The 71,547-nt window shown below is 39.0% G+C and overlaps 5 protein-coding genes and 3 long non-coding RNA genes across 10 annotated transcripts; 2 read left to right on the top strand and 6 right to left on the bottom strand.

Moving 5' to 3' along the window:
- Positions 1-3,339: 3,339 nt before the first annotated feature.
- Positions 3,340-8,013, bottom strand: LOC123474466. The gene has a single exon (XM_045176682.1). It carries the CDS (start codon positions 8,011-8,013, stop codon positions 3,340-3,342), a length of 4,674 nt encoding a protein of 1,557 aa, XP_045032617.1.
- A 118-nt stretch (positions 8,014-8,131) lies between these two features.
- Positions 8,132-9,562, bottom strand: LOC123474766. Of its 3 annotated transcripts, none has more exons than XM_045177349.1 (4): positions 9,365-9,562; positions 9,218-9,303; positions 9,051-9,137; positions 8,132-8,995 (listed from the first exon to the last, which is right to left on the bottom strand). In XM_045177349.1, exons 3-4 carry the CDS (start codon positions 9,099-9,101, stop codon positions 8,282-8,284), a joined length of 765 nt encoding a protein of 254 aa, XP_045033284.1. In that variant the 5' UTR covers positions 9,102-9,137; positions 9,218-9,303; positions 9,365-9,562; the 3' UTR covers positions 8,132-8,281. The 3 variants fall into 3 exon arrangements, with proteins under 3 accessions (XP_045033284.1, XP_045033283.1, XP_045033285.1); XM_045177348.1 differs by having other exon boundaries at positions 9,051-9,134; positions 9,365-9,560; XM_045177350.1 differs by lacking the exons at positions 9,218-9,303; positions 9,365-9,562 and having other exon boundaries at positions 9,051-9,208.
- A 696-nt stretch (positions 9,563-10,258) lies between these two features.
- Positions 10,259-11,293, bottom strand: LOC123474767. Its single transcript, XR_006649795.1, has 2 exons — positions 11,233-11,293; positions 10,259-11,175 (listed from the first exon to the last, which is right to left on the bottom strand). It is a non-coding gene; the product is annotated as an uncharacterized LOC123474767 (long non-coding RNA).
- A 1,545-nt stretch (positions 11,294-12,838) lies between these two features.
- LOC116927597 (endoplasmic reticulum transmembrane helix translocase) lies at positions 12,839-17,472 on the bottom strand. Its single transcript, XM_032934624.2, is given in 12 exon segments — positions 12,839-12,982; positions 12,984-13,009; positions 13,174-14,178; positions 14,248-15,034; positions 15,100-15,675; positions 15,849-15,933; positions 16,012-16,301; positions 16,359-16,476; positions 16,538-16,648; positions 16,728-16,859; positions 16,936-16,991; positions 17,047-17,472. Coding segments are annotated over 12 exon segments (3,672 nt in total). The 5' UTR covers positions 17,404-17,472; the 3' UTR covers positions 12,839-12,853.
- Positions 17,473-26,109: 8,637 nt separating this feature from the next.
- On the top strand, positions 26,110-32,308 carry LOC116927598. The gene is made up of 6 exons (XM_032934625.2): positions 26,110-26,365; positions 27,584-27,792; positions 28,088-28,223; positions 30,749-30,891; positions 30,984-31,383; positions 31,830-32,308. Exons 1-6 carry the CDS (start codon positions 26,287-26,289, stop codon positions 31,886-31,888), a joined length of 1,026 nt encoding a protein of 341 aa, XP_032790516.2. The 5' UTR covers positions 26,110-26,286; the 3' UTR covers positions 31,889-32,308.
- A 7,702-nt stretch (positions 32,309-40,010) lies between these two features.
- LOC116926087 lies at positions 40,011-41,134 on the top strand. The gene is made up of 5 exons (XR_004395851.2): positions 40,011-40,159; positions 40,246-40,353; positions 40,443-40,534; positions 40,600-40,681; positions 40,762-41,134. It is a non-coding gene; the product is annotated as an uncharacterized LOC116926087 (long non-coding RNA).
- A 1,445-nt stretch (positions 41,135-42,579) lies between these two features.
- On the bottom strand, positions 42,580-45,971 carry LOC123474094. The gene is made up of 9 exons (XR_006648736.1): positions 45,599-45,971; positions 45,252-45,379; positions 44,550-45,188; positions 44,242-44,452; positions 44,006-44,156; positions 43,732-43,939; positions 43,470-43,657; positions 43,227-43,402; positions 42,580-43,139 (listed from the first exon to the last, which is right to left on the bottom strand). It is a non-coding gene; the product is annotated as an uncharacterized LOC123474094 (long non-coding RNA).
- A 13,709-nt stretch (positions 45,972-59,680) lies between these two features.
- On the bottom strand, positions 59,681-60,625 carry LOC123474699 (the record flags this gene model as incomplete). Its single annotated transcript, XM_045177146.1, has 1 exon — positions 59,681-60,625. A coding segment is annotated over exon 1 (945 nt), but the record flags the coding sequence as incomplete, so codon positions are not given.
- Between the last annotated feature and the right edge of the window lie 10,922 nt (positions 60,626-71,547).

A 71,547-nucleotide genomic window follows, 5' to 3' on the forward strand; every position in this document is an offset into this window, starting at 1 on the left:
ACAAAAAAACCCGCTACCCTGCCAATAGGTGGCTTTAAAAAATTAAATCGGTGTTCGGATTTTTGTGCAGGATACTGTACAACACCGCTAGGGTTTCAACCCTGACGCACGGCAACGTCCTTGACGCGTCGTATGCCCAATCCCCAAGTCTTATCTTTTTTCAAATTTTTTAAATTTTGCGTTATTTTTTCCACGATTCTTTACAATATACACTATTTACTCACTAAAAACACGTTTTTAACTAATCAAGGCATGAGTCTCTTTCGAATTTCGAGGTAATTCCATAGAGTAGTAATACATCCTAGGTTGCACGTTCTCCACAAATGCGAAAATCTCATTTGTGTCGAAGTTGGTCTGCTGCTGCAGAGTCTTATGGAGAAACCCACTTCTTCACGTTAAAAAATAAGTTTTCATAACTATAGTTAAGATTTTCCCCCTTTTCTTCCTAGCAGTGGGTACCATATTCCTTTTTTCATTTCCATTTAAAATTTAGTAATCCTTTATATGTTATCTATTATAGGTTATAGGATAAAATGTATATATAATAACAATGTACAATAAAAGCATATTAAAATATTACTATATACAAATACTATACATAAGTACACGCTGCCAGTACACGATATACCATCCAACGACAGTCGTCTGCTAGACGTACTTCGTGGGAAACGTTGGTTAGGCTCCTCCCCTTTGGGGGCGGAGCAAGCCATTCCAAGATCTTTTTCCACGATATACCAGTACACGGTACACGGTACGCGTACACGATATACCGCGGCCCCTATTCGCGATTAATATGCTGAATAGTCGATTGCTTGTGATCATTGTAAGAAACAGTAATGGCGTCATGAGCTCGGTGATGATTGATGGGCTTGAAGGCCAAACCCGCCCACTAATGTCCCATTTTAGTCAAAAACAGCTGTCCCGATTTCCCGATAAAGACTATTTTTTTAAAACGTTAAAAGACCATTTTCACGTTGCGAAAAGCAGTATTTATGTAGTCCGGCAACCCTGCAAGCCGCCATTTGTAGTCTTACTCAGCCTTGTTTAGGTGGATTTAACATAGGCTAACGACTTTGCGGACTGATTTTTCCCATTAATTTTGCTACCAGGAGCAAAATTATTGTGGCACGTTGTACGTCAGGATATTGCCAACATTTCAAGTGCCAAATTTTCAAGAATTCGCTACAACTAGTACTTGAAATCGTCGTTACAGTGAAGGGCTGTCAACATTTGAAACAATAACAAAAAGTCAACAGCAAATGGTAACTTTAAAAAATGTGTAATTTTCTTATAAAACTTAAATTTCTTGGTATAATTAGGAATGTAAATGTCTTCTGAGGATGCAGAAGATCTTTTACATGATTCAGTTATTGAATTATTTGACTTATCTGATTATTCTTCAACTTTGCCAAACGATGCTAAAGTAAGATATGTTGCTAAGCTTAATGAAGTACAGTGTGACTGTCTTTACGTCATAGAAAATGAGTATTGGCAGTGTATTGGATTTGGAAAATTTGGTCGGATTTGACAAATCCAAATCATTTCAACAATTTCCAAATCCAAATCAAATCATTTTGTAAAAAATCTGAAAATTTCAAATCAAATCAAATGAAAAAAGAGTCAAATCCAAATCAATTCGAAATTGATTTGATTTTTGTCAAATCCAAATCAAATCCAAATCAAATCCTCTTCAAAATAATGAAACCAATAGACCAGTTTCGGATGCTACGTTGCAAAATTTAAAAAAAGGAGGTTTCGATTGTAGGGGGAGATAGGAAAAAAGGGGGTTTTTGATTTATTTACCCTTGTAATACTTTTCCAATTCAGGAAATGTTCTAGAATACTACACTTTAAGACATTCTGCGTCTTCTCCAGTCTTTATAAATAATTAATCATCCCTAGTTTATCCTTATCCCCATATCCACATTTGAATCACCCATGTTTACATATTTTCTTGACACTAGAAACGCAAAAAATACTAAATAGCATCCCTAGCCTTTTACTTGAATTAATTTTCATGGATAAACTAGGGATGATTAATTATTTATAAAGACTGGAGAAGACGCAGAATGTCTTACAGTGTAGTATTCTAGAACATTTCCTGAATTGGAAAAGTATTGACAGTAATTACTCTTACTGATAATACCTGATAAGTAATTACTGATTTGAAGACACTTGACTCAGGTAAATTGTTGCTGATTCTCTAGCTTTTATTCAGACTCTGACACAACTTATAATAGCGTCTGCTCTACCTTGTTGAACAATTGCGAAGAAGGAACATTAACCGAGATCGGCCACCAAGAAGACGCTGAACACAGCACCCCTGGCGGCCTTACACATACTATAAATCAAAAATAGTGGGCTTGCGAACTAGTCGGCCCGACCTAGTTAATTGTCCGTCAGGTGGCGGGTCGTGATCCGCAACATCCTCCCCACCGGAATCGCGAGTCCTCCTCGGCGATTCCTTTTTCTTCTTGCGGGGGGGTTTCTTCTTAGGCGCGGATGCACCTCCTTCTTCTTGGCCAGCCTCGGCTCCTCTAGATCCGTCTACGGAAACATTGACGGGCGGATCCACGTCATGTTGAATTTCCAATGGATAAATGGTCTGGAGACCTCGTGTTGTTTCCTTTTCTGAACGAAGACGTAACTTTACAGCTCGTATCTTGCCGTCATAGCCGGGAATCAATTCCGTTATAATGGCCGTAGGCCATGAAACACGCTTGATATTTGACTCCTTTAGCAGGACGATTTCGCCAACGCGGGGGATTCTAGTACCCTTTCCCTTGCGACAATGGAATCTTTTTAAGTCGGACAAGTAAGATTCTTGCCATAGCCTCCACCAAGTTAGAGCGTGTTCGCTACGTTGCTTATCTAAGTCGATCAGCTCGTTGCGGCTCATTGTGGTCAGCTCGGAAGTCTCCGTCGTGGCGCCAGGCTGTCTTCCAGTCAAAAGTCTTTGTGGAGATAGCACTTCATACGCTTGTGCGTCTCCGGAAACATATGTGAGAGGTCGTGAGTTCACGATTACTTCAATTTCCACCAGGATGGTGTGAAGTTGATCGTAGCTCACCTTCATTTTCCCTAATACCTTGCGTAACGGCTCCTTTACCGAACGCACCATTCTCTCCCAAAACCCGCCCCACCAGGGTGCCAAGCTCGGAGAGAATTTCCACTCAATTCCCTTACTTGATAGCCAATTTGCTAAAGTAGGGTCTTCTGTTACAAGTTTAGCGGCGCATGTGAATGTTGATGCGTTATCGCTATAGATTGTCTTACAATCTTCTCTTCTGGACATCATTCTGCGTAGAGCGAGCATGAACGTTTTCGTGGTAAGGTCTGTCACGAGCTCAAGATGTACAGCTCTTGTGACGGCACAAGTGAATAAACACGCGTGCACCTTTTTTCACCAATTCGAGTTTTCTCGACATCGTTCCCTTCCTTGTCTTTCTCAATCAAAAGGACCTCTTCCAAAACGTACATCGGCCCGAAATAATCAATTCCAATGATTTCGAATGGCTGTGCCTTCTTGGTACGATCCAAAGGCATGGAAGCGGCTTCTTCGTCGAAAGGGCGCGATTGAGCTCGTTGGCATTTTCCACAATGCTTGATGACACTCTTGATGCGTTGTCGAGCACGAATAATCCAGAACCGATTACGGAGATAGGTTAATGTTGATTGAACACCGGTGTGTTTCCGTTTGACATGATGATGGTGGATCAGCAAGTCGACTATTCTCTCATTTGCAGGGAGAAGTATCGGCGGTTCAATAAGTAGGTCTCTTAAGGCTGGACCTACTCTACCTGTCACTCGTATCAGTTGTTGTTTTTCGTCCCAAATTGGTCGTAATGTGTCGAGATCGCGTAGCAGTTTCTTGTTGGATTTTCCTTCTTTAAGGGATCCATAAATTTCTGGGAACGCTTTCTGTTGAATAGTCCTTAGAATGAAGTTCTCGGCGGTGCTGATTTCGCAGACAGAGAGGCAATGAATTTCTGCTACTCCGACTGTTTCTATTGCCTTACCGGGCGGTAACTTCTTCATGAGTCTGTACATCCAGGCTATTGTTCTCAGTAATCGCAGATAACTGCTTACTATCAAAACCAGTGAATCCAACCAATCTGGCATGTTGAAAACTGCTAGAATTTGCATTCTCTGTTTGGATTTCGTTTCGACTTCCATTAATTGTAGGTCATCCGAAGTTGGGTTGTCTTGCTGAGGCCATTCAGACGATTCTTGTTTCAGCCAGGAGGGACCTCCCCACCAGGAAAAAGCCTCTGTCAACTTTTTGACGGAGCAACTTCGAGATGCGAAATCCGCTGGGTTGTCTCTTCCAGGACAGTGTTTCCAGTGTTCTGGTTTGAATCTCTTCTGAATTGTCTCTACTCTATTCCGTACGAATAGTTTCCATCGCCCTGGATCTCCTTTGATCCAACCTAACGCTGCCATAGAGTCAGTCCATAGTGTCACTTCCCACTTCACTTTGTCAATTGCGTTTACGATTCGTTCAGCTAAGACACTGCCGAGTTCGGCGCTAAGCAGTTCTAGCCTTGGTAGTGAAACTTCGTTTTTCGGGAGTGGTGCTGCCCTAGTTTTACAGCAAACAAGTCGGATGAATCCAGGATTTCTTGACTTGGCGTATGCTACAGCTCCGTACGCTTTTGTTGAAGCGTCGCAGAATACATGTAATTCTTGAATTACATCTGTCGGTGCTGTTGAGATCATGCGAGGTATTTGGATTCTGTCTATACCTTTCAAATCTTCCACTATAGCTCTGAATCGACTCTCCGTTTGTGAATTCACATTGTCATCCCATCCGATTTTTTCTTGCCACAATTCCTGGAAGAGTAGCTTGAACTGTAGTGTTATGGGTCCAATGAATCCAAGGGGGTCGAAAAGCTTGGTCGAGATTTTAGCAAACGATCTTTTTGTTAGCACTTTTACTTTTGCGGCTGCATCTACGATTACGTCAGACTTGAAATAGAAGCAATCTGTGCTGGTATTCCACCTCACTCCTAGTACCTTTTGTGGGTCTAAATTAAGACACGAGTACGAATCGGATGAGTCGTCTGTCAAATTGCTCTGTTGTAGATACTCTCGCAGCTGCGGGTCGTTAGTTACCCATTTTCTCAATTCCATCTTTGCCTCTGAAAAAAGTTTGAGTACCGTACCGATTACGGTCTTTGCTGCTAATGTAGGCGCATTTGACAAGTAGTCGTCTACATATAGATGCCGTAACATTTGGCGACTGCTTACTGCTAGTTCGCCTTTGTATGACTCGAGGTGTTTCTTTAGGACGGTCCTGAGCACTGCCGGGCTACATGTTAGCCCAAATGGTAGTCTATTCCATTTGTAGGTCTGCAGCGTTCCTGGGACGTTTTCGTCTTCTAAAAGGAACCTTAACGCTTCCGCGTCCTCGTTTAGCAATTTTACCATTAAAAATGCTTGTCGGATATCAGCTGTCCAGGCAATTGGATTTAGCCTAAACGTCAGGATAACATCAAGAATGTCAGGATTCAGATTGAGTCCTTCTTCGAGACAGTCGTTGGCGCTGAATCCTGTTTTCGGCTTCGCAGAACCATTGAAAACAGGTCTCACTTTGCTGGTGATTTTGTCTTTACGGACAACTGGGTGATGGGGTAGAATCGTGTAGATACCCTTAAAATTGGTGTCTGCTTTAGAGATGAATCTAAGTTCTTTCAGTTTTCTGAACTCAGCTTCGTATGAAGTCTTCATCTCGTTATCCTTCTCCATCCTTTTCATCAGCGCTCTTGCCTGACCTTCTGCCATGGCGTCATTCTTGCTGAGGTATTGTTTGTTCCCGTTCCATGGGAGCGGTGCGACATAATGTCCATCTTCGTCTTGTTTGATGGAGTCTGTATGAGATTTCCAGCGATCCGAAAGTGGCACATTTTCTAGTGGATCTAGACTTTCTAATTTCCACCACTTCGCAAAATCAATTTCATCGTTTCTGTTCGAATTCGGGCCTTGCATTGGGTATTGTGGTGTTCCTTCTTTTGCCTTTAGGAGGAAGCCGATCGCCGTAGTGGTGGAAATCGCAACTGTCTCATCCTGCCCAAGTAGTAACCAACCCAATTTGCTTTCGATGGCTCTAATTCCAGTCTTCGAAACGATCTGTTTTGAGCCTAGTACCTTCCAGACTTGATTGGCTCCAATCAAAATGTCTATTTGGCAAGGTCCTGCTGTCCCGCTCAAAATTCTATCATCAGCCAACTTGTAACCTTGGTTCCAGAGTTCACTGACGAATTCGGTCTTTGTCGATCCAGCAACCTTTCCTATTTCGGGTTGCTCAATCGCCTCTAAATCAATTGATTCGGCATCCGGAATTATCCCGCGTAGTCGTAACTTTCTTACACTTCGTTCCTTTTCTGGGTGTAGGTGACCCACTGCCTGAAGTTTCAATTTGATTTTTCCCACTTCCTGAAGTCCTAGAGTTTGAGCGAGTTCGCTTCGGATCAGTGTTGCATTTGATCCTTGATCAATGTACGCTATAGCTTTGTGCCAACCGTTTGGCCCTTCCACTATAACAGTTGCTGTTTGGACGTACACGCCACCGAATAGGCGTGCTTCTATTGAGAGTGGAGCGTCATCTGCTGCCTTTAACATTGGGGACGCTGCTACCGTAGCTGTCACTGTTTTCGCCCGAACTGTCTGATTACAGATGGCTGTATGGTGACCCTTGCCACATTTGGCGCAATTGCTTGTCTTCCAACAGGCTCTCACTTGGTGACTCTGTCCGAGGCACCTCCAACACCTTTTCTCCTTCCGAACTTGCTCTAGTTTCTTCTCTATTGCGACTTCGCATTTGTACGTGGGGTGTTTGTCTTTGCAGAACAAACATGGTCTTTTTATTGTTGTTGAGGTCTTCTCTTTTCGATCTTTCGGATGTATTGTTGCAGTTCCTGTCACTGCTAATTCCGCTGCCGTTGGTGTGGATGCAAATGTAACTCGATTTGCTTTTTCAGTAGCCTCCTGCTTCGGTTTTTTCTTCTCGTTCTTTTCAGTCGAGAACGCATATTCCCAATCCTCTGCTACACTGTCGATGAAGGTAAAGAGATCTTTTAACGTTTTACGGGATCTTCTTGTTTCCCCATGCCATCTTGAAACTAATTCAAGAGGTAGTTTTCTTGTAATTATCTCTGAAATTGCTTCATTTTGTGCAGAATTCTTTTCCAAGTCGCCAAGATTCAAGGCGTGACCCATTGCTCTGTCGTGCAACTTCCTCATTGCCTTGTAGTCTTCTACTCGTTCTACCCTAGGCAATTCCGTAATTGCGATGTAGTGGTCTGCTCTTGCTGATCTCGGCCTGTTGTATTTCCCATTTAAAATGTCGATTGCCTTGGTGTAATTTTCTTCTGTTAAGTCCAGGTATGAAATTGCACCAGCAGCGTCTTCGCTCATGTGCATCTTCAATCTGCTGAATTTTTCGATGGGTCGTAGTGATGGATTTTCGTGTATAAGTGTACGAAAACTCGCCCACCAATCTCTCCATTTGTTTGAATCCCCTTCAAATTTGGCTAATTCAATTCTTGGTAGCAGATGAGCAATGCTCATGATATTTTGCTGTTGTTGCAGTGCAACTGTATTGGTTGCTTGTACACCTGTTGCTTGCGCAACGTTTCCTGTTGTTGTCGGAGTTGTCTCCTCTTCATCCGAATTTTCCGAATGTTCAGAGGGTTCTCTTTCCGAAGGTGCAGTTGGCCTTCTTCTTTTCCAATCGATAACCATTGTATGATGACGGTCTACAAACTCTTCGTGTTTGTCGACATATCTTGCTTGCATCTCGGCGTCTAGTTGGGGTATGACATCTCTATAATGCTTAAGAAGCCTTAGCGCTCTGTCATCAGCTAGTTCGTAAGCTGTTTCTGCTGCTTCCAAAAAATTGTCTCTGCAAGCTTCATCATAACTTTTCAAATTCTTGTGTAATTCCCTTTCCAATGTCTCTATTGTTAAGAGCGTTAAAGTCTGCGCCTGTTGCTTTTTGTTTGCGGTCGCCATTGTTTGGAATTAGACTGATTTCAGTAATCTACGAATTTGAGAATCGATCTTGAGGAAAAGGAAATTAAAGTTGTTCAAGGCAGTATTTTAAATTCTGAGAAAGCAACAAGAAAATATGCTTGTTGAAAACCAGTCTATTGACGTATTCGTCGAGTTACAAAAAATTTGTTTGTTACCACTAGATGGCTAAGATCTTAGTTTAACATAACACGAAGGGAATTTAAAACAAAAAATGAAGCCTCTTCTTGAGCGAATTCGCTGAGGTTTTTCAAAATTCTCGTTCGTTGATGGACAAGATGAATTCCTCAGATGTGGTCGAACCGCTTTCTTCACTCTCTCCTTTCACTGTCTCCTCTACTTCACTTTCTTCTTGAATGATAGTCTCAGAATCGTTTGTTCTGATCGAAAAATTGGTTTCCACTTCAGTGATGTCTTCAGTTTCTTCTGCACCGACTTCTTGTTCAATAACCTCAGCCTTTCTTCTTCTTTCGTTTTCGAGAAGGCTGCGAACGACCACGTTCCTGGTTGCTAGAGATGTTGACTGCTCTGCAACGGTAGATTGACCACGCGACCTCGGATGGCTTCTAGGTCCTTGGTACCCGTAAAACCTTGCAATCGGAGTGCTTCCGTAGTCTGGTTCACGTGGTGTTGGGTGCTGGAGCACAGCTGGCAAGGGAATCTCAGGATGAATTTGTTCTCTTGGCGTTGGCTCACGAGTCGGTAATCCTCTCAGGAAGTTTAGGTATCTTCTATAGTCAGCATTCACTCTGATGTTGGTGATGGCAACAGCTTCGTCACGGGGAAGATACTTGATTGCAATGCTATAGAAACCTTCTTCGTAGGCACCTAGTTTTGCATCAATTGTTACACCGTGGGGCAATGGCCTGTATTCAGGTTCTACAGGTTCGGTGAGACTTGGGCCAAATTCACCAAATTTGATGCGAGCATGATATGCCCCAAGTCTTCTGATTCTGTTGAGATACTGTTTGCAGAAGGATTAACACACTAACTTAGAACTATCTTGTAACTTAGATTACATTGATACGCTGAGATACTTCATGACTAATTGGAGTTCTTCTCGGGTACATCCCTGGAGTGGCTGAATTCAGCTTTTAGACTAACTTCTTTCAAAAAGGGAGTGATAGTTAGGACGACAATACTTAAATAAGTGTAAATTATGAAGTATATTAAAACTAATGCTTACGCAAGGTGCTCAACACTCTTTCTTTGACACGACTGTAGCGTGGCTTGACCTATTAGCAGTGTTACTTAATCGAGTTGTACAGAATTCTGTTTAAAAACTAGTTAGTTTCGAAAGACCATTGACAGTAATTACTCTTACTGATAATACCTGATAAGTAATTACTGATTTGAAGACACTTGACTCAGGTAAATTGTTGCTGATTCTCTAGCTTTTATTCAGACTCTGACACAACTTATAATAGCGTCTGCTCTACCTTGTTGAACAATTGCGAAGAAGGAACATTAACCGAGATCGGCCACCAAGAAGACGCTGAACACAGCACCCCTGGCGGCCTTACACATACTATAAATCAAAAATAGTGGGCTTGCGAACTAGTCGGCCCGACCTAGTTAATTGTCCGTCAGGTGGCGGGTCGTGATCCGCAACAAGTATTACTACCTAGCCTTTTAATTGAATTAATTTTCATGGATAAACTAGGGTTGATTAATTATTTATAAAGACTGGAGAAGACGCAGAATGTCTTAAAGTGTAGTATTCTAGAACATTTCCTGAATTGGAAAAGTATTACTAGGGTAAATAAATCAAAAACCCCCTTTTTTCCTATCTCCCCCTGCAATCGAAACCCCCCTGGATTTTTTTAAATTTTGCAACGCAGCATCCGAAACTGATCTATTAAGAAAAAAACTTGTTTATTCTGGGTTCTTCACTCAACTTGTCAGCTGTCAATGTACATAACTTATTAACTAAAAACTTAAGAAGAAAACATAAAAAAACTAAATTAAAATAACTAGATAAGCGACAGGCCGACAGCTATTAACTTATTAAGTGATGATGATGATTAAGTGAGGAAATGATTAAGAAAGGAAATGGCAGTTTTTTTTAATAAACAAAAGCATTTGAAAAAGGCTAGCTTTAATTCTATTTTTTTTTGCTGATTTAATACCAACAACCGTGCTAAAGCCACGCTCAATATTACTTGATGACGCTGGAACGCCCATCACGTCTCTAGCAATGGCGTATAACATGGCGTATAAACAGGACTTATACACTGATACCTTTATTAATTGTCTTTGAATCTTTGATGTAATTGATAGATGTAGATTGCAAAGTTGGCACAATCACGAGGTCCTACAGTCACGTTAACTTAGTGGAATAGTGGTCTATTGAAAAGACCAAACCAAAAAGGAAAATGCCAAAATGGGAACATGTATAAAACCGAACAGAAAGTAAAAATATTAATTAAACATTTATACCTGCAGAAAATTCACTCAGAGTTACATTAAAATAAAAACACAGAATTCAGATACTCAACATGTGAAGGAATATGAGCTCAAATTAGGCCAGGAGTACGGGGAAACAACTGCCGAACGAAAAGCGTCAGCGAAGTCAGACCTCTGGTGGGCCATTGGATAAGTTACTCTTAATGATTTGGATTTGTATTTGAAATTGATTTGATTTTTATGACATTTTGCGTCAAATCCAAATCAAATCACTGCCTTTTCCCACATTGGGAAATCCAATCCAAATCCTCAAATTTTTCGGATTTGATTTGGATTTGAGTGATTTGATGGCCCCAAATCCAACACACTGAGTATTGGACTTCCAGTACACAAGAGCTAGAAACAATATTACCATCAGTTGAATTTGGAGATGTTTGGAACTATCTAGTCTACAGAAAACAGTTTTATACAGCTAACGATATGAATAATTATAAGAGCTGTAAGTCTTATGAGATAATTTTTGGAGATGGGCTGTTTTTTTAGTTCAAGGCCTTAAAACTTACAAATAATACTCATTTTCTATGATGTAAGGACAGTCACAATGTACTTCATTGAGCTTAGCAACATATCTTTCTTTAGCATCGTTTGGCAAAGTTGAAGAATAATCAGATAAATCAAATAATTCAATAACTGAATCATGTAAAAGATCTTCTGCATCCTCAGAAGACATTTACATTCCTAATTATACCAAGAAATTTAAGTTTTATAAGAAAATTACACATTTTTTAAAGTTACCATTTGCTGTTGACTGTTTGTTATTGTTTCAAATGTTGATAGCCCTTCACTGTAACGACGATTTCAAGTACTAGTTGTAGCGAATTCTTGAAAATTTGGCACTTGAAACGTTGGCAATATCCTGACGTACAACGTGCCACAATAATTTTGCTCCTGGTAGCAAAATTAATGGGAGAAATCAGTCCTCAAAGTTGTTAGCCTATGTTAAATCCACCTAAACAAGGCTAAGTAAGACTACAAATGGCAGCTTGCAGGGTTGCCGGACTACATGAATACTGCTTTTCGCAACGTGAAAATGGTCTATTATCTACAGTAATTGATCGAAAATTATAATTTTTATTTTTAACAATAAAGAAATGATTAAGCTTCATTTCCATATTATTAAAATCTACTATTTTTCCCCCTACTGTCCCTCTTGACCCGGTGTCCCGGCATACTCCAGTCTCCCCTACTAGAGCTAAAAAAGATCTGAGATGAGGGCGTATTGACCATGTAGCTGCATGTCTGTCCTCTACTGGAAATTGATTGCTTTAAATCAGCTGAATACATGGGTAGACACATACAGTTATGTCGAACAATTACGGACAATATATTTAACCCAAAAAAACGGCTTTTTTTTTTTTTTTTTTTTTTTGGTTTTTTTGTGGCGAAACTGGTTGTCATACATCTGGCAAATAAATTAGCAATTTTGAAGCTCGTATTTTTAGTAATTGTGGCCAAAAACTCTAATTCGAAAGGAGTTCTATGTTTTATAGACAAATGGCACCTCAAAAAATGTACTGCCAAATTGATTTTTTTTTGCAATCAACATTTTAGGTTTGATTGGAAATCAAAATTTTTTGTCAATGCTAAGACCAGTTTCGGATGCTGCGTTGCCATACCTTTTCCCAGACCAAATGTGGCAGACATCGATCAAATTGTTAGAAACGTTCCTTCCTAAAATAGATCGTCATACGCTTTACATTTACTTGATTGCAAGAAGAAATAAAGACACCCTACTTCAACTAAATGCACAAAAGACTATGAACGAAGCAGAAAATGGACAATCGATGTTTACTTTTACCAATTTTTCTAAGTAGATATTCTTCTCTATCTGCACAAGTCCATTGGCGTAGTCGGACAGTTTAAATAGATTTATTGTTTGAGGTATTAGATTGCTAACATTTGAATCACCCATGTTTACATATTTTCTTGACACTAGAAACGCAAAAAATACTAAACAGCATCCCTAGCCTTTTACTTGAATTAATTTTCATGGATAAATTAGGGATGATTAATTAATGAAAATGACTGGAGAAGACGCAGAATGTCTTAAAGTGTAGTATTCTAGAACATTTCCTGAATTGGAAAAGTATTACTATGGTAAATAAATCAAAAACCCCCTTTTTTCTTATCTCCCCCTGCAATCGAAACCCCCTGGATTTTTTTTTATTTTGCAACGCAGCATCCGAAACTGGTCTATTGGATTCGGCGTTACCAACAAAACAAGATGGCAATCACAGCAAGTCTGGCCACGCCCAAGAACAACAAATGTAACGCTACGTGATTCTGGCTACTTACTGTATCAGGAAAGAAGATTACTCATAAGACAACTAGGCCTCCTTTATTTGCGGAAATTGGGCTACATTTTACAAAATGTTTTCTTAGTTTCCGGTACAGCACCGTATTCCAGCCCAGTACCGCACCATATAAGAAATCCCCACAACGAACTCCCGTTCTTCCTTTCCTCGAGGAGGGCCTGTGGTATCCCCGATTACATGGCAACCGGGACCGATGCCTAGGAGTAGTACAAGAATATCAGTAATAATAAATTAAATACATTGCGTTCAAAATAAATCTATGAAATAATATTACATGTTAATGTCTCCCTAGGCCGTTTTAATTTACTTGTATTGATCTTTCAAGGTTTACACTTTCATTCAACTTCAATTTTTAATTTACCTTCGCCAAAAATAAACAAACAAATTCTATCTACAATGAAAGCAAGAATGAAATCAGCTAACAAAACTCCAGTAAGAAGGTTGCGATATTCAGGATCGAATTCTACAATTCCAAATTCGTGGTTTATTTCCGGCATAAACCCAAGCACTAATCCAAGGATAAAAGATCCTGTACCGATCAAGCTGTAGAGCAAGACTCGATTCTCTCTCAGACTTTCCATGAAGGGATGGCCGCGATAGTTTACTGCGATCGTCGAAACTTGGAGGGCCATACTTATTATGTATACGGTGCTATTCAAAAGATTTGGTTCAAATTCTTTGTCTAGATCAGGGAAAGGCGATTCTCTTGGTGGTAGCCGTTGGGACGACTGTTTAACTAAAAACACTAGACTGGAAAAATGGACCAAGAACTGAAGTAATACAGTCAAGATAGTGTAGGAATTGAAAATGTTAGGTAACGGCCGATTTCGGGACAAATGCTTCAATGGTTTTGATCGGGAAATGAACAAAAAGCACGCGGCTAACAGTAAACCTTGCAAAGTGGCCTGTCCATCACTGAATTTCACTCCTTCGAGATAGAGAACTGACTGACTATAAGCCAGTACAAGCGCATTCAATGCTAAAATTTTAAACATTTGTAAAGTGGTTACAAGTGTACACCGGCCCTGTTTGATGACATGGCAGATGCTTTGGATAGAGCTCATCTTGGACGTAAAAGGTGCTGCAATGGACGCATCTCCCAACTTAACTAACTGAGCCCGTTCTTGGTCTTCCATTTCTTTCATCATTTGCTGCAGCTGCGCTTGTGCTCTGTTCAAACGTTCCAGGCGAGGGTCCAAACTAACATCATGAGAACCAGGAACGGGTCGACCTTTGTCCCCGTGACGCGAAACAAGCCTTCTGTTTTTTTCCTGGCCTGCGGTATTCATTTCTGTTTCTTTCGCTTTGTCATCGAACTTTTTCGATTTGGACGTAGATTCTGGTAGATGGGATAAAATAGCGACACCTAGCAAAAGGACACAAGTATTTGGAAATCTATAAAAATTAAAATTAACTTTAAAAATGTTTAACATACCGACGTGAGCATGTTTCAATGCTCCTACATCATTAGTTCCGTCTCCACACATTAATGTGGCGTAGCCGAGCCCGTTCAATGAAGTAATAATCAATTCTTTCTGTTTCGGGTTCACACGGGCATAAACGCGGATGTGGGGTAAAATACGCTGGTAAAATTCAGGAAGCACATTGTACAAGTGAGTAAGGCCCAGACCAGTTATGCAAAGCACGTAGTCGGATGTGAAACGTTTCAGGTCGGATGGCATCAGTGGAAACTCCACATCTTGGTCAACACTTTGCCATATCCAATCGTTGTTAACACAACTTAGAATCAAGGTAGATGCTTTCTTTGCAAATTTTAGCACCTTTGCAACATGACACGCAGTTAAAGGATTATCCCCGGTGATCATTACGACACGATGCGATGATGAAACAATTTCTCGGATGACCGCTAGAGAATCTTTCTTTAACGGACACGAAAGAATCAAGAAACCGGCAAACTTAAGCTCTGACTCAACAGTGTCACGCTTCAGTGATCGAACTGCTTGATGACTTAACGTGCCCAGGTTGCGGTAACCCAGCGCCAAGACTCTAGCTCCTTTGCGCGACATCGCTAAGTAGACCTCGTCATAACTAGGAGGCACCGAGACGAACATAGATCTTAAGGTCTCAGGAGCTCCTTTTACGGAGGCTATGTAGTTTACGTCCATAGAGCCGGATAAGGTGTAACCAGCTACAACAGCCATTCGCTTCAGAGCGCTGCTAAAGTGATATCTTTGAGCTATTTTTAGGGCTGGGCTCCGAACCTGGAGAAATTAGACCAAAATAATGGCAAACCAAACGAATTGTTTTCGACTTGACAGGAACCTACCGATTTAATGTTGGGTATCAGCGCGTCACCTTTCGTTAATGTCCAATCAATTGCTGTCAACGTAGCTTTTTCTAGAGGATCGCCAACTAAACCTTCGTCCAAATGAATGAGCGAATGGCATGTGGCCAACGTTTGTAGCGTTTCCAGAGGTACTTCATTTATGCTTTGTACAACTGCTGGATCGCTATTGTCGAGACCTGCGATGCCTTCAACAACTAGGTTATCATTGGTTAATGTTCCTGTTTTGTCAAAGCAGCACATTTCGATCCGGCCTGCAAATGGGATTCTGAAAGGCTCCGTGCAATATACTCCTAGTTTGGTCAGTTGAACTAATGAGGTATTGACGGCCAGAGACAGCTCTATCGGAAGTTCCGGGGGAACTACCGACGTCAATATCAACGTACACTCCAAGAACAGCTTGTAGCGATTGCGATCGGGATCTTCAGTTCCCTTCAACCATAAGTAGCCAGATGCCAGGATGGCAAAAAACAAAAGAAATACTATGAATCCAAAGGTTTCCAGATTGTTGGCTGTTACACGTTTTACGCCAAACAAAATGGTACGTAGCAACTTTCCCTGCACACACAAAATAAAAGTAAAATAAATAATAATAAATTAAAGAAATAAAAATTAATTGATAAAACCAAAGAAAAAAAAAATCTTGAGTGGAAGTTTAAGAAAACTGATCTCTGTATAATTAAATATACAGAGAAAGTTTTTATAAAGAGAATTTACTCATGTATAACCACCTGAGAAGTGTTGAAGCTGTTACGAAGAACATAGGCAATGCAGCCTCCGTCGGGAGATTTAAGTTGTCCAGTTGTTTTGGTTGGTCTGAAAAATACCAATAAACATGAGATTTTTATTCCTCTGTCCCTCTACAATTTATTGCTGATTTCTTGTTCTACTGACGAAGTGTGTTGAACTATACGAGTTCCTCCAAACAATATGTGGAGCCTGCTTTCATCTTCCAGATCCAAGCAACGATTGAGCTCATCAGAAGGTAGATTCTCTAGTGGCTCCTTCATTTGGGGAACTGATTCACCAGTTAGCAACGATTCATCAACAATACATGGTCCACGAAGAAGTAGCATATCGCATGGGACTAACAATGAATCATCTGAGGAACGACTAACTGAAACTAAATCACCAGGAACTAGTTGATCACTTGAGATCATTTGCCACTTCTTGCATCGATAAACCTAAAGTTAAAAATATATAGTTTATCGCACCCATGAAAGAAAAAAAAGTTATCCTACCTGAACGGAATATGGCTTGTTGCCCATTTTCCTAATTTCGGACATATTGCGCAACTGTTGCTGAACAAGAGTGCATTCGAAAGCAACCAACATAAGTAATGTAAAGATGGAATAATACCTGACATAACACATTATTGGTAATTATAGTACAAAAAACGTACAAAAAATTGTTTTCTTACCAGTATGCATCCAAACACCAAAGACAAACACAGAATACTTGGAAAACAAAAAATGGTGCTGTTGCTCTCTCCAAAAACAGTTCCATGAATTCTGGTACAACCATTTCCAAGCTATTGAAATTAAAATTATAGATATACATGGACACAATCCATTACACGAGAACTTGGGTAATTGAAAGTATATCATTACTCATTTCTGCCAAAGTTATTTTCAGCTTCTTTTATCTCATTGTCATTTTGATAACCTTTCCAATCCAAGTAATTTTGATAACTATAAGTAATGGGAAAAACTGTTCCTTTGAAACATTTATCTCCAAAATCCCTGAAGTGAAATCCAATTAAAATTAAAACTTTTGCCAAAGTGTGTTTTTAACTAATTAGGCCAATGCCAGTATTACCAGTTATATCTAGTTTTTTGAAAAACAAACCAAATTTTAGTTTCTCCTTGGACACTCTAAATGGTTGAGAAAAATTAGTAGTTCTTTGAACCAAATGTATAAAAAAATTACCTTTGCTTTATGTATCGCTACAAGTTGAGATGCACCATTGTTAGGGGTTGGAACAACTTTTACATAAATTGCTTCTAAAGGATCGGAAGTATTCGAACAGGTAAGAAGCGTTCTTATGTGAACGGACCAGTAACACGATAGTGAAACTAAAATTTGGATTAGTCCAATGCCGGCCAACGTAATCCATCCTGCTTCTGGATACTCTTCAACCCCATAAACGAAAACCCACAAATAAAACCAAAGTCCATACAAAAATATGAAGGGTAGTGAATATCCGTGAATAATTGTGGGTCGTGGAATGTGTAACGAAACTTTTTGAACAAGATCGTCCACACTTTTTGACACGTCAACATCCATCTTTTTTGTCGTCTGTACTCGAGTATGCGATAGTGGACTTCACGATCTGCTTCTGCTGTCTGCAACTGCAGCGGCATGCATTCTTGTTAACCGGTTATTTAGTCAATCAAATTTGACAGTTTTGTTTAGTATCGATAACTACAGAAATTCGCAGCTAACTGGTTAACGTCCTAGTTTTCTACGTTAACATTTATCGTAGTTAATATCACGTTAACCTGTTAACCTAGCTGTTTATTTTTATAATTAACCGGCAAATTTGCAGCGACACAGACCTAGTGACTTAGACTGCCTAGATAGACTCTTACAAATATGTAACGCAATTTTCGTGTTTTTAACATCCCCCCCCCAATCCAGTTGACAAATTGTCACAAAACCTGGCCCTTGAATAAATAAATACGTAACGTTAGACCAGCCACCCTTAAAAAAAAAAAAATTAATAAACAACAAGGTAGAATGGGATTCAACTGAATCGAATTTTCGCCAGGTTTGCTTCATGTTGTTATTAAAACACGTTAAAACACAAACACTTCCGCTTCACTGTGACCATGTGAAATTTCTCGACGCTTCTTGTGTTCAGATTTGCCATCATCCGCTCAATTTTCTTCCGCTCATTTCTACAACTGCAATTTGTTCCTTTTTTACGGCAAACAGACGATATAACAAGCTGCACTACAGAAAAATCATTCGTTTGGGACGATCTTAGCTATATCTTCTCAAAATAATTCTGAAAGTTGTAAATATGAATTTCATTAAAACTGGGGAAACGGAACATCGGATGAACATTGGTATTAAAATAAAGAATATTATACCCTCAATATATATATATTTCCTAAAAGGTATTTATTTGTAAGTTTATATGTGTAGGTTTTAAAAATAATTGCGTAAGAATTAATGTTTTTTGTTTTGGGAAAAATCCTTTGTTATTGCTTGTTTATTAACTAAAAAGAATCGTCTACTTAAAATATTGGATATCAGAGAGATGTCGTAACTAGGTCTGGATGGTTTTTGTCGTTGATTGATATGACCTCCATTTGGAATTTCGACCCAGCAATTGTCGCTAAAGACTCAGATTTCTTGTATGGATTTGTTGACTTTTACGGGCTTTTAATTCGCGACAACGACGAAGAAGTTAACAATTTTAATAAAAATTTTTGGAACTCGGATTATGCTCGTTTTTGTTCACTTGCATGTTGTGTCAATATTTCAATACGTTAGAATATAGGGTCTACGTTTTCTATTTTCAGGGATCCTATTACGAAGTTGTATAAAGAGAAAGCTCTGCGAACTCATAAATTTTCTGGGTGCGTACTTGAATCTGTTAAATGATATACGTTTGTTCATGTGCTACAGAAAAAGTTTCCTTTAATCTATACTCTACCTCTTCTGCTGCTAATTAATCGGTAAAGCCGTTATCTCTGATTTGTCCGTGATGCATCATCATATGATTCTACGTGTATTCAGAGGTGTATGTTAATAAGTTTGTATACTGTGCCCCGTAAAATGTAAACCTTGTCAAAGATGGAGGGCCATTCCAGTTTTAATTCGCGTTTTTTTCCAATTAACTATTAATTAATTAATTAAATTTGATTTATTTTCTAAAATCTTGTCTTATGCGTAGTTTTCATCGAAAATCGCGAAACCGTGAAAAAAAAATTACAGAAACTTGAGGTGGCAGAAGGATTTTTTTTTGCAGTGACGAAGTTTTCTCTCCCATCGCCTAATCACCAAAAGAAAAAATTGTTCAGATCGCGTCGTTTCCCCTAATCTTCAAGTAAAAAAAAATAATAATAAAACACGACGTGTTGATTTATTTAAACGTTTTACAAACAGGGTGTTGCAGGAAATAATTTCAGCCTTCACGCATTACGGTGTAAATAAGCGAAACTTTATTTTCGCAGAGCCAACAGTTTTTTATGATCCACTAGCATATACAGTATTGATTATTTACCCTGCAAGCTCTACCCCCTTGTCCTACATTTAGACTACCTGCCACACGTGCAATTCAGGGCTGCCATCTTGACAAATTTAATTCTTTTTAAAATGATTGAACTTAAAACCATATCTTTTCTAGAAGACAGACATTTCATCTATTTGCTGCCACTCCACCAGCTGGAACAGCGGGTGGTTGGTCGTTTCTATTCACACATTCATGATACTGTCAGGAACAAGTGTTTTCAAATCAACGTTCGCTGCTATGTATAGGGTCTAGGCCTACTCTCCCTGTATCCGGTCCTTTTTGTAAAAGCAGTACCATCGACAGGGGCTACTAACCATTAATAACACTAAAATTTAGTAATACAGTACCTTACGTTAAACCACAGTTAAATAACGCGTTTGCCTTGTGTTGCCGATAGGCGCTGTCAAGGTTTTTTTTTTTATCCGTTTCGAATTAAGCAGCAGACACACCCTTGTATGCGCTTGTGTGTAGTTGCGTGTATGTAACCTTGCATCTCGCTCATTATTTTAGATTGTCCAAAAAGTCACGTTTCGTTCGATTGTCGCGTTGTCTCGTAACAACCCAAGAACCCACTTTACAGTCTTCTTTATTTCTTGTTTTCTGGAGAGATGGTGGAATAAATAGAACGCCGAGCAATTGCAGGTTATTGAAGTCGTTCATGCTGTTTTCCGACAATCTACTGTTCATCCTTTCTTTTAATATGTATGGATTAGTCTATTGATCAAAGCAAAAATCATGAAAATGATCAAGGAAGCTGATTACTGATTCGCCATTGACCTGATTCGTCTACTGATGACATTATACTTTTGTGGCATAAGTGGCACCGAATTGAAAAAAACGTATTTTTATGTAACAAGAACTCAGATGTTTCTGCTACCTCATGTACAGATGTGCAGTACGCTTGGTTTGTAGACTACCATTTGTTCATGTTAGAAACTTCGAAACATTGAACCCCTCTACTCCTCTTATGTTCCCCAACAGATAGTGCCTAATTAGCATGTTTGAATGTCTGCAGAAGAAAGAAAAAAGAATAGATTGCGCCCATGACGAGTACAATTTATTTAGTCTAGTAATTCTACCTGACGGTATTTAATTTATTCGCGCGTACCTTCTTAGTTGTATTTCACATTGTTTTCCTCTTCTAGAGAGCTGGGCTGCATAGAAACTAAAGAATTCAATCTAACGTCTTACTAAGGTAGTACTAGCCCGTCTCCGTTTGCAGAACCGTATACTTGTAAAAACCTCGTATCAAATGATTCAGGTGAATAATAAAATTCTCGACAAGGGCAACTTTTAGTAAAGCGAATGTTCACAATCTTCTTTAAAATATAACGAGGCGCCATCACAATCATTCAATAATAGTTTTAACAACTTCCGCGTTTACTTTTTTGAGGCACATATTAAAATTGGAACTCTAGCCCAATGTACACGTTATTCAAAATATTTGTCGTGAAATCTTGTCTTAAGATTTGCAGTTTTGGCTCCAGATTCTAAACAAAAAAAATCATAAACAATTTTTCTAATGGGGGATGGTCAAATAACTTAACGACTATCATTTTGAAACTCGCGGATAAGGAACATCGAAATTATTACCTCACACAATAAACCACCGTGTTACTCTGGTCTGTGTAATTATACTGCGGTAATAATGCACAGAAGGTGCGGTCGGTTTGGATCACTCGATGGTTTGATCCTATATGCGGGAACTGTGGAAAAAGGTTGAAATGAAATATAGAAGATTTTCCTATGGGTAAGAATCGTTAATTGAATAAGAATGAGTTAGATTTGTTCAAAAGTGACTTTAATGGGCTTTGCAGATTCTGACTCGTGAATTTTGTGCTGTGAACAACATGCAGCCTATTAGCACTCCAACGAAACTTGAAAACGTGCGCCATTTTCTCGACTTTTTTTCTTAAGGGGATTCTCTCTTGAATGTTTCATCTAACTTGTCTTTATATTCATACATTGTGCAATAACTTTTCTGACGAACGAACAACAATAACACAGATGTAGGCTACTTCAAACAAAAGTAAAACATAGTTCAACCTTTTGTCTCACACCGTCTTCATCACTAAAGTCGTAGAGTAGCCGCAACTACATATGCGTATATATAGACACATGTATATTGCTTTACAAAATTATGTGGAACAAAAGTTGCAAGGCAGCTTGTGCCGTGCCAGCGATGCATGTCACTGGTGTCCCACGTTGTAATTCGATTTTCCGCGGTGATGTAGCTATTATGCAACCGTTTATAATATACGCAAACAATTTTGTAATATTTCTGATTCAGCTATGTTATTATAGGTCGTTCCCATCTTGATTGTGGCTGTATACTATTAACGGATCATTATGAATGCGTTGAGGACAAATTCTAAATTACCCATTGTACAAGTTAGTACATTAAATATAGCCTACTTCGCTGAACGAATGTATCCTTGATGTAATTTTGTCACACATATTGCTTTTCTTGTTTTACTTACAGCTGTCTGTTTTTTTCGATGCTTATTAGACACATCAAAGATATTCTAGGAAACATGACAAACAGCTCAACAGGCTTTTGTCTTTTATTGCTAACCAACGTGGGAGAGAAGAATATATACTGAGTCCTCAGCCAAAAATGACCGAGATATTAGCATCATTTCATGATTCTTAAAAAAAATTCTAATTGGTCTTCGGATTCTCGATCCATGTTTCTTATTCATGGATTCGTTGTACTTCTTGCAGGAATCTTTACTGATGCTTGGGATTATTTGTAGGCTACTGATGTAGATATTTGGATTTAAATAGAACAGCTCCATTCTATTTGACTATAAGAAAAGGCGAATGAAATGCACATATTTTCAAGTGATTTTGCGAAACTTTCTAGCAAATCCGATTTGATCCGAAATCCCGTTTGGAAAGTTCCAAAACATGCGATTTGATTATTTATTTGACAACCCTTGCCTTCCCCTTAGGCTTAGGGATATCGGATATGGGTGTAGAGGAGAGGGGATAAGAAAGGTTGGGTGGCCACAAACGACACTGGTGAGCAAAAGTCGGAATTGGATATAACCACAATTAGGAATTTGTTTTCTGGTATAGGCTATTTCTACAACCTAGTTATGGTGTTAATTAAACCTACTTGCCGTATGTGAACACGGATTTTTAAAAAATTCATTTTTGGGAAAAAAAAACCGGAATTCTAGGATCAGCCGAATTTTTCTTGCTAAAATTGCTGGTTTCTTGCGGAAATAGAAGGATTCCTGATATTCCCTAATTCGTACAAAAGAGTTTTGTGCTCGTGGTCATGATTCTTGGAACACCTCTTCGCCAATGCGTGGACAACATTTAGTAGCCCATAGTTCAGGGACTGCCAGCGAGGATGTTTTGACTGAGTGTCATTATATTGTGTTAGAAGCTATTATAAGCAACTTTTAGCATAATGATGCGCGGATAAAGACGTTCTTTTGCTGCGTTGTAACTTGTAACATTTGTTCATTTAAGCAATTGCTGTAGTGGAATATGTGACGTTAGTAAATTTCAAAACAAACCAATGATATACGTATGAGTACCAGCGCATCACGCATTAGCCTTAAAGTTTACAATATTAAAGTAAATTTAAATACAACTATCCTGTATCTGATTTGAATACATGTTAGACGAAGGCTTCGCTATTTACCAGGTGTCGTTAAGAATATTTTGGAAAGTGTCAACTTGTTCGTGAATTCTTAAAACATTTCGGGCATCAAATTTGGGACAGCGGGCCATATTTTCCTGTGGACACGTAATGCATGCAGCATACGTTATACGAGGTGGTATATATGATATCGGTGGCATGCTACTATTAATGAAAGTTAACAGAGAGGGTCACCAGTCTAAAGCTTTCCTTCTTCTGGAAAAAAAAAAAAGAAAAGAAAAGAAAATGCAATACAGCCCACAAGATGTGAATAGGAAATGAGTCCAAAAAGTGGGCCACGCGAAATCCCTCCGAAAGCCCAGGCAAAAGTTGGAAGATCCGAGGATCAGCAACAAAGCGGGATTTGGAATATAGCGAGGGAGAAGGTGATGATGGAACCCGCCCCGTCCCATCCACATCAAAGTGCCGAAGTCTGCTGCTTCGGGAAATGGAGATATGAGAAATAGACGTAAATATAGCAGCACAGCCCAACACTACAGTACTATATATATATGGAATTGTCAAACGTATACGGAATAGGGTTTGGAGTCACCAAGTCAGCCGATCGTCTCCAGGCACGGAGAATTGCAAGGAAAAGAATAAACATTGTCGGATTTCTCCAAAGATTCCGCGCCGTTTGCAACGGTATTCGCCAACTTTTATTTTGGGCGACATTTTGAGCAAGTTATTTCAGAATGTCGTCTGTGAATTTGACTTGATTAAATGACCGGAGACTACTATGACCGTATGTAGCCTACTACTACTTAAAAATCAATGATTAAATTGGCCAGTAGAATAGTGAAACGAAAAAGGCAGCAGCCCATTTTGTTCACTAAAAGTGCTATTCGTCTGCGTGATTTCAAAATTCGAAGAAAACCAGTCATTCGAACGGAGCGCAGAATGAGCGGAACACTTGTCTTAGAATTCCATTATTCATTCTTTATAACGGCATAAATTAAACGAAACGAAGAGTCAGATTCAATGGGGCGTACCTATATTGCGCTGGATCCATTAGCTATAAAGAACAAAATAAACAAAACAGATGTAACGATGGCAAACACTGCAGCATTGCGAAACGAGGCTGCAAAATGAGTTTCATTGCATTAAAGCGAAATTATGTTGAACCTGTGAAAGGTGTAAACAAAAAGAAGTAGACGAGAACAAATAGCTCGTGTATATCGTCAACAGAAAATAACGAAATCCAGCGCAGGGTGACGACGACCCAGCCTCACATCTATACGATGGTGCAAAATGTCCCGGTTTTCAATGCAGTGATGTTTTTACGACAGAGAATGCCATTAAGAGCTGTATACGTTAAATCGCTCATAGTAGCTTTTAGTGCTAATCAAAAATAGTATAGCTGCACAGGCAAGATATCACGCACGACCAAGAACCTTTAGTAACATGAAATTATAGCAAATGCAACAGGCATAGCATTTTTGCCACACAGTGCCCAAAATTGCTGTACACTGTCCAATTTTTGAAGCCCATTAGGCTAAAATATTTAACTAACCTTAGATGTAGAATCTATTATTCCTTAAGATGTTATTAGGGTACGTAGAGAGAGTCGAAAAAGAAAAAAAAATAAAAAAAAAATTAAAAAAACTCAAAATAAACACAAATGGGAAGAGCTACTATTAGCATCAGATCGAGATATGCAACGAATCAATCAACCATACATTTTTGTTTTTACCATTTGATTTTTTCGACGGCCAGTACGATAGAACAATTCGATTTTCTATCAGCAGTAGTATCGTATATCTCTGGTAACTCAAGGCATGTTTTCGATGAGTAGCGAAAAAGATACTTTGGTGCACTCTCAAAGAATTAAAAAGAAACCGGTGCACACGGCGCCATGGGCTCTATTTGAAAAATGGATTTCATATCATTGGATGTTGTCGCAGGACATATAAGCTGTTCATCACTTGATCCATCCAATGGAGACGCCTCAGTGGCAATTCAATACTAAATCCCTCTGCTACTCATCTGGAGGCTGATGGATGTCGATGGTATACGAAGACCAGCACCTCTCGGCACACAGGCGAATAAGAACGCCACCGAGTTGATCCGTCGCACAGTCATGGAAATCGGAAACCAAAAGCTCGAACAAGAGCCTCTCCCTCTCAAGTTGCAGATAGAAAGCCTTTGCCAGGGAGAGGCTGTATGATGTACCATGCCTACGGACAAAAACGCAGTTGGTGCTGGCACTTTCCGTTGTCTTCATGACTTTTTCATGCAACATATTCCCTTTCATTTTATTTTATTTTATTTTATTTTTGTTTTTGCTAGTATGTATTTTGGTTTTTTGTTTTGTTTTTTGTAGGGAAATTTATTCCGCCTACCGGCCTACGTTATATACATATAAGTCTACAACGACACGGTATATACAATAACTATCGATTTCATCAAGATTACTTAAAATTGTTTAACGAATTCAGATGGAAAACCAGTTCGGATTTCAGCTGACCGACGAAAATCAGAAGAGGGATAAAGCATCCTTTTGTTGTTACGCTTTTGTTCCACATAAAGGACGTTTGTGATCAAACTTCAAGGACGATGATCAAGGACGATGAAATACAACCAAAATCCTATACGTAACCACGTCCATCCAGGAAACAAATAACACTCTGATTTCAACGCGAAAGCTCTACATACCAGATATCGCAGTGCTCAAAACGCAAGTTCTTTCAAAAACACTGGAACGTCATTTTTTTTTCAAATTGTGCCTCATAAGACTAGTAAAATGTAAAATATGAGGAGATATTTTAAAACAGAAAAAGAAATAAAATAAAAATGTACTTTTGCGATTGAATTCGGAGCTTAAAAAAAAAAAAAAAAAAAAGGACGACCAGCTTGACTGGTTGTTTTTTGTCTCCTTCCTTTTAAAGGCTTAAATGCTTCTCAGAGTGAGTGTAAAAAAAAAAAAAGTCAAGGTGTCGATCTGAAATACTACAGTGTCAAATGCTGTAGGTTAAACGGTGCATGCGCATTCGTCTCAGTGCGTGTAGCAAAAGAAAACAAGACTATTCAACGTTTTGATTCCCGTCTTGAGGCCACACCAAAAAGGGGAGACTATAGTCACTCTCCTCTTTCACGCCTTCTCTTTGCTGCGTCTTGTGTGCAAAAGACATCAAAAGCAGATGCAATTCTCTGTCCCGTCTCAGTTGAGCTTGCGAGGCTTTAGAGTTCGGCGTGCTGTCTATAAGTTATAATTCGTTTGGGTTAAATCTGCCTACTTGCTCAACGGTCTGCTCTAAAAAGAAAATGTAAAATGATTGTATTTCGCGTCCTCGTGTCGTTCTTCTTCATTTCAATCAACTTCATCGGAAGCTGGACAGTCTTCTTCACAGGTACAGCGTGTCGTTACATTAGTATAGACATCGGTGGCGCATTGCGTTTTTAAATAGTGATGTTCTTATCAGTCTTTTGCACTAGTATTTTACTTTGCCCCATCAGACCGTCGAAAGAAACGCACTCAGACAATTTTTATGTTAAGCTACTGTCATTTGAGAAGGGAATCTAACAATTTCCAGCAATTTGCCAATTGCTGACTGGATAATCGGTTGTATAGACGAATGATTTAAAATTTGCCGTGTAGCGCACGTCAAAGGCGGATAAAATAGACGGATTGTTTTCAAGACGTAGTAAATTTTGATTTAATAAGGCAAGGAATTTTTTTTCTTGTCTTGTTATACGTTGTTGCGAGAACATCTTCCGTGTATTAAGATATAAATCAAAACGTCTGAAACAAAAATGTACACTGCGTACCTTATATGGAAGAACAGCCTGCACCATTGACGGCCATGTAGAAGGGCAGTTTTCAATTAGCATGATTTAATCAGCCATGAAATTCCACGACGAAAGGTTTTTGTAATAGATGCTTACAGTTTTACACGCAACGTCAAAAGGGATTTACGAGTTTTCTTCTGAAATATCTTGGTTTAGAATTTGACAACTAACTGCAGACGAGCGTTTTGAAACATGCTGCAGTACAGTACCTTAACCATTGAAATTTGCGCCAAACTATTTCAGTTTGTCGGCTAATAATACAAGCGCAATTATACATTTTTCTCTGATTGTGATGTGTAGCAAATCAAATTTGACTTTGGTACGCGCACCTTAAGGCGTCATTGTCGAGACTGCCACATGTGAGGATAAACTGTGGTAGGCTACCAGCTACCTACAGCTGAATATGACATGAATTTTAGAAAAAGAAAAAAACAAAAAAAACAAAAAACATACAAATAATGTTTCTGGTTGTGTAAATAGTAAGAGGGAAAAATACCATAAGCTCTACCGTTTACATAATAGAAAATCTAAGCCAATAGTGAGAGATAGGGGCTACTTGGAAAAGATTAACAGTTGCTTAGTTGTAGTACTAGCGCTAGCTGGGTGCTTGCTTATTTATTTAAATGGACAGCTGACTTCATATTGATATATAAAACGACGTCTTTTGCTTGTAAATATTTTAAGCTAATATTAGGTACTCGTGGTGTTAATATTGCAAATGGAGTAAACAAAAGGAAACAATAATTTCAGACGTATAGTCTACTGTATGTTTTTTCTAGGTGCCAGCTGTTTGCAAATTATGGAGTTTGCTGTGCCGGAAGCCGTCAAAATGGGCGAAGACCATCAATTAATTTGCCAATATCAATTGAGTAGTGCCGAAACTCTTTATTTTCTTCGCTGGTATAAGGACGGCAATGAATTCTTTCGTTATATGCCCAAAGAGACTCCAGCGCACCGCATTTATAATGTCTCCGGCGTTAGAATCAAGGTAAATGCTTAACAAATTTGAAATTAAATAAATAAACCAACAAAGAAAGAAAGAAAGAAAAGAAAATAAAGGAATCAAACCTAACAGCGAACCGATGAATTAACATAAAATAATAAAAAATAAAAAAAATGATAACCATAGAAAAATAATTAGTTTCGGCTGGGGTTGCATCATTCCCAAAGGCAAGAAGTTCTAGTAGTAAAGTACTGAGAAGAATTATGCTTTCTTCCTACTATATATACTTTACATGCTACAGTACTAATCTGCACATATTGGGTGTACTGTTCTTGCCAAGACACAATCGTCGAGTTCTACGAACGTGCTGCTAACGAACGTGGACGCCGCAACGAGTGGTCTCTACCGCTGCGAAGTTTCCGCCGAAGCACCAGGATTCGAGACCGCTGATCGAGAAGCACAGTTTCATGTCATAGGTAAGTGCACATTTGCCGTGAATCGCCGTCTATATAGTACCTGTTTCAGCATTCATAAAATCTTTTACAAGAATAATGATGCCGTATACTAGACTAAATTGTTTTCCGTCAATCTAATACGACTCTCAAATTTTGATGCTAATCATAAAAAATGGGAGGAGAAGAACGAAGATTTAAAAAAAAATGAATAGCAAATAAAAATTATTAGTTGGCTGTGCGATGAACTAGCTATACATCTACAACGTGCAGGATTACGGGAAGGAGGAGGGGGGGTTGAAGCAGATCAAGCAAAAATAGACAAAAATCCGGGAAAAACCCGCACTTATTCCAGAACAAATTTATACCGACACATGCAAGTGTCCCGGTAAATATTTCCCTTCAAGCTATATTTAAACCCATGGACAAGTTGTACAGAATCAAGACATCAATGTAACCAAAATAAATCTTTACGTCTACAAGTGTGCGTATATAAAAGTTATAGGCGTACACTGTACAGTATCCTGCACAAAAATCCGAACACCGATTTAATTTTTTAAAGCCACCTATTGGCGGGGTAAAGGGTTTTTTGTTTGTTTTTCTTTAAGAGGGATGGTAGACTGGGTGATGGACACATAGGGCAGGGTTGGGTAAGTCTAGATATTTTTTTTATGCCTTAAGGTATTACGCTTTAAGGCAAGTAACAGGTCGGGACATTTTTGCAACCCCCAGGGTGGTGTGTTTTTTTTTAAAACGACAGTTGGAAATGTTGGACTTAGGCTGTGTAATACTCCTTACCCAAATAAATTAGATAGCTGCCTGTGCACAATTATCTCGATACCGATGGCATATGTGTATAGCCTCTGATTGCGACGCTGTAGATCAGAGTTCGATTCCCAAAAAGGAATTGCAAAATATTTGGTATCGTTATAATATTCTTCATTCGAATTTGCTGGAAATATTAATTTTTCTAGAACGAAGGAGATTATTATTTTTTAAATTATTTAATAAACAAAAAAAGCACATATTGCTCGATGAAAATTTGTTTTATATATAAACGAGAATTTCTCGTAAGTTAACCATATTTACTCAGCACCTCATCTGGAATCGAACGCTGATCTCCAGCATCACATTCAGAAACGCTACACCTACGCCATTGACAGCGACGTAAACGTTTACAGGCAGCTGGAATATAAGCTAAATTGTTTCGGCAACATTACCAAGCCCAAGCCCTAAATTTCCAACTGTCGTTTTAAAAAACACACCACCCTGGGGGTTGCAAAAATGTCCCGACCTGTAACTTGCCTTAAAGCGTAATACCTTAAGGCACCTTTTTAAAATGTCTAGACTTACCCAACCCTACCCTGTCGTGTCCATCACCCCGTCTACCCTCCCCCTTAAAGAAAAACAAACAAAAAACCCACTACCCCGCCAATAGGTGGCTTTAAAAAATTAAATCGGTGTTCGGATTTTTGTGCAGGATACTGTACATGTATTTCAGCTATAATGCTCGACATTTAAGAGTTGCATTAAAAAGTTCCAGGGGCTGCAAAACGCGAACTCGTCAAGCGAATGATATATTATTTCACCTGACGAATGAGATGTTCTCGGATTTCACGTGAAGTATCAACATCAGTACAGCCAGCACCATGTGAAAATCAAAGCAAAGAAGGGTGTTGCCTAGCGACCAACTGACGCAGGAGTAGACAAGGAGGCAAGGTATTGCAACAAAGCCAAGTCTTTTCGCTGATTGCCATAGTAAAAGGAGCAATTTGTGACTTGCATCCGGCCGATCCACTTTCCCTCGAGGCCATTTTTGTGCGTTTCATTCTCATATCACACTGTAACGTTTGAAAACGGAAGGGGAAAAAAAATGAAAGAAAGAAAAAAAAAATAAAATAAAAAGTCTTCACCAGAAAATAAAACCATCTCAGATTCAAAACCTCTTGTAAATGTCAACAATCTGGCGCATGACTACAGTTCCTATAGTAGCAAAAGTATGATATAGTTACTGTGCTTGGCGGCGATCATTTCGAAGATTATACAAGTGATGACTTATGAAGTCCCCCGATTTCTATGCCATACATAACAAGCAACCGATATGATGAAAGTTAATTTTTTTCAGTTCTTTTTTTTTTTCTTTTTTAAAAATTATTATTATTAGTAACATGTATACAAACTTCCGTAGCCAAACAACGCGCTCGGTTATGGCGACAGAGGTTTTTACAAGTTGTTGTTAGTTGCTAAACAGTTACATAATGATCTCGTTCGATACACGGTAAATAGATAGCCTACTGCATACAATAAAGACGTTGGTATATCGTATACATTAATATAGACTACCCTGTAATCTGTATCCTATACGGGGCAGTAAACGATCTGGGCTATTTGGATTCATTCTCCGCCTAATAGTGTTTCTCAAAGCAAACGCGTGTGCCATATTGAGTTCCATTTTCCGCTAACAATGTTCCTCATAGTCGTAATCGATTTTGTTTATGTAATTCACGAGCTTGGAGGTATTTTCTTTTTGATTTCACGGTACTAAACAGAGGGTCCTAAAGGATATCCGTTCGTAACGGTGTCGAAAGGCGTAGTCGACGAGAGCACCGTCAACGAAACCATAATTGCCAATTGCAGTGGAATGGAAGCGACGCCAGCTCCGCAACTCTCCTGGTCTTTGGCATCTATTCCAGTAAAGGCAACAATCAAAGAATTACATTAAAAAAAACAAAAAGAAAAAAACAAAAACACGGAATTTACGATATTTTTCAAACATTTCCAAAGATTCCCACAGAGAAAGAGTTTGTCACGCATTCGGTTCAGAATGGCATCATAGATTCGTTAAGGTTGAAACGAACCAGTTCCACGCTACGTTTGCCAATGTACTGGATCGCAAGTTTCATTGAAAAATTGGAAAGAACGAGGAGGCTGAGCGATTTCATCCAGGGTCACTTCATCGTCTTACCGCTTCGTTGTACCTCACACATCCTCGGCTTGTTCGAAGAGTCGGATACATCTGATATTAGGGTCCTGAGGCATCTGTCATCTACCACGTCTCCGGCTGTACCTGGAAATCGCGTTGCTGTCAAATTAGCTAAACCATCTCCAAATTCCTCAGCCGCCGGTGCCAATACCCGACACGGAGCTTTTACAAATGGTTCCTCATCCATCGCCAGAATCCTCGGTGAGTTTCAATCTTTCCAAACCGGTAACTCATTTATAGCGTAGCTCGATGCGGATTGAAAATTCACTTGTTGTACGTGACACGTTTGTTTTTAGCATCGCTGTGGAAGGTTAAGTTGTACATTCATGAAACGCTGTTGTCCAAAGGCCTCCGGTTCTGATGATGATGCACCAAACCGCACGAAAAAGAGCATAATATTTCAGTTAGATATGCAATGTTTCCTTATAGTTTTTAAGTAAATTTATGTGTGTGCCAGGAAAAATCAGCAACCGCCAACACATCTGTTAGCATCACAATGACGTTACCAGTGTCTCTGCTATTTTCGTATCATGATAATGCTACTCGGATTTCATGTAGATCAACCTAGTTTTTATATTCTCTCATTGATACTTTCTCGTAGGTGTAAAACAGATTCTCTTTGTCGCCTGTGTTTTCTTTTATTTTAGATCTTACTTTGATGGGAATCGTTCTGACCTCATCAACGTGGTTTGCTCATCATTGTTGACAGTCGAATGTCAAACCGAAAAAAGATTCTGCATTGAACACCGGAATTAGACAGAATTAATCACCGACGTTTGCTGAACTGCGCCAAAAATTCTAGCACATAGCCAATTCATAAAAAAAATATAACCTGCCATCAGTTGACGAATATGACGATGACCTCCCTTCATTAGACTTATTATTTATTTGTCAGACTGTTGTTCTCGTTTACGGTTTATTCTTCTTCTAATGTTGATATGTAATTGCTTTGAGAAAAAAAAAAATTATAATAATAATTTAAGCATAAAAAACATCCAAGGAACGACGTTTCAATGTTATTTCTTTCACATATTTTTTTCGAAGTATTCCCGGTTATTGTAACATAAGCTAAATCATGTAATCACGTGCAGATTGGAACTGGAATAAACGATCACAAAATCTTTCATTCTTCGTTTTGTCATATACTGTATCCTACAGTGTACACCACACTCAAAATAAACCCGTACAGTAACATTTATGTATTTTTTTTTTCTTTCTTTTCATTGGGTTTATCGTCCATTGATTAAATGCACCAATTCCACACTTACCGAATAGAAAGCTGACGAGGGAGTTATCTAATAACTTCGGGCTGTCTTTGTTGAAAATGTTACGTTCAAATGTCGGCTCGTCGAGAGAAAAGAAATCGGATTTCTAATGCAGTTTCTTTTTATATTTCCCTATTTGTAGATAAAACCGACGATGACCTTTGCCATTAGTATATAAATGTTTAAAGGAGTAGTATGAGTTGTAACTAGGTGATTGACACCATTGAACGGTATTGGGGGGTGCGGGCAACGGCCAAATGGGCAATTTAATGGCTATACGTCTTTATCCCACCACTTTTTGCTTTTACTCTTTTCTACATTTATTTTATTTTTTTACTTTGTGGTACATAAACAGAAATTGGACTTCACCCGGTTGCACGTTGCCCGATGACAAGAAACCCATTACGGCATTGACATCTGCCACCTAATAAGCAATTAAGCATGAACTCAAAGCCACCTTTTGCAAGCATATCCTTGGCTATATACCACATTTCATTTCGCTTCTTCTTCCCGTAGTTATCGTTCGGCTCCCACTTCGCATTTTTTTTTTATTTGATATTTTTTATTATTTTTTTTTTTTTTCGTTTTTGTATCTCCAAGATATTACATGAAACAGTTACCACAGCAACTCGTAGTCAGCCGAAAGTGCACCGACTTGTGATTTTTACAACGGAATAAATTTTCTTCTTCTTCTTCTTCTTATATTTTGTTAGACTTATTACCCTGTGAAACAGTTCAATTTGTTAAGCTCTGCGCACATTTTAGACGTTATGGCTTATAAATTAAACTGCTAATGATAATTTGCCTGTAAGCGATGAGTATAGTCGTTTTTTTTGCATGGGTTCGGAACTGATTACCTATTTATTTGTCCGTTCATTCTTTCTGACTGGTAAATACTTTTCACACGATATCTTGACGTTACGACGACAGCCATACCCACACAATACCATAAAAGTAGCTCAGATCATTTGAGAAACTGTCCGAGAGAAGGTAGCTGCTCATTGAATACTTTTTAAGCTTCGAGAAAAACTGTCAAGTGCTGCGCCAGACTGTAATAAAGTTCTCGTCAAAGCCAGCCTCCACAATCCACCAGCGATGAGGCTAAGCTGGCTTACAACGACAGATGGTGTAGATGTAGACCACTATAGCATTGGCCGTACGCATGTTACAGTAAAAAGAAAAAAAAAAAAAAAGAGGGTGGGAGGTGGAGGGGGGGGGGGTTCAGCTGTAGGACTTGTTATGTCAAATATAAAATAAGACCTTGCACAAACAGAACTTGGCGAATGTTGATCGGTAACCAAGGAAGTCAAACAACTAAATATATAGTGAGTCCTAGGCTCCCCACGCTATGGGGGTAGCAGTGATTCTTATAGAGATGAAATACTGATGACGGAATTCAATAAAAAGCTACTTTGGATTTAGATGGCGTTTTAAACTGGCTGTAGTCGACGTTTGCTATAATGATGAGTTATAGTGGTAACATGCGGAAGTAAGCTAAACTTGACAATTAAATAACAATGAACTTACGGTGGACGAAGCTTTTCGAATGTTTTGGCTGCCATGTCGCACCCCACGTTCAGTATTTTATGACCTGTTCTGAAGGTTTCGCGCTGCTCATTATAATCTCAATTCATAATATTTTCGGTGTTCTCATTATGAGTATGTTAACGTCCTTTTATTATTGTCGAATTGAAACTGCAAATACAGGAAGCTGCATTAGGAACAGTTTCACTGCAGGGTAAACATGCGTATATCACCCAACGTTGGCACATGACTACAATTTTAAACATCTCCTTCTAGAATCAAATACTCCTTTCTGAGTGACTAAACTGTTGGATAAGTTTTGATAAAACAAAAAACAGCCCTATACACAACATTCCGCACGCAAAAGATCTGTTATACCTGTTATTTCTACACAAAATATTACATCCATCATCCTGTAAACTATAACTATAGCTATACAAATTGGGTGGTCGTATAGGTAATAACGCGCCTTACACTAAATGGACCAAACATTTTTCAGAATTTCTAGAAATGATTCGCAAAAAAACAAAAAAAAAAAGACAAAAAGAAGGGATTTCAATAGTTTAATTATACGAAATGTAGCGATTGGCAAAAGAATTCACCCCAGTGGTTCTCGCTACCAAGATGCAGTGTTATCTTTTTGTCACATTTTGCGTTGGAACTCAGTTGAAGTTCACTTGACATGAAACCTGTCCCAGTATACACGTAAAAGTAAACTATCACCGCTCAGCTCTCCCAAACCCCATCATACGCCATATATGTCTTGAGTTTAATATGAAAACACTAGCCTATCCCATATCCTTCTTCGTTCACTGCCGTTTCATGATTTATTATGTAAGTCCATCACAACACAGAAAAGAGTTCAGGCATTGGGGTTGAAAAAAGTTAGCTCGAAAGTAATTTATGTTTGAGCTGTTCAAAACAGCAGCCCTAAACGTTCAATTGTCCGGTTTTGGACAGATTGAATAACTCTAGTCCTGCTATAGCATGATGTTTACCGTAGCCGGACACTTTCTTAATATCCGGAGCCGTCATGGACCGCGACCCGTCCTCCCTTTTTGTGTATTTGATATTCAATCTGGACGCGTCATGAGCTGACACAGCCAACAAAGACAGCCAGAGACTATAATGTGGATACCACGTATAGCACATACGTGTACAGCCTATGTCTATATAGAAGGTCGTATAGTGTAGAGTCGTTGCCATTCCAAACCTTGTGCTGATGGATGTTTCCTTCCGAGCTCATCTAGAAAATGGTCGGAAACGGTGTAGCTCACCCAATCCCAGTGCGGGATTAAATAAAGAACGACATGAATCATATGCACGGAGAAATTATGGGCACCGATAAAGCCTTACATGCGTTTGCTACCTTTTCAGCCGAATATGCAGCAGCCACCGGTTTTCAAACCGGAAGGTTATAATGAAAAAACTTAAATGGATCTTCATCTTCGTTTGGAATGTGGAAGACGCGGGTAACTGCTCACCTCACCAGCCATTCTTCAATATGTGTAAACTTCCATTCAATAGCGCACGGTTGTGACGTATCAACTGGCGTTCACTCCTTTCAGTTATTTCCCGTTTTAGACGGGAAACAGAAGGCTTCTAGCGACAGCATAGGAAAACGATGCGTTACCGTCGTACGTCCATCACACGAAGTTTAGTATGATTCATATGAAAACGAAGGCTTTTTCGCTGCCATGAAAATGACTGATTCCATTTAAACTAGACAACTATATAGTCTCTTTGACTGCTGTGAGTTATTGTGTCAAAGGCGAAAGCTTAGTTTCTCTTCCATATTTAAAAATCTAAAGAACAGACTTACTAAAGGGCAGTTGTCAGTATAGCCCTACTCCCGAGACACAAGCAAGGAATATGGAAACGAAGCATTTTATGCAGGGAACGAAGAAAGAGAAGAAGACGAAGAAGAAAAAACAAAAACAAAATGAAATGTTGAAAAAAAAAAGTGACGAGAAGCTTAGGGATTTCTTGAAGCTACTTTCAGACTGCAGCTTTCCCTACGCATCCAAGAGCCATATTTTGCACTACCTTGCAGTACCACTCGACGTTTTTGAAGAACATACAGTTGCACTGATATGGGAGCACGGGACATACGGCTATACAAAAGCGTGTAAAGCAAAAATGAAAGATGATGAAAGAAAAGGACATCCGCCGTGCCATCGGAATATATTATTTTTCGAGAATAAAAATAGAACAAGAAAGCCAAAGTTTAGCCACATATGCTTTGTATCACGCACATATGTTAATACATTGTTACGCTGATGGTTACCAGGTATAGGTAGTAGACTACCTTTCGAAGGTATGAATGTTTGATCAAGTCGCAAAGGAAAATTTCAATCAATTTCAATGCCACATAAGTAATCAACTGATTTCAAAACTTTTGCAAAATCTGTTGAAATATTGCCCGAAAGTGAAATGTGCACAATTGTTGATGAGCTAGAAATCTGATGGTTTTATTTTTCGATTACAAGTTGCTTGAAATTAAATAGTGATGTGTAATATGCAGGAATCGGTTGATTCAGTCGACAGGTAGGCTAGTTACATATGATGGAGTCATTCAACACCTCTGAGGTCACGGTCAAAATAGTTTACAAGCCCACAAATCAGGGCGAAACTCCAAGCTTTGTTCTTGTAAGTGGCTAATTGCCAATTTTACATTAAGAATTCACTATTTCCACATTTAGAACGGATTTTTTCTAATAGATCCGCTAATTAGGATACACGTTAACGATTGTAGAAGAAATCAGCATTTTTGCTAGGCATCAATTATTGTCATTAACACACGGTTTTGTATCTCAGGTATTACATTGAGCCATTCGATTACTCACGGCCACACTATAATAGAAATAATCCACGCTTTCACGTTGAAGATGTGTTGTGTGTTGTGTTTGATTGTAAAGATACATATGAAGGAAGCAGAAAGAAATAAGAAACGCAAACCAAAACTGAGATATCCGAATTTCGCTAGAGATGCGTAAGCTACAAGACAGTGATGTCAATGAGGTTGAAAATTGTGTGCCCTTAAAACAAGGATATTAACTTCATATACTAAAAAACAAATTACAACCTGCTATAATATTTCAATGCGCCTTCAAAATATTGGGCAAATTAAACTAGGTCTGTTGTGTGGTAACAAACGTTTAAAGACTTTTCCTAGTTTCGGAATTTTCGATCTTAGTCAATCTAACCGTACTCAGCACTTCGAACATTTTGTTTTAAAACAAAAAATTGGGATCCTAACCAACTGCGTCATGTGCATGCGTCTAATCGATACATTATCTACACGGAGAATTCTTTTCTTTCCCTATACCTTTGAACTGGATGTCTCTTCAGATAAATCCGGAGCAACGCAGTCGTCAGGCCAACGTTCTCGCACTTTTAATATGCTGACGTTCTCATACAGATACATGCCTCTTGTCTCTAGCGGAATTTTGGTAAAAAAAAAAAAAATAATAATTTTACGAACAGGTGCTTCGCTGACATCAAGCAAAAACAACTCAGTCCTATTTTTCCGAAATTTTTTCGTTTCGTTTACTAACTCCTAAATTTCCCGTGTAATCAATGACACGGCAATATGGCGACCCGCTTCACTGGAAGCGTCACTATTAATCTTGGCAAGCATCGAACAGTTTAATGGTTATTTGTCGAGATTTGTACTCGGGTCGTTGGAGACAACTGTTGCGCGCTCAAAGGGTAATAGAAGATTGTTCAATGAGCGTTCGGCCTGCGTTAGTTTGTGTTAAGCGCTGAGCCGTTACTAAGATAGCGCAACTTTCATTACTAACCTACAAATCATCTGAACAAGAAACGAAAGTGAAGACGAAGCGATGAAAGAGATAACGTTTATGGTCAGAAGAAGAGAGCAAAAAGATGGATGCATGCTCTTTACAGCAGTCGTGGCACATCCCATTTATAACGGGGAAGGATAAATGGGATCCTGAGACATCCCCCACTGTCCTCTTCTTCCCCTTTCTTATTCTCCCCGCTGTTCCTGCAGGGCAGGGCAATCTTCAATTTTCTTTCTGAGATATAGTGTCCGCGAGACACAGCGAATCTTCAGCACCATGTGCACCCCCCCCCTCCCACCTCTTCCAAGCTCGTAATAAATATCTATTGAATAAATGATTCACTTACCCATCGCCAGGGGATCCAATGTAACGCGATGCAGATTTTCATTTGTAACTGACGGATTGTCTCCGTGTTCGTTGTAAATAACTGGATGAAGTGAAACGTACTGGCATCCATTAGACCAATCTGTTTTGATGCCGAAATTGTATTAGCGATGTGAAAGTGGCAACCATTTTACCAACTTCTATGAATCACGTGTAGCAAATCTCAGGGTGCATTATGTGTACGTATAATTTGCCTGGATTACGTAAGCTATGACGACATTCCGCCTGGGTATTACCGATCTTTGTGACATTTCTAGACAAATGCTGGAAGTACCTTAGATCAATTCATTCTGAAAACTTTACCTCAAGAGCCCCTTCTTTGTACCAAATACAACAAACTCACTGTATTAATCTTATTAAATTGACAACAGTCTTTAAAAAAATTGTGGAACTTCCAAATTAATTTGCGTTCTTCTCCCATACACAAAGACAAAATAAGATGAATAACAATAAGAATAAGAATTATAATTAAAAAAAAAACCATATTTTCTAATTTTGGGGTGGAGAAATAGCGGAGAATAGGTCCTAGAAATGGTTGGCACACGTTTTTATTGTTTTAGCTCCCATATTTTTTATCGAATCTTTTTGATCGACTCTGGTCTAAAAAAAAAAGTACAAAAATTTAACTATCGTCTGAAATAAAAAAAAAAAAAACGTCTGTCTTCACTTGTAATTTTCCTCTTTTTTTAAAGGTAACAATATGCCCCTATAACGAGGTAAACTGCTCTTTCGAGTGGGGTGCCATGTCTGATGTATTTTGAATGGAGTTTTAATCAAAACAATGGTGTCATAGAAAAACATTTGCATGTAGGCCTATTCACAACCATGAAAATTGCAAGTTATTTTTGGTTTTCTAATATAGGGTAGCTACAGAAAACACTGTATTTATACAAAAACACACACCTAAAAGGAAAAGTATAACTATTTATACACTGATGGGAAAAATTACTGCACGCATAACTTTCCGCTATACTGTAAGTAATAACAAACTTGTCATGGGCCCAATTTGGGTACATTTCACTAATTTCTCACCAAGCACATTGAAATTTGAAACATTTTTTTTGCTAATAACTGGTCTTTTTCTACTTTTAATAGTTTATTTCCCACACACATCTCATGACAACAAGCAATTTTTCGAGTCAGACAATGATTTCACGCCTTAAAAGCCATAAAATCAGCAGGCAACTTACCCCATGTTGAAGAGTAAAACTGGCCCACCCATGAATGTCGTCGATAAATCAAAATTGTGTAATTTAAAATTACACCCCTAAAAAATGAATGCAAAAAATTAAAAATAAAAAAATGAAAAAATAATAATAAAAAAAATTAGTAGATTTTAAAAAATCATGTATCCATAAGTCAAATTTTTCTAAATTTTATTTTGTTGAAGTAACAAAAAATGAAAAGTTTAATTTGAAAAAAATTTTATATCGTAATAGAGCAGTAAAACATCCTACGTTGCACGTTCTCCACAAATGCGAAAATCTCATTTGTGTCCAAGTTGGTCTGCTGCGGCTGCAGCGTCTTATGGAGAAACCAACTTCTTCATGTTAAAAAATAAGTTTTCATAAATATAATTAAGATTTTCCCCCTTTTCTTCCTAGCAGTGGGTACCCTATTAATTTTTTGATTTCCCAATTTTTTTTCTAGCCCTAGTTCTATCTGGTTTATTTTTATTTAGCTATTGTTTGTGAATAGTTTGTTGTTCATCCCCTCGTAGCAGACGAATTTCTGGCAGCAAACGAAATTCTTCGGCTAAAAGAGACGGTCGACCCTATTGCCATTTCGGTTCGCAATGGCAATAGCCATAGAGGGCTATTGCCATTTCAGTGTTAAAACCCCATCTATCGGCGTTGGCCGTAGATAGCGATGGAATAACTGCCGTTGCCGTTGGTGGCCGTTGGGCCTTCCTTACTTATTTTATTTGTTAGTTTATTATTTACAAACATTTAGTTTGATGGTTAAATTGAAATTCTCATTGTAAATTCATTATCTAAGGTATAGTTTAACATATTCCTTGAATTTTAACAAAGCCATATATACCACATGATTGAAGGCATAGAATAACTTAATATTTTTGACAGACTTTCAGCTTGTTTTGAGAAACATCAGAGTTGAGACAGAACTAACTTGTTATCAATGGTGAGACAGAACTAACTTGTTATCAATGGATAATATGGATTCAAATTCAGGTGTTTATAGACATATTGTTAATAGACTATGCTTTCTGACCATTCATGCTTTTAGTAATGATGACTATCTTGCTTTATTTTTTTGACAGAATCTGCTCGTTTGGACAACTCTTCAGAGCTGACACAGAGCTAACACAGAGCTAACTTGTTGTCAATGGATTGACAATGGATTCAATTTCAGGTGTTTATTGTCACACATCATACATTTCATTTAATGACGACTAACTTGCTTTATATTTTTGACAGACTCAGCTAGTTTGGACAAACTCTTCAGAGCTGACACAGAGCTAACTTGTTGTCAATGGATTGACAATGGATTCAAATTCAGGTGTTTATTGTCACACATCATACTTTTACATTTCATGTAATGATGACTAACTTGCTTTATATTCTTTATATTTTTGACAGACTTTCAGCTTGTTGTGAGAAATTCTATTGGTTGGCGTAACAGTTCTATTGGTTGCGTAACTTTAATGCATTATTGTTGTTTGTGCCTTCATCAAGAATGATTATGGATCAGCCTATTCTGTAACCTGTTGGCTAACATGCATGGGATTTTGTTGACCTTGTTGTTGACGATTTTTGTGTGATCTTCCTATTTAAGCTCATATAAGATATAACCATTTCTTCTCGTTTGCACTTCTTATGCTTAATTTCCTGTATAAAGTTATACCGATATGTTTAAACTCTGTAACTCGGGGTCTTTAAGTTATTCAACTCATCTATTGAATGTAAAACTAAAAATATTTCACAATAATAAGAATTACAAATATTTCACAAATTTCTCATTGAATCAATGCTTATTACGGTTGTCACGAAATCGAATGTAAATTAGTAGCAGCTCAGTTAGTCAATAACGAATGAGGTTAGCATCTAATATGACTGAGGCATTTTACAAAATGATTTCATCGATATTGTAATCTTTTAAAATGAACTCTTTAGTGCTGTCGCATTTTTCTATAGTTTTAAAGAAACGCACAAACGAATTCGTAGTGTTAACTGGCATTTACCTTTACTACCTTCGGATATTCTACAAATGTAAGATTTATAATTATTATGGTGCATTCAATTGTTTTCTATTCACACATGTGTTTGCGACGTAACGCGTTAAAACTTTCAAGTAAAGATGATTTACGTTACGATGACACAGTCCGAGTTATACGAAACCCGTCCATCACTCAAGCAGTTCTAGGAAAAAGCTATGTAGGTAATAAGCTGCGACCTTGACCATATTCTTGTAACCTGCTACAGGTTCAATTCATAGAATGTACATTTCGAAATTTTATTCAGTAAGTGAAAAGTAAACTTCGGTAAAATTCAGTTATTCACGCAATGTGTAATAGTGGAATTTGTTTTATATAAACAAAAAGTGAATCACGTTGCGGTTAATGTTGCTGAAATTCAACCTATTGTCCCTTTCCTTCGCATAGTTTTTCCACAAACTACTTGATTCGACCTTCAGCGGTTACGCTCGACAAGACCAATGTGTCAACACGCACCTTTGGGACTACCTCCCTTTAACAAGATTCGATAACAATTTTTAATGCCGATGCCGACAAAAGGCAATTGCTGAAGCTAGGATCAAGAGGGGCGGGGGCAGATAGAGAAAAATGGTGGGCATCTTAAAAATCAATCGCATTCCATATTTCAAGCATAGTAGATCATTCGATTTTGCTCCAAGTTTATCAGTTTACCAAATTTGCTTGTTTTTATCGTTCTACAACGGTTCGACATGGATATAGAAACGCTTCACATAGGTCGTTTTTTTGAAACGATGGAAGATGTGGACGCATATGTACAGCAACTGCGACAAGTGTTTTTCTATCCTTTGGTCGTTCAAAAATGCAGTGTGTCAGCTCACAACAAAAAGGTTAGTAAACTCGACTTAAACTTACTATTTAAAAAATATCGGACGTTAACTGATTCATAAAACAGTCAGGGTCAAAGAAGGTTGACGATGAACGCTGGGTATATTATTCTGCCAAGATTCTTTGTTCGCATCATGGAAATCATCGAAACCGTTCGAAAGGATTGCGCCCTAATCAGAAAGTCTACGCATGCAATTGTCCATATACATGGTATGTCTCTTTGAATGTCCGTCAACAAAAGTACGAGGTCATTTCGTGCAATCTTGAGCACGCAAACCATCCCGTTTCCGAAGAACTCATCGCTACCTACGGGGAGAAAAAGTATGTAACTTTGCTGATGAATCACAATTGAACAAAGATTAACAGATTGCTTTATATTTCAGACATCTAGATCCTACTGCTTTAGAATACATCACTGATGCAACGCGTGACGGCGCAATCCCCTTAAAAGTACGGAAGCGCGTGTATGATGAGTTTAACGTTGTTCTCAAACCTAAGACTATACAGAACATTAAGCAGAAAGTGATCGGTAAAGACATTATGTCATTTACTTATAATTGGTATTCAATTAAAACTTGTTGCAATTTAGGACTGCCACGAGATGAATGGAAGAATACTGTAGAACTATTAGACGCCTTTCGTGAACGACCAGGAAACGTAGTTAAAATAGTTCACGACGAAGACAATGAAATAGTACAGATTTTCATCCAGTCCCAAGAGCAAAGAGAATTATTTAAGAAATTTGGTGAAGTGGTGGAGATCGACGGGACATATAAAGTGGACAAAGCCGGGATGCCCCTCTACACCATTGTTATAGAAGATAATTTTGGCATTGGACAACCTATTTGCTACATGTTTCTCCGCGAGGAGACGACAGCTAGCATTTTCGCTGGTCTAGAGATTTTCGCCAAGGTAATCCTTTTAATGAAAACAAAAAATCTAAATTGCTAAATATCCATGAATTTCTTAGCACAACGACGTCAGCAAGACGAAAGTGGTTCTTACCGACAAGGATTGCAAAGAGATGAACGCCGTAGAACGCATTTTCACCTCAGCGTCTTTGAAATTGTGCCTTTTCCACGCGTTGGCTGCTGTTGACAAACGTCTCGTCCAAGCCAAGTTAAGCCGGAATCTCCGGGAAGAGATATACCAACAGTTCAAAGAAGCCGTCTACGCTGGATCTGAAGAGAAAATAAAAGAGGTCGAGGAATACCTGTGTGGATTAGGTAATCAAATTATTCAACTTACCGGCAATCTTTATTTAAAAAAAGGAATTTTTTAGATGAAGATGACGACGACGGCACGTACGACGGACTTGGGCATTATTTCGAAACCAATTGGTTTAATATTACAGAATATTGGGCCGTTTTTTATAGAAGAACTCTATTCATGATGGACAATCACACGACGAACAGAATCGAACGGTATTCACGTCCCTACATATAAATCAATAAATATTACTACCACTTGTCCATAAATAGGTATCATTCAACTTTAAAGAAAAACTTACGTAATCGGCAAGTAAGATTTCCCGAGCTGATACAAGTATTGCTTGACATTAGCCAAATGAGAGAGTTTGATCGAAAAAAGAAAGGAAATGAGTTGAAAATTCGATTTCCGGTTCAGAAGTTGCATCCTATCCTGGAGCGGTTACGTAAAACCTATACGCCTTATGCGGTGGATCGGGTAATTGAACAATTCAAGGCGACAACTACATCCTACATCATAATTGAGGTAACTTTAATATAAATTGTTAATGAAATAACTTAATCAACACTGTTTACTTGCCAGGATGGGAACCAATTAATCACAGCAACCAACACTGGCCGTTACACTGCTAATTTGGATTTAACTAGTTGCTCCTGTACTTTCTTCAATAATTTTGGACTTCCGTGTCGACACCTCTTATTCCTATCTGATAGAGCGGAGATTTTACTGCCAGTAGAAGATTTCAATAGGAGATGGCGCATGAGCGATGACGAGGTAAAATGAAATCAAACAAAGTTAATTATCTTATTACCTTTAATAACATCGTTTCTGTTTATGTTTAGGACGAGGATTCACTAGACGAACACCCGGAAGCTTGGTCACCGGTCGTAATTCAACAACGAAGAAATCGAGATCGGGTCACTCGAGAAGACATGTACAGCAGAGCCCTTCAATTAGCCAAAACCTTGGCTAATGAACTTCAAAATATACCCTTGCCTGCCTTCGAGGGATACCTCCAAGTACTGGAACAGGTCAAGTTATGCATCCGACGGAATGAGCGTTTGCATCTAATAATTGGGGGTATGAGATCTTTTTGACAGTTAAATATTTAAATTTTACCTAATATAAAACTCTGGCAGATCCAATCGTTCAAACTCAAAGAGATCCAGTCGTTCAAGCTCCGGCAGATCCAGTCGTTCGAGCTCCGGCAGATCCAGTCGTTCAAGCTACGGCAGATCCAGTTGTTCGAGCTACGGCAGATACAGACGCCCGAATGACATCAATCTACTTGGACCACTCTTATGGCCCAATAGAACCTCCATCAGAAGCTGCAGATGACCAGCAAAGTAGTTCTGATGAGAACCGGGAGCCAAAAAGACCAAGAGTAGAAGACGATTTGATGATGCTTATGCTCCCCAACACCAAAACTCGAGCTGGGCGACCGAGAGGAACCAGACGGCTGGATCATCATAAAAATGCCCCTAAGCCATTCGAAAAAAAAAGGCAGATCAAAAACTAAGTAAAATCATTGATTCCTTTTACTCACCAACACACAATAATTATTTTTCTTTGATTGCAGTATTCCTGACTTGGTTTATCGGACGGGAAAAAGCCGAAGAAATACTTCTTTCGAAGCGCATTGTAACTGAAGAGATGGTCTTTCAGATGCCTGCGCAAGTCAGCAGTGCAGTCCAAAATCCTGAGTTAAAGTTGGAAGAATTCCGAAAGTTGTTTGATGAAGATGCATGGGCGTCAGTCCTACAAATGGGTAATAATTTAAACTGAAAACGAATAATTCCATTTTAAATACTTTTTACTTACAGTTGAAACGAAGAAACAGATCAACACTTTCCACTGTCATTGCAAGAAGGAAAGCAAGAAGGATGATGGTGGAATACAGTGCAACTCTTGTCTACTCCTTTGTCAGCGAAAATGTGAAAAACTGTCGCCTGGAGAAGTCATAAAAAGTAAATATTATACATGTACTTTGTGTTACAAACTGGCGAAATAAATATCCATCATTAAGGTTTTTTACAAGCTTAAGTAAATGTAATTGTTCGTTCTTCGTTGATTTGCTGTCATAACAACGTAATTAAGAATTATAAGAAATGTTTTTTTGCGATGCTACAATGCATGAATTGAAAATGAGTTAAATGACATTTCCTTACGTCGTACACATTTTACGTCTCCGCAGTTTCTCACAACAAGCTGAAAGTCTGTCAAAAATATTAAGTTATTCTATGCCTTCAATCATGTGGTATATATGGCTTTGTTAAAATTCAAGGAATATGTTAAACTATACCTTAGATAATGAATTTACAATGAGAATTTCAATTTAACCATCAAACTAAATGTTTGTAAATAATAAACAAACAAATAAAATAAGTAAGGAAGGCCCAACGGCCACCAACGGCAACGGCAGTTATTCCATCGCTATCTACGGCCAACGCCGATAGATGGGGTTTTAACACTGAAATGGCAATAGCCCTCTATGGCTATTGCCATTGCGAACCGAAATGGCAATAGATTTGACGAAAAGAGACGAGCAATTTACAAACAAAAATAAAATAAAAATAAAGTAGATAGAACTGGAGCTAGAAAAAAAATTGGGAAATGAAAAGATGAATAGGGTACCCACTGCTAGGAAGAAAAGGGGGAAATCTAAATTATAGTTATGAAAACTTAATTTTTAACATGAAGAAGTTGGTTTCTCCATAAGACGCTGCAGCCGCAGCAGACCAACTTGGACACAAATGAGATTTTCGCATTTGTGAAAAACGCGCAACGCAGGATGTTTTACTGCTCTATATACGAAAACATTATATATTTTTTTTCTTGAACTGACGGTGATATTTCGACGAAGATTTGTGATCAAATGGGGTGTTGGTGTTAGCGACCGGCCTCGCGTCAATCGGGTAGCTTTTTTGACGATCTGTCGGATTATTTTGTTTTCGGTGCTGTTCTTCCAGATCGCAGATCGTCCATTTTTCAACCTATGGGTAAACAGATCTAAGCCGGCTCAAGGGGAAAAAGGACCCAGATCCTAGAACCAGTTCCTGAACCCCGTTCCGCGACTCGGTTCAAAGAACCAGTTAAAAAAACCCGGCTCTACGAACCGGTTACACCACTATCTACCCCATTTACCCGGACCGACTTCTATCCAGAAATTCGACCATTGTTCAAATCTCGTTTGGCACTTATAAATTTTTAACGTCTGCAAAAAAAAAAAAAATAAATTGGTAAAGTAAAAGTTCAATCTTTTCTTGGTTTTTAGAATCAAGGATGTTTAAAATAGAGCTACGGTTATAGAATTGACAGTCAACAGTGCCAACATTACCATACCCCAAGCATATTTTAACTAACGACTACTCGAATAAAATAAGTAGGGGAAAAATATTAAACTCAAATATTAAATGTTTCAAATTTTACAAAAGTGCTAAATGCAGGACGGTTAGTAGTTAATTTCATTAGTAGTTTTAAAGTCGCCATCTTTAAAAATGGCAGCAGATCTTCCAGATCGCACCGAACCGATCTGTTTCAAAGGAACAGAACCAGATTGCAACAGATCGATCGGCCATTTTTCGGGTACGTAAGATTGGCTTATCTGATTGCATCCAATCGGGGCCAAGCCTTAGTTGGTGTTAAATGGGGTCATTCTAAAACTGACTTTGTCGATTTCAGGGCAAAATCTTGACACATAGGCATATTGTTTTCTTTACAATGGGAACATCATTGTGTATTTTTAAAGATCGTCACAATTTCCATTATGTTCATTAAAAGGCTTACAGGATTAACAGGACCCTATTGGTTTAAGCTATCCCGCTGTTGCATTATTGCAAAAAAATGTGCAAAAATGTTGCAAGTAGTAGTTAGTGCTCGGCCCCGCGTTTTTTGGGCGGTGATCGACCCAACTTTTGTGGGTGATTTTGATTTTGCGGTGCGGGTTTTTCGGTGCCCCGTTTTTTAGCCCGATCAAGATCGGTCTAAAATGACCCGCGAAACCCAATCAGAAACTCCGATCGCCCCGTCCTTGTACCGTGTATAGCCTGATCTTTTACCCCGATTTCAATCCTTAATTTACACCACGAAGTATGACCAGCTGCTTGCCGCAGCTCTATGGAAGGAGGTAGGTCGTCGTTTATCGCGCCATGGGACCCCTAAAACAGAGCTCGGCGTAACTCGCCCCTCCCAAATGAGCGGCTTCAAATGAAATGACGATTTTAACGTAGGCTCTTATGGAAGAACCCGAGTTTTCAGCTTTTTTAGCAAGAACTGGTTAAGTTCACAGTCCGGAATTCGAATGTTTGGTTGATTTGGTTGAATAGAGGAAGTGACTGACGTGTACCCCCCCCCTGTTTGCGAGCGCACTCTTGCGGATTCCTCCATGTTTCTCGCGATTCCGTTTTTCCTCTGAGGAATTCACATAGGGAAAAAAGGGGGTCGCGAAAAAATATCTGTGAAACGTTTACAATTTACCGGAGAATACTAGCAATAATTTTGTGTGAAAAGTAAGTGAACGAGCTACATTTTAATATTAAATTCGTGGGCATTCAGTTCTAGAAAACAGTTAAATTTTAATGTTAAACGGTATTGTTTAGAATCTTTGTAAGGAAAAATGAGCTGCGTTGTAAAAGGGTGTCATCATACTAGTTATGTTACGTTTAACTTAACGGATAACGTAAAACATGCGTTAACGTACCATTTTGAGGGTCCGTTAACTTAACGGATAAACATAAACGTAATATTATTTTCAGGCGTAAAATTTTGACGTTATTTGCAGAAAAAAACAGCGTTTCCTTTTTTAAATTCCTGTAGGTTGACAACCAAAACAATGGGCATTACCCATTCTGCCAGCCTATTGAAAAGTTGAAAACGCTGCTTTCTTTTACTTTTAGTCTGCTAGTTATTCACAATTTAGAATATAAAGAATTAAGAAATAACTAACATTTACGTTTTCAATGTCATTTACTAAGAACTTGTCATGACTGTATTCAAAACAGTCGCGTAGTCATAATCAAGACCATTGATAAAATATTATTCCTTTGATTTCATCACCTAACCTGTGCAGAAAAACGCAATAAATTTAATAATCAAGATCCTTTTATTATTTTACAATTATTTTTTTCTTTAACGTAACGTAAAAATAACGTGTAACGTACGTTAACGTGCTGTTTCAAACAACGCGTTAAATAACGTATTAACTTAACGTATAAATTTCAAAGCTACGTTAATTTAACGGATAACGTAAACGTAGTCAAAATCCTATAACGTAACATCACTACATCATACACCACGAAATCATAAAGGAAAGTTTTTCTGTATTCTGAAAGTAAGCCGTGATGAAACAGACTTGCTAGTTAAACGAAGAGCCCTTTGGTTCAAACGACTAAATCTCTCTGAGAAAGAATTAAGACCGCGTAGTCGAGTTTGTGATGAACACTTGTTTTCTGGTATTAAATTGTTGTTTCTTTTCTCTGTTACAAAGTATTAACACTGTTACAATGTATTTCACAACGTAGCTCATTTTTCCATACAAAATTTAGCTGTTTTCTAGGACTAAATTCCCATGAATTTAATATCAAAATGTAGCTCGTTCACTTACCTTTAAAAAAATATATTGCTAGCATCCTTCGGTAAATTGTAAAAGTTTCACAAATATTTTTTCGCGACCTCCTTTTTTCCCTATGTGAATTCCTCAGAGGAAAAACGGACTCGCGAGAAACATGGCTGAAACCGCAAGACTGCGTTCGCAAACAAGGGGGGGGGGGGTACGCGTCAGTCACTTCCTCTATTAGTTGATTGTTTTTGTTTATATGGGTTGGATTTACTGGTTACACGAGGGCACCCACGACAGAAGCAGTGCACAATTTTTTTACACTCCACAAAAATGAGCTATGTCAACTTATATTTATTTAATTAATTTAATTTTTTTCCTAGTTCAAACTGAATACAGGCGTGGAACCTTCCACATTCCGCGGAGTAGTGTGCAAAAAAAAACCCGAAAACGAGTTTTGCAGGGGCTGCACTAATAACGGGAAAAACAGATGCGCCTTGTGGCTAAATTTAATTCATTATTTAAAAATAATTTGAAATGCAGGTCAGAGCCGAAAAAGATACCGAAAAATGCGCCGTATCCTGCACATTAATATGTATTTTTTCCAGACTGTGAACTGAACCAGTTCTTGCTAAAAAAGCTGAAAACTCGGCTTCTTCCATAAGAGCCCACGTTAAAATCGTCATTTCGTTTGAAGCCCCTCCTTTGGGAGGGGCGAGTTACGCCGAGCACTGTTTCAGGACACTACTGTAAGACCTACCTTCTTCCATAGAACTGTGGCAAGCAGCTGATCATACTTCGTGATTTACACTACCATTCAAGTTTTCTGTAACACAGACTATATTTTTTTGCTCAAGGTACACAAAAGCAGCAATACTTACACGTGGAAAAAATAACATGATTATGTGCTGCTCCCGCTTTCATTTCGTCTTGGTCTTCAAGAAATTTTTAAACATCAAAGTTCTCAACTAATGCTGATCGTAAACAGATGAAAGCTCATATTGTTTTAGGTTTTAGACTCATTCTTGTTACACTCTCAATTCCCCCCCCCCCTTGTTTGGGCTACTATTTAGTAGCTAAATGAAACATGCTACTTTTTGGTAGAATTTTCTACCATTTGCATGAAAAACCGTAGATTTGTCAAAAGTAGGGTATGATAATCGTATACCATCTGCTTGCTATTTTCATTGATGTCTAGTCTACCATTGACAGAAAAGAAAAAAAAAATCTCGGTTTGTGATTGAACACTAATCCATTGTTTGGTACAAACCTCTATCAGATGCTTCAACCACTCGGTTACTACGCATTTATCTCAAAATAACATTATAGCGAGCAGATCAGGGATTTGGTGGAAAAGTTGGATAAATTTCTCATCGAAAATTGAAGTTAGTTTGCATCTAACACTTATAAGTATGTGGTTAGAGCTATAACGTATTCTTACTAATGGAAAATAATTGTACACGACGATTCCTACAATTTTTTTATGTTAAACCGGTAATTTAATCAAAATATTTCAAAATAGCAAAAAGAAATCTAATTTACAACAAAAATTAAGGCAGTCCCCTTCACTATTTAACAAATGAATAAAGAATGAACATGTTATTAAAAATTATAATATACAAAAGCGGTGCACCAGGCTGAAGCTGATCCGTGCCGAGCGCCAGTAGTGCTCGGCCCCATGTTAGGACGACGATAGACCCTATTCGGGGAGGGTGTTTTGATTTTGCAGTGTGAGATTTTTGGTGCATGGTCCCAAACCCCGATCAAAAACATCGATCACTTTGATTTGTAACCCGCTAGCTTTCTTCAGGTTGGATCGTGTGGTGCACTGGGCTGAAGCTGATTGGGGCTGAGCCCCAGTAACCCGTAGCGCTCGGGCCTACGTTATTTGGGTCACTGATGTCTTATTGTGGGTAATTGTAACGCACTTAGCTGGCGACTGCAAATACGCCACAGAGAAAAATGAGGGAAAGATGAGGGCTGATAAATGACGATAAAAATATGACGTTGAACGGGGAATTTAATTTAGCTGTATTTTCGGAATAAGGGAACAAATTAAAATGGAAAACTTAACACCAGAGGACTGGAAACACATTACTTCTAGTCCGGTCGGGCTAGCAAAAAGTGTATGTTGAACCCCAAACAAATTGTAATAAGTTGTTTTTTACATGAGCTGTATTTATATCCCTTTTATCTATGCCCTGTTAAAAAGCTCCCGAAAAACATTAATATTTAGTGTACTTATTTTAATTTTTAAAATATGCGTGTTTTTGTGATTTGACTAAAACTATTAAAATACAAGAAAATAGAAATTTTAAAAAATTAACTTTGTTATTTATTCCCTCATTTATATTCAGGATAAATTTTGTTTACATAACCTTAAAAGTTTGAAATTCACAGCCACTTTTAGCTGGTCACCTCCATTTTTCCCCCTTAAAAACGCGTCCGTGTTTTACACGGCTCTTATGTAAAAATCATGACAACGAAAATCGTTGCCGATAGTGAACTAGAGTTCGCTCCTCATCCGTTAAGGTCTCATTTTAATCGGCGGTTTATCCTTTACCACCCCAATAAATGATTCCCGGGAGCTAGTTTTACTTTTCAAGTTATTTTATGAAATATAAACCCAATTTTGCCCAAATTTTCTTACTACACGTTCTAGTTTCCGCCACTGGATGGCCACTGTTGGATATATGTAAACAATATAACAGAACGCCACAGCGCTCACTGCGGGTGTGGTGGAAACTAGAACGTACAAGGCGTATTGTACCGCCACGACCAGTCTGGATCCTAACAGTGCTGCTTAAAGCTCCAGTTTCGGTACAGAAATAACCCTCTTCGTTGCAAGCTTAAATGGCCGCCTTTGCCTGGCGGATCATTATTCTACCGTCGGAGCAGAGGTTGCGGATAAAGATATCGGCAGCGAACGCTTCCTCCAAAGTGTCACAGAAAAAGTGAAGTTCAGACGACCCTATATTGGCTCCATCGGGAAACAAACAGCGTGCTTCTTTTAAGGGTGACGAACCACTTGTTCAACCATGTCTGATCGTCGTCCGTTACAACATCCGTCTAACCCAGACCCTTTAGGACTAATTCTCGTAGGCGGATGAGATGGAGAAGCGGTTACCAAAGGTTCGAAAACGCTGGCTACGTTGCTGACTAAAGTCATTTGAGTAAACTCGGTGTCGTGGAAATCCGCGACCTTTAACCCGAGCGTATCCAAATGAGTGTTCCAAACGGTGCTGAGCACCTTTTCGCATGGACTACTTTATATTAAGGACTGGACTCAGTCCAATCTCGCCGTGTTAATGCCTGTCCGGTAGGCTTTTTTACAGCAAAATAATTAAAAAATACCATTATATTGAGTTTTTAAAGACGAATTCAGCTACATTGTAATTTTTAATGTAAACTTAGGGGGAAAAAAGATATTAACGTTTATTTTATCGGAGTAGGGGAAGAAAGTCGACTTGACTCATACGCCATCTACCCGCCAAACGGCCTAAGTTTTTACTTAGTGGTGTGAGTGTGTTTGAAGGCTGGAAGTGAAGTTAAATATTGTAAACAAAGTGACTTAGACATTCGCAATTCCGTGTTTTTTTAAATTATATGTTTCCATTGGTCATCATTGTATTGATATATAAATGTTGGTGGACGTGTATTGGCACGCAAATCGAAATCAGGAAAAAAAAGGAAAAAAATTTAGAAACAGGTAGTTTTTATCTTTATTTAAGCCAAAAGTCGAAAATTATGCTAATGAGCTGATCATACACAAAACAAAGAAAAGCTGATTTCAAATCTTGCCGCTTGCCGACGCCAAGTAGCAGGAGCTTAGGCCGTTTGGCAGGTAGATGGCGAATGAGTCAAGTCGACTTTCTACCCGTTCTCTTGAAAGTAAAACGGAAATATCTTTTAAACAATTCAATTTAGGTATAGGAACATTTATTAACTCAGCAATCATTTTTTAATTCTTTGTCTTATATCGACGTAAAAAAAATTACATGGGAGACATAGGAATCATCGAAGTGTCCAGTCCTTAATATAAAGTAGTCCATGCTTTTCGTCTGCTCCTCTAGCCAACGGGTGCGATGACGGTTGATCCATGGGAAATTCGGTTGTTATTCCTAACATGAACTCACGTGAGTTAGATATCCACCGTTGTAAGTCGATGTCAGCGTTGGCTAATGCTGCCTTGACAGCGGTGGCTTCACTCAAGGCTTCTACGATGGATGGGGCTGAGTTCAATTAGTCATCAACGTACATCCGTTCTCGGACGGTGGTGGCAATATTGTAAGTTATTAATATTTTAACTTACTTTTTCATTGCCGTTTCTTGTAAAGTATATTTCAGTAGCACAAAAAATTGGGGAACAACACTTTAGGAACTGATCTGTGAAATGTGTCTCTCTTCATTTTCTATAGAACAACTAGTTTTATACGGGGTTCGTGAAGGTCAAACTACAAGAAAAATAAGTTTGAAACGTTTGAAGGGTAAATCAGTCTGTAAGACGTCTAAGGAAGAAATTACATAGAAAAGAGGGGCGTATAAAAAATTAATGTTACGTAAGAATAAAGGCTAGGGAAAAATAAGGAAAATAATAAAGAATAAATTGTTTTGGTTCTTTACATAGCTATCCGGTTCCAAAAGATTGCGTCTCGCAATCAATCAAGGTCAAATTAGGAACGGAATAGAAAGTGAGTCAAAACAAAACAAAGAAAACAACATTAATTAATTCAACAGAACCGCTGCTTCTCGATGCGCTTGTCTTAGTGCGTCCCGGTGGAATTTGTTCCGTGGAGGCTCTCCTTGTAGAAAAGGGGCTGATGGGGCAAAAAATTCCGGGGCGGGTTGTTGAATAGAGGCGGGTAAGTTTACAATAGTAATGGGCGGGGATGAATTTGAGGGGTTTAATAACGCGGGGTGGCCTACTTCTATATCATTATCAGATGTTTTGGTGAAGCAAGTGAAAGGGTTACAAGTACTTAGAAAAGAACAACAAGGTATGTATCTTGCAATAAGGGAACCTCGACAAAAATGAAAGAAAAAGAATCCGATAAATCCCATCCCTAGAAGACTACAAATGCTACTTGACCAACTAAGAATTTTAGACGACAGGGAAACGTTCTTTTCTTTTTGTAGTGAGGAAAGAAGAGTGCTCATGTGAAAAGGATTTCCAAGGTCGATGCTGTGTTCTTCTTTAGCAGCAGCAATTATCTCGGCGATTGCAGCTGCGGTGCTCATCGGGTGGGGGGTTAGCGCGGGGTGTAAACTTAGTGCGAGTAGCTTATCAATTTCATACGGCAAAGTGTTGATCAAACTATGTCCTTGGATTATAACACCGGGGACGATTGGATGCCAAGAACTGTTTTTGTAGAAATGTGCTCGGCCGTTAATGTTGACGAAATTTTTGTGCCAGTAACAGGGTGTGTAAGGCGTCAGTTCCCATCCTTCAGTGTCCAAAGTGTAGTCGCCGAGTTTGGGTTGAGGACCACAGCTTGTGATTTCAGTGGTGATCGTTGAATTTTTCGGGGAGCATTGGTAGACGCTGATCGATTCACCAGTGGCTATTAATTTGCTACATGTGGGTAAATTAAGGTAACTGGCAGCAAGCCATCCACTGTGTTGTGCGGTGGCGATAGCAGTTTTGTGTTCCAGCACTCGATTTTCACATTGCAGAGCTCGAATTTCTCGAGCCACTCCCTTTATTCCATCGGTAGTTCGGTCTCAAGCGTATTGAGAATGTGCTGCTCCGCTGATTTCAGCCCGGATAATGTCAGTAATTTTTTCGATGTCTTCTTCCAGTGGTTTACTCGGATGAGCATTGGTATCAGTTAAAGAATGTAAACGTAAAATAACTTTGTCCATTCCGATTACTTGTTTGTAACTTTTTTCGGATGAATTACAATATTCCTTGTTAGTTGTATTGTAAACAAAGTCAAGTTGTTGTTCGACGTCACGAATTCTTTCTATTTCACTGTTGTTAGGTAACGTTGAGCGATACCTGCTTCCACAAGCCTTAGTTTGCACTGTTGAACTCCTCTTAACGATTCTTTTCAGACAATGGTCACTAGGTTGTGAGAAACGGATCCGTTGATCCCTCCCGGTATATCGCCAATGGGTGAACTTATCGTACAGTTAGCGCACTCAGTTTCTAAAGTAACTTATCTTAACTAATCGACAGTTGATCAGCTGATCAGCTGTGACTTGAAGCCAGCTACCCTGCACATTTGGAATACGTTCGAACGACCACTTATTGTTTCCTAAGTAGTCCATGCTTTTGCCATGGCACAATCGGGAATCACGCATTTTTTCACATTCATGTGCATTGACTTCTATTGGCACTCTTGATTGACTTGGAGTTTGCCAACCCCAGAAGTCAGTATAGATGTGTTTCTTTTCCAGCCATATGGTACACGAATGGCCAACAAAACAGGTGATTTGGGGAAGAGTAGAATAGACATCATAATATACTGGAATAGCGGGAAGGGGGCTTATTTGATAATCACAGTCATCGCTAGTGAATTTTAGGAACCCTTTTGGCTGAGCAGCCGTACAATTACAAATAGTGATGTTAAGAGCATGGAAGCGACAGAAAAACGGTATGATGAGGAGGGGTAGAAGGCATAATCTATGAGAAAAGTAATTTCAAAATCAATTTCAGGGATCCATTCTATGAATTATTAAGATTACTAATACAAAGTTTTTAGAATTTAAACACGGTTTAAAGATAGATAAAGTGATTCGAACGTAATTAAAAAAAAAAAATTTTCAGCAATACAATTTCAGAATTTGACAACTGGTTTTAAAAGATTCCGAGGACGTAACCCGAGGCGACGCTCTGGTTGTATGGGTAAGGTTGACGTCTCTGGAATCGGGTTGGAAGGTAAGGAAATTGTTGGTGAACTTATCATGAAATTTGGAGTAGGAGGAATTGTGGGTGGGGGTCTCATCAAATTTTGAGTAGGAGTTTCTTTTTCACAAGGAATTTGTTCTAACACAGATTGAAGGTTTGTTTCTAGGGGTAGAGTTTCTTGTACGAGTTTCTTGTACGTGTTATCTACGGTTTCTTGTACGAATTTTTCGGCTTGTTTCTCAATTCTTACATAAAAAAAGTCGACACCTGGTTCGTCTTTCCAGATCATTGACTCAAATAGGGGTTTTATTCGATTCACATGTACAAGCTGAGTTTGTTTTCCTACGTCTTGTTGTATTTCCACAGTACTATTGTTGCTTACTTTCAAAATTCTAAAAGGGCCTATAAAACGTGGAATGAGTTTTTTACTAATTCCCGCCAAGGGCGTTCGCATATCCAGTAAAACTTTATCTCCTACGTTAAATTTTTGTTCTTTTACGCGTTTATCGTACTGGGCTTTTTGTTGTTCACGAGCTTGGGAAAGATTGATTTTGACAAGCTGAAAGGCTTCGTGTAAGCGTTTCATAATTTGACTTTTATAGTCTGAGGGAGTAACTATTACTGGGGGAAGAGGACGGAGGAATTGATCAATCGGCATGACTGGATCACGACCGTGATTTAGAAAATATGGAGTCTCAAGTGTGGACGAGTGGACAGAATTATTATAAGCGAAAACAACGGGGCCTAAAATATCCTCCCACCGCTCGAATCCATTCTCCAAATATTTCCTTATCATTTCAACAACAGTTTTGCTAAATCGCTCTGTTTGCCCATTAGTCTGAGGGTGATACGCAGTTGTTTTCATGCGTTTAATGTTTAAAGCTTTACAAAGCGCAGAAAATAATTCAGAAGTAAAATTACTGCCTCGATCTGTAATTATTGCTTTCGGGGGACCATGATGTAAAATAATTCGTTCTACTAAGGCTTTACTAGTACTCAGGGTGGTACAGTTGGTAAGAGGAATGACTTCTATCCATTTAGAAACGTAATCCGTGATTACTAATATATAATTGTTTCCTTGAAGTGAATGCGGTTTGATTGGACCTAGGAAATCTAAGCCCAATACTTCAAAAGGTCTTGTAGCGAAGTCTAACGGGTTGAGATAGGCTTTCGTACTATGCACTCGACGTCCCAGCGCACAAGGTTCACAAGAAGTGCAATATTCCTTAACATCCCGTAACATGGTAGGCCAATAGTATTTGTCCCTTAGACGAAAGAATGTTCGCCTAGTTGCCATATGTCCTGACAATGGGGAATCATGGTATTCTTGTAAAAGTTGCTTTCTCAGAGAAAGTGGAACAACCACTTGACACTGTTCAAAGTTTCTTCTTTTCACTGACGTAGGTTCGTAGTGTTTACATAAAAGGCCATTTTCAACAAAGAAATAATCTATTTCACTGACCCAAGAAGGCATCGGGCCATCTTCTTTTTTCCAAGGTTCATTTTGTTCCAAAAACGTAACGATTGCTTTGCACAGAGAATCTTTCTGCTGTTCTTGACACATTACGTTGTTGTCTGCAGGAATGGCAGATATAAGATTCATCGGTATTCTTGAAAGAAAATCAGCATTCTCGTGTACTCGACCTGGTCAGTACTGAACACTGAACTTCATATTAGATAACAAAATCGCCCATCTGCCTAGTCGTCCTGTTTCGTCTTAAAAAGTCTGCAACCACTGAAGAGGCCTGTGATCGCTTACAATAACAAAAGGTTGATCTTGTAAGTAATGTCGGAAACGTTTTATCCCAAACACTACTGCTGCGGCCTCTTTTTCTATTGTCGAATACTTGATTTCCCCTTTATTAAGATGTTTGCTTGCATAGGCTATAGGTTGGTCCTTTCCGTCTTTCATCTGAGAAATGACGGCTCCTAAGCCATAGTTACTTGCGTCCGTGTAAATCAGAAATTCCTTTGCAAAATCCGGATATATCAAGATAGGTTCTGATATTAAACATTGTCGCAAGTACTCAAAAGCTGCAATTTCATCTGTTTTCCAAGTTACACTATCAGTAGGTTTTCCTTTGATCTGTGATAACAAGGGGTGGGCGACGGTAGAGAAATTTTTTACAAATCGTCTGTAGTAACTGGCTAGTCCCAAAAAAGATTGTAATTCTTTTACTGTACCAGGTCTTTTGTAATTCACAAGGGTTTCAATTTTAGCAGGGTCTGGTTTTATTCCTTCAGCCGTGATTACGTGTCCAAGATAGGAAACGGATTGCGCAAAAAATTCACATTTTGACAATTTCATTTTTAGGTGCGCGTTTTCTAAGAGGGAAAAACAGTCTTCAAATAGCAAAAATGCTCTTCAATTGTTCTTGAAAAAATTATTATGTCGTCAAGATAAACGAGACAAATTTTTTTCAATAACTCTTCGTAAAACTGAATTCATCAGTCTTTGAAACGTTCCCGGGGCGTTGGTTAAACCGAATGCCAAACGATTCCATTCGTATAAATTATCATCGACCATGAAGGCTGTTTTATCTTTGGATTCCTCCTCGAGCTCAATTTGTCAATATCCGGAGTCAAGATCTAATGTGGAAAAATACCTCTGTCCCACCAGTAAATCTAAAACGTCGTCAATACGAGGTAAAGGGAAAGAATCTTTTTTTGTAATTGCATTTAATTTTCTAAAATCTACACACAAACGGACATCCCCTGGTTTCTTACTTACTAATACTATCGGGGCTGCCCACGGGAACATTGAATAACGAATTATTTTATTTTGCATCAGTTCCTCGATTATATTTTTAGCTATCTCTTTTTGCTTTGGAGACGTGCGATATGCCCTTTGACGAATAGGACCTTGTCCTTGTGTGTCAATGACATGTTTTACTAAAGTAGTATGGCCTAACTCACTTGTTTTAAAAGCAAAACTGTTATAATTATTTATTATTAATCTACGCAAATTCTCTTTGTTTTTTCTCATCTATGTCTGGAAGAGCCGACTCAACGGCTGCTGTGTTGATTGGATCTGAAGCTACGCTAATTGAAGCCATTGTTTCAACAGGCTTTCTTGAAGGTCTGGAAATATGAAGGGTTCCTAACACTGCAAGGTGAGGTAGAAATATGGTTTTATCTGTTCCATTAACAGCCACCACACGGAGCGAACGATTTGGTGTCGTAGAGAAGTAGGGTTCCAAGCTAAGCCCGGAGGGAATATTACAGCATCTAACAAAATGACAAGTATTGAGAGGGTTGAAAGGGTGAGTTTCCTCTTCTCTAGTCTCTAAGAGACTAGTGGAATTTGGAGGAATTCTTAAAGATTTGCTAATCACAAAGGGATTTTCTGTTTCCTGGAAGTGATCAATTTCCAGGACTCGGTAGATGGACTGTTGTTTTCCGTTATAGATAAACTGATGTTTCCAAAGTGCATCGCGCCCTAGAACGCAATCTTCAACAATTCCATTTACGACTATGAATTTCTGCCTAAGTGCTTGGCGTGGCGTTTCTTCTGCCACAAAAAAGTTAACGGTGATTGTGCCTTCCGTGACGAGGCGCCTTTCATTTATTCTGAAAATACCTCTTTAGTGAAATTAATTAATTCCTCTCCTTCTTTAAGCTTATGAAAAAATGTGCTGCTAATAACGCTTCTCTCGGCTCCAGTGTCAAACAGCGCTTTTACAACAGAATTTCCTATTTTTATTCTTATCCTAGAAACTGTAGATTTTACTGCTAAACTATTTATATGATGTCGGGGCTTTTTCTTAGTTCCACCGAGGGGCCCAACGCTTACATCGGTAGTTTTTAGTTTCCCCTTTCTTCAAACAAAGGGAGTTTTTTCCCATTTCCGTCATAACCCTCTGGAGGAGTGGGTTTCAAATTTTTTATCTGGGGGAAAAAGTTTGCCCGGTGTCCAATTTCTCTACAACGAAAACATTTATCATTAGCTTGACTCTCCCTTGCTTTACAATTGCTTATTGAGTGATAGCCCCAATCGTTGTGAAAATCACAAAAATATAAATCCCCTGTTTTATTGATTGGAGGGTTTAACTGTGGTGAGCGCTGTGAAAAACTCACGTTTCTCCTGGTAGATAATTGCCTTTGCATTTTCTCCATGTTTTCTTCTAAATGTTTTTGGTGGGTGTTTGATTCCACCTGGGTACTAAGGCGATCTAAAGCCTCCTTTACTTTAGTCAATTCTCTATTAGGTTCGACGTATTTGGCCTGAAAAGCATTTAGTCTGGATCTAACTTGGGCTTCTTCTACTGCCATGGCCGTCATTTCAGCTTTTTCTATGAATTTTTCAAAAGTTGCGAATTCTTTATACTTAAGTCTGGTCTGGACGTCGAAAGACAGCCCTTCCAGAAATCTGTCCATCATAATTTGTTCTCTGGAAAAAGCTGTTGCTTTATCTATCGTGGATTTTATAGGATACGCTAAGTGGAAGGCCTTGCGTATACGATTCGCATAACGTCTCATATTCTCTTCGGGTTCCCGTTGCATATTATGAAATTCAACGCTTTGTTTAGATCTGGTCTCTGTAGAGTGGAAAAGTTTAATTAAACGCTCTTTTACTCTGTCGTATATTTGCGCGCTAATTGAGTTTTCAAGTTTAAAGTTATCAAACTCATCAGCCGCTTCACCATACAATTTGGAACGTTGTAAGATAATTTTTCTTGACTCCTCGAAATCGCCTAAAACCAGTACTGATTCTAGATGTGCAAGCCAGTTATTAAAGCGACCGGAGCGATCACGGTCTACGTAAATTCCAACGTTACTAAATAACGTCATTGCTTTGCTTTGTTGTAACTTTTTATTTTGATCGATGGCGTTAGAAATAAAATTGTTTGTGTTTCCCATACTGTTTACTTTTGACGGACACATTACTAAGGGATTCATTTTAGGAATCGAGCTGGTAACTGAGTACTTGGGAGTTGCTCCGTTATTACTTTGCTTATTGTGCATGCTTGGATTTTAAACACATTGTCCACTTAACGCAAGTGGTTGTGTATGTAAAGGGGTTGAGGTAAGATATGAAGGCTGAGAGCTAGTTCTAAAAACAGACTGTCCATTATGCTTCGATTTCTGAGAGGAATTAATGCAACGTTTAGTATTCGTTAGAACGTGTTGCACAATACAATCAGCTGCTTTAGAAGCATCCTCATAATCCATTCCGGATTCCATCAAACGGCTCAATTCTTTTACGTATATCGTAATGGGCATGTCTTGGTTTATTACTTCTGACGGTTTGTTTTGCATGATTTTGTTTGACTGCTCAACGATCGACGCTGGAGTAAAGGAGACTTTCCGACTTTGTAGTCCTTGATACGGTAAATAGTTACACGGAGTGGACGCTAACTGTGATTGAGGAGTTAGAGTATTCATACTAGACTGTAAATGATTAACCGCCGGACAAGTGATTGCTGTGGTACTAGGGGTCAATTTAGGACAATCTAAAGGAATCTGATCACCTTGTGTGTGGATTTCCGCTCTTACAATTTTGATGGGTACGTTGTTTTTAGAACTTTCCTCCTCAGTTTTGAGTGTTACTAAAGATTGGGGCACTAAGTCTGATTCTGACCTTCTTCGTTGTTCTCCCGAGTGCACTGATTCATACTCTGAATCAGTACTTTCGTAGTATGTTTTTAGACCACAGTGCTTAAAGAGTTCAATTGGTGTCAAAATTGTGGGTTCGGTTAAGAGTAATGCTCTTAAGGCTGTTCCTACTTCTTTGTTTGTTAACTCTATTTTTTTTGTCACTTCGAAGTAAATACTGCAATTCAAAAATAAGATCGTCAACAGGAATTTCCGTTATTCTCGTATTTCCGTATTGCAGATAAAACCATGCCCGATCTTGGTTCTCTTCATTTATTAGTTCTAGGTTTTGGAAATCTATAGAGATATCTTCTGTGTTTTCTACCCTATCTGTTGTTTTATCAAGGTCCGTAATTGCCCGAGCCTGTTCTAGAAGTTGATTATATGATAGCAATTCTCTTGTCTCCTCGCCTATCAGGGGTTCGACTACGGTTTCGTCTTGTGACGATACTTGCATATTAACTACTTCGTTCCACTGATCATCATTTCTCAATTCTTTAATTTCATTGGAATCAAGGAGATCAATATCGGATTGATGTGGGCTATCACTATCTAGTTCGACACCTAGATTTTCGTTATTTCTCAAAATTGACGTCGACCCGCCTCCTAATCGTAAGGGAGTGGACCTTTCACGTACTGATCGAACAAATCTTTGTATTAGTGGCCCTTTTCTTACCGATCTTCTTTCTAAAGTGGTTTCTAAACCGCTATCCTCATTTGCCCTCATCTTTTATAACGAACTAATTCCTAACAAAGCATGTTCTTTTATAACTATGAAAAGTTATCAAAAAATTCAACCAAATTGGAAGCCAAAAAACGAAGAGAAGGCAATAAGTAACACTTATTACCATAAAAATTTATAACAAACAATAAACAAAAAAAACACACGCTATTCAGCTTAACACGAAAGCCGAGTTCGACTCCGCTGCCACCAAATGTAAGTTATTAATATTTTAACTTACTTTTTCATTGTCGTTTCTTGTAAAGTATATTTCAGTAGCACAAAAAATTGGGGAACAACTCTTTAGGAACTGAACTGTGAAATGTGTTTCTCTCCATTTTCTATAGAACAACTAGTTTTATACGGGGTTCGTGAAGGTCAAACTACAAGAAAATTAAGTTTGAAACGTTTGAAGGGTAAATCAGTCTGTAAGACGTCTAAGGAAGAAAGTACATAGAAAAGAGGGGCGTATAAAAAATTAATGTTACGTAAGAATAAAGGCTAGGGAAAAATAAGAAAAATAATAAAGAATAAATTGTTTTGGTTCTTTAAAATATGTTCCGCTTTGCCCTCCAGGCACAATCTTATTAGATCTTGTTATGAATGTGTGAAATCTCTAACAACCAAGGAAGATCTGCTTGAAAATTCCTCGTTTTCTTACAGACTTGTTGTTTTGCGGGATACGAGTAGTCTAAAAAAAGTAACGCAAAATATTTTTGTGTGATATTGTCGTACGAAACAATGGCGATGAAGCATTTTACTGATTATGGTAGCTTATCAGAGATTCCTTTGATAAGGTTATAGAGAAAGCATCAAAATCCGCAAGCCTTTTTAAATTTGGGGGCCCAGCCACACCCGCAATCCAAGCGGAATTTTAGGGGAGCATAAAAGTCGCTTCGTTATTCTGGTTGACGACAGGGATAGGGCGTTTGTCTACCTCCCTTGATAGACTGTGGTATCACGTTGACCGTATAGAATTTCGAAACTTCATGTCCAAAACTGCATATGAGGCATAGGAAGTACTAGGAAAAAATATCAACTCTGCCTTTTTACGGCAAAACCTGGTTCTTAAAAATGAATTAAAGGATACCGATTGGGTATGCACAACGGCTGACGAGTATGCCAGTGGCAGGAGAAAGATGTTGTACGGATACAGACGTACAAAAAAAGGGGAGGCGAGAGCTGACACACGTTAGGGGTAAATCAGAGGCAAAGAAACAAAAAGCGCGTGTTACCCGATGATCGGGTTCAACAACATAGGGTTGAGGTTAGAATTCCAACCCCCTTTCTCAAACCAAAGACGATTGCTAAGAAAACAAATGAAAGAAAAAAAGGGGAAAGGAGCCAAGGTTATGAGTGAGAAAGAGGAGCCAATGAGGAGAGACATGTATACGGGTAGTAAACATGATGCGTATACATGGGTTTAATTGCCAATCATTAACTTTCCAAGACAACACGTGAGGTTTTATTCAGTGATAAAAGATGTCCTTACAAAACTATGTGTTGTGTGCGATGTGTTTCCCAAAAAATTTATTGGACTGAAACTGGGCGTTATTTTCAAGTCCACGTAGTTTGAATCGCATAAAGAAGACTTCTTTTATCGGGTTCAAACTGGGTCTTATTTAAGAGTATACGTTGTCCGAAACGCGTCTTAAAAGATGGCTTTTACCGGGCACAAAGTGGTCCTTCTACATAATATTATTAGTATGGTGGCACTAGCAATATATTTGGAGGCATGAAGGGGTACGTTAAGCCATAGCCATAGCCATAATCATAGCCATAGCTATATTTTCCAAACCTCTGGAATCTTCCAAGCTTGAAATTTATTCAGTGAAAATGTCTAGTCAAAAACCCTGGTAGAAATCAGCAATTAAATGCAAAGCAGTTTGCGTTCCTTATTCTCCAAAAAATGAAAAGGCAATTTTCCGCTATTGTGCAATGAAAAATTATAATTTAACATCTGGTAAATAACAAAACAGAGAACATTAGCTATGCGCAAACAAGATAAATTTTTTCGATCTGGCAAATAACAAAAAAAAAAAGAAGAAAAGAAATGGTAATCAAGGAATAGCCGCATCAGATAGCTGACAAAAGGAAAGCCGCCGCCATACCATACAGTTAATCTTGTCAAAATTTGTTCTCTTCATATTATTTATTGTTATGAGTTGTTACGGATAAATTGTTTCTGATCCATCTTATTCTTTAATTAAATGCCAGGTACACGATTGCCTCGTATCAAGTGTGACAAAGATTGAGAAAAATAATCTACATTATTGTTAGCTTATGGATATGCTTCTTCCAGGTATAATCCTTTCTGATCTGCATTTAGCATTCCCACACAGCACTCTGACATCTTTTTAAGGATATTTATTCATCCTAGCGGCACTACTAGGATTTCTTTATTCTGTCCTGAAATCCTACAATAACGACTTAAAAATGATTTTAGCAGATGTTGATGACCGTCCAAAACTGCTCTAATACACGTATTTATATGGTCACCAAAGCTCTCATTTTGGCGTTCACTGGGACGGCTTTTTACTTTATAAAAAAACTCTTTAAACGTTATTCTGTTATCGGATTCGAACACGGGTCTCCCGCATCTCAGCCGTGTAGTCTACCATATACGCAACATTTACGTTATAGGTAATTTTAGACTGACAAATGATACAGCGAAATAATTTTGGCTTCCATAATAAAAAAACAAATTTTCGACTAAAATTTAGCATTTAATAAATCTACACTTTGCGCTCTTTGACCAAAATACCAGAAGAGAAACATAATTATTATGAGTTTTGATCATTGGACTCCCGCATCATAGACTGAGCTTCTTCTTGTTAACCAATCACTACGTATTGAAAAAAGAAATTCTATGTTATTCTTTGATGTGGTGTACGTAATTCTTACAATGTTGAACGCCAACGCTACACTGTTAATTGTGGCAACGTGGGTTTTAAAGAAATGGATCAAAATAAGACGTCTTCTGAGGGACGTGATTTATTTTTAAAAAGACCATGGCTTAAGCGCTTCCTTATAACTTCCTTTGGCGGTCCCGTTCTGCACGTCCTAGTAAGACAGATTTAGGATGAGTTACTGCATTTCTTATTTTGGTTATGGGAGCTAAAGTGCTACTGCCGGTAAGTTATAAATTTTTATGGTTTTTTTAACGTTGATCACAAACCAACCCTAATTATGCCTCATTTTCAGTGTTTAGTATACGATGCCATTGAAGATACGGTCTTCTGCATTACAACATATTGAAATATGCGAAACACAAAAAAATGACTCATTCACAATTCAACCCACGTTTTACTTCGTGGTATATTTTAAAATGAAACTGTTTTTCAAAACGCAAAAAAAAAAAATCTATTCCTAAAGTGAAATCTGATTCTCTGATTGACGTTGATGGCGGGACCGGATTGAAACAGCTTCATCAAAGGAAGTAAAGATTTTAGGTAACTAAGGCAACTGTATTTCAACAATGATCAGGTCTTAAGTAAATTTAGCATTTCGGTAAATCTCTTCTTGTTTTATATCATATATTTATAGATCTATACACTTCTTTTTAACCTGAAGTGGAAAGTCGTTTTCTAAATTCACTGGCATAGGTGCGGTCAGGAAACTGGATTACAACTTCAAAGTCACAATCAACCCCGTCTTTAAGCCTCGTCATTATCCGGTCTCGTCATCATTCATCCTCGTCATCATCTATCCTCGTCTTCATCCAGCCTCGTCATCATCCAGCCTCGTCATCATTCAATTCCTTCTTCATCCAGCCTCGTCTTTATCAAGCCTCCTGATCATCAAGTCTCGTCATCAAGCCTCGACAACATCATGAAGCAGCTAGGGTAAAACGGCACTGAATTTTGTCTTTTTTTCTCAATAGATTATTTTCTTGTATTTATTTATATTTTTCCTTTTATTTTTAAATTTTTTTAAAAATTTACCCTTTTCATTACAGAAGCTTACGTCAGTGTATTGGCCAGCCAAATTTACCCGCTTGTTCGTAACAAAGATCACGATTGAGAGATCATGAATCGGATTGAAGCGTCACTTGATGCGTCGGATTCCCAAACGCTGCGCGAAATTTTTTGAACTAATATAAGGATCCTCCATTTACACGTCTTTATATTCCATCTATCAACTAACTCAATTGATTAAGATAACAAAGAAAAGAATGTTGTCTTTGAATTTTAATAAGATATTTATTTTTATTTTTTAAACGTCAGACCATAGAAAAGGCCTTCAGTGCCATAAAAGCAAGTATATTGTAACGCGGGGAGTTACTTGAAGACCCGGGTAGTGACTAAGACACGTTTATTCATCGTAAAACGTACACCACACTACAACAGATATAAGTATACTGTGGCGCAGTAAGGGACACATACAAGTATTTATGCATTTTTGTGGACAGCAGCTACCGGGGGAAATATCCACTGACAAGACTGCCAGACATCTCGGGTAGAGTTGCGGTCAATAACTGATACAGGAGCACCGGACGTGACAACTAGTCCATGGGGCCTCAACAAACGTGACATCTCCCTAATAGCGAGTCGTCCCGACCGCTATTACTTTCCTATAAAACTCTACATCCCAAAAACTCAACATACCATGGGAAACATTTGACCCTCTATACTCTACAAAGACAACACCTTGTCAAACATCAACTGAGAATAGAAAAACAAAAACACAGTACATGAGTTCATGAAATAACATAAGTTGGGGGATTTTTCCACTTTCAGTAAGTCAACCGCTCCCGCTATCGAAGAATTTCCATGAGTGTCGCTCGTCTCCACTAATTGGGTCTCCAGCTTGGCCAAGTCCTCCCCTCTGCTTCTCCTTCTCTGTCTCCGGCTGCTTTCACGCCGCTCTTTTTCTTCTCTACATTAATTCCTCCAACATTCTCTCGATTTTTTCCAACCTCGTTTCTACCCGTGTAGGGTCTTGCCACCCGGATAATCATCCCGTCTCACCTACACAGTCGTCCCCTCAACTCCCGTTCCTTGGCACAAGGTTACTCGGGTTGAAGGTTTCGACAATACCACCTACAATTGCTTGATCAACCCTTGGCGCAAATCGCCTAAACTCGTCGCAAAGGCGTTTTCTTCCCCTGGCTCTACTAGCACCCCCATCATCTACAGCCTTCTGACCATTTGTCTAAATCTTATCTCCCGATCGCATACAACGGTAACCTACCGCCTCCAAACGAACGACTCTTCGTCTAAATCTGATCTTCCGATTGCATACAACGGTAACCTACCACCTCCCGACGAACGACTCTTCGTTTAAATCCGATCTCCCTATCGCATACAACGGTAACCTACCGTATCCTTTGCCTCATTAGTCACTACTAGGTCTCATGTTTCTCCCTAGAGTCTCCTATGGTGTTCCTATGTTGTCACAAAGGGACACACCCTCCGCACAACCTGAGCAAAAGAGTGACATCGCAAAAACTTACCACAAGTTCTGCATCTCCACCATGTAACGCGGGGAGTTACTTGAAGACCCGGGTAGTGAATAAGACACGTTTATTCATCGTAAAACGTACACCACACTACAACAGTGTGGTGACAATATTGTACAAGAAGATTGTACCAGAAATAAACCCTGTTTGTGACCGTAACCATCGTAAATAAGACGTATATTAGCCTAGTTATGAACCATGTCTGTGAACCTAAGCGTCTTATATAAGACGTATATTGTCCCATATCCCTGTTTGGGACCTTAGACTCCACGAATAATACGGACAAAAGCCCAGTTTGACACCTGAATTTGACGGCATTTAAACCAGAAATGATCGCGTAGCGTTCTGTATCAAGACGTCTTTAATGCAGTAAGCATGGTCACAAACACTGGGACAAAAGACGTCCTAAAGACGGAACTGTGCTGTCTGGGTTAGAACTTCGATGATGCCAAGCACTTTCTTCAATTGTTCATCGCGCTCAGCTACCAGAGGTTTTGTGAAGATGTCAACAGTTTGGTCTTCTGTGCCGATATATGTGGCAGCAATTTTCTTTTTCTTTTGTTGAAAACGAATGTACGTGGTACTTGACTTCAATATGTTTGGTTCTGTCGTGGAGTTCAAGATTCTTGAAGATCCCTGTCGTTGCCCCCCCCTTTCGTCTCCCACATTGATATATCGACTCAATCACCACAGTTCCAAGGCTTGAGATTCTGCAAGGGGCTCCATACCTGGAGTCTCTGCAGGGTGCTCTATGGCCGAACCATCCGTTGACGAGAAACTCGTGGAGGCTGTAGGATCAGCTTGTTTGCGTGTCTTATGCGATACTGGGTGTTAAAAGTACAGTGGCCCTGCGAAGTCAACACCCATGATATCGAATTCTTTCGCTTGTTTAAAGCGGTTTAGAGGTAGAGGTGCAGCTATTTCTCTAAATATTGGCGAAGATAGTCATTGACTCTTTACGCAGGCATGTCAAAACGATATGGTCTGTTTGCGTCCTTTAATTATCCAGAAGCGTTCCCTTACATCCAAAAGAGTAGCTTTAACTCCAGCGTGCTTTAGCGAGACATACCGGTATTGGATGATTGATTTAACGACTGGAGGGTAAGCGGGCAAAAAATTGGCAGGTTCAATGTCCCTGTCTCTCAGTGCTATCTCGATCCTTACTGTTACTCTAATTAATCTGTCTCTTGCTTTCCACACGGGTTGGAGTGCGGCAATTGTTTCCATGTGATGTGGTTGCCACCCTTCTTGTAGGTCTTGAAACGTCTTTGGATAAGTTTCTTTTTGAAGCTTCCTGTAGATAAGTATCTCCGCCTTCGTCAGTTTCTCTACGGTTAGATGTTCTATCCTTATTTTTCTTCCGTCTCCTATCTTGATTGGCGGTTTTACTTGTCTGACGTTGGCGGGATGGTCTTTGGAGATGAATCTTAGTATCCAGGCGGTTCTTCGGAGTAATTGATTCCATGACGGAATTCGATCGATGCTAGTTTCGCCGTTTTTGTTTGGTGCCTTGCGTGAGCTACGACTCTATAAGCTGCCTCAAACCGCTTCGCTAAAAACATGTACAGTACCTACCAGAACTCTTTGGAAGCCTGAGAGAACCTTATGCAAAACGCCGTTTTTACGGTTCTCTCAGTGCTACAACTTTCAGCCAAATGGTACTATTTTTTGTGTGTACGTTCTCATATATAGTGAGAACGTCCCAAATTTTTTCCATAATTTTATTTTACTGGGAAGGGTGGGTAAAATTTGGATGAAAAAGTCTTGAGGACCTTATGCAAATGAAGTCACTTTGGCTTTTTTTAAACAAACAGCTAGGGCTATGAAGACGCAAAAGTGCTTAAAAAAAGAGCTACATTAGTTTTACCTGTATACTTTATATATACCAGAGTACAAGACTGTAGGGAAAAAAAGGATATCTAAGCATTCGGCAACTCTGATTGATGCCACTAGAAAGAGATTTCCAGAATTTCGCTTTTTAACTTACTCTAAAATCGTTGAATAAATAGAGAAACATCTGAAAATTATGCTACAGGTTAAAAAAAAATAGGTGAAGCTCGGGAATCAGCACGAGAACATTTGAAATCAAGAGCCAACGAACCGCCTTCAGAAACTCGGGTACTCGAAGCACGCCTCAATCAACCTGAGATAGCGAGAGCAGCAGAACTCGCAATTGCCAATCAGAGAGTCGATGAAGCCCGAATTGAAGCAGACGCCGCCCGTATTGCGGCGGAAGAAGCAGAAATAGATCTGCAGAAATTAATCATCGACGACTAAGAACCTTTCAGCTCTGCTCACTACTACAACCCGATCGTGGCCCAAAACGTCACAGACTGGCTCTTCCAACCTCGAAGAATGTTCAAGCAGCCTCGAGTAAATAGTCTGGAGGCACCCGATGACTGGATAAACTTGTACTGTTCCGGCACATTATGACCGAAAGCCGGTCAACGAAAGTTTCGCTCGACTGTAGCAGTAGACTTAGACCTTTTCCATAGGAAATCCCTTTAAAGGTTCTCATGGGTTGACTTGTTCCGTGCGCTGGAGCACGACACGGAGAATTCACCCAGTGGTGAATTTGGCAGTGTTGAAAAGGTACCTGCGGGTAATGGCCTGGATGTGATCTACGATTTACATGGCGGGAAACCAGCTTCTATAGAAGTTATTACACGTTTGAAGCAAATTTGCGGTAGGCGACACGTCATGTGGGCCGCTCATCTTCAAGCCCTGGACCAGTTAGAGATCAAGCAAGATCTGGCAACCCTCAAGCGATTCGCAAAAAAGGTCCGAACCCACTTTTTCAACCTTAGTAGAATTGGCGAGACATCAGCGGCTGACTTGATCGAAAGAGTTTGCCAGAGACTCAGTCTACACGATCGTCTCGCCTGGAACAAGGGGAGACGAGGACAAATAGAACATCAAAACCTGAATAATTTTGGTTCCTGGCTCTGCAATCCTGCGTCCGCCTATCAAAATGCTTACACTCTAGCTACCGAACAACATATTGTAACAACTCCGTTTAGTGGTAACTAGTGTATTCAATAATTGGCTGCGATAACTAACAACTTTGACAAAATACTGCCCCCGATCATACCAACTCTGGGTCCCTATATAGCAGGCGACCGGATGTCTCGCCCCGGAATAGCGTCCGGCTGCCCTTAGAACTCTGGTCTTACATACCAGAGAGAGCCTTGACGCCGAAACACTAGCGCGGTTGAATGGCCGCGCGACAATATTACTTCGAATTCGAATAGCCGCTTCCGTCCAACAAGAACTCACCAAAGCTCGTCACGTCCGGTGGAGGAGGAGCTACCCAAGAGGGCCAGCTGGGCCTACTGCTTCAAATGTGGAAAGGAGCATAGACAGCGGCATTGGCAGACAGTGAAGACTTTAAGGCATTGGCAGTTGGGGAGCGGGTGACTTTCTGTACGAGAAATTGCCTGTGCTTCAGCTGTTTCGGAACGAAACCTTCCATAGGCAATTGTACTACCATGAGGACCTGCAGGCATCAAGATTGACCGTATTCACATCATCCATTGCTACACGACTCTACCAGGATTTCGACGAACAGGACACGCTCTACCACCGCGCGGATGAACCGACAATGGGTGGCCTTAGGCATGTTGCGGTTGGATATTCAGGCAGCAAATGGAAATTGGCAAGAAGCTAACGTCTTCGTTGATAAAGGCAGAGATTCCACGCTCATGAGGAGGGCTTTCGCCACTTCCTTAGATTCAGGGCACCCCTCAAATTCTCGAAATTGATTGAGCCGGATGCTTAGTAAACCAATATAGATCCAGATGCGCCCAGTTCCAACTACACACAGAGTAAAACTGCACAAAATCGTCATCTTAGAGAGTTCTACGATGAAGGTAGTGGCCAGCCCTACGCCAGTTACGGATTGGAATCGGATGAAGAAAGAATGGGCCTATCTTAGGG

The sequence above is a fragment of the Daphnia magna genome, linkage group LG7, assembly GCF_020631705.1.
Source record: "Daphnia magna isolate NIES linkage group LG7, ASM2063170v1.1, whole genome shotgun sequence".
Lineage (NCBI taxonomy): Eukaryota > Metazoa > Arthropoda > Branchiopoda > Diplostraca > Daphniidae > Daphnia > Daphnia magna.

Excerpts from the sequence above, each read along its gene's own strand:
- LOC123474466 (XM_045176682.1), bottom strand. The coding sequence starts at position 8,013 with ATGGCGACCGCAAACAAAAAGCAACAGGCGCAGACTTTAACGCTCTTA.
- LOC123474766 (XM_045177349.1), bottom strand. The coding sequence starts at position 9,101 with ATGTACCCGAGAAGAACTCCAATTAGTCATGAAGTATCTCAGCGTATC. Across the intron at positions 8,996-9,050 it reads AAGTATCTCAGCGTATCAAT|TATCTCAACAGAATCAGAAG; the intron begins GTAATCTAAGTT and ends TTCTGCAAACAG.
- LOC116927598 (XM_032934625.2), top strand. The coding sequence starts at position 26,287 with ATGATTGTATTTCGCGTCCTCGTGTCGTTCTTCTTCATTTCAATCAAC. Across the intron at positions 28,224-30,748 it reads AGCACAGTTTCATGTCATAG|AGGGTCCTAAAGGATATCCG; the intron begins GTAAGTGCACAT and ends GGTACTAAACAG. Across the intron at positions 31,384-31,829 it reads ATCCATCGCCAGAATCCTCG|ATCTTACTTTGATGGGAATC; the intron begins GTGAGTTTCAAT and ends CTTTTATTTTAG.